At 46.5% G+C, this 72,089-nt stretch overlaps 1 protein-coding gene and 1 long non-coding RNA gene across 4 annotated transcripts; one reads left to right on the forward strand and one right to left on the reverse strand.

Annotated features, from left to right (window-relative positions):
- Positions 1–9,806: 9,806 nt before the first annotated feature.
- LOC128327575 (uncharacterized) lies at positions 9,807–32,743 on the reverse strand. Of its 3 annotated transcripts, XR_008308684.1 has the most exons (4): positions 32,566–32,743; positions 20,446–20,542; positions 18,455–18,550; positions 9,807–12,087 (listed from the first exon to the last, which is right to left on the reverse strand). XR_008308684.1 is itself a non-coding variant. In XM_053256501.1 (2 exons), exon 2 carries the CDS (start codon positions 11,138–11,140, stop codon positions 10,244–10,246), a length of 897 nt encoding a protein of 298 aa, XP_053112476.1. In that variant the 5' UTR covers positions 11,141–12,087; positions 12,867–13,274; the 3' UTR covers positions 9,807–10,243. The 3 variants fall into 3 exon arrangements, 1 of the variants encoding a protein (XP_053112476.1); XR_008308683.1 differs by lacking the exon at positions 32,566–32,743 and having other exon boundaries at positions 20,446–20,738; XM_053256501.1 differs by lacking the exons at positions 18,455–18,550; positions 20,446–20,542; positions 32,566–32,743 and adding an exon at positions 12,867–13,274.
- Positions 32,744–38,856: 6,113 nt separating this feature from the next.
- On the forward strand, positions 38,857–57,899 carry LOC128327506 (uncharacterized). Its single transcript, XR_008308653.1, has 3 exons — positions 38,857–38,889; positions 49,576–49,711; positions 57,793–57,899. It is a non-coding gene; the product is annotated as an uncharacterized LOC128327506 (long non-coding RNA).
- Positions 57,900–72,089: the final 14,190 nt, after the last annotated feature.

Genomic DNA, 72,089 nt, shown 5'->3' on the forward strand with positions numbered 1-72,089 from the left:
GGTGGGGGACATGGGCGGGGGAGCTGTTTTATTGAAAGCTCCGTGCATTCTGCTGCATGTCAGTGGTTTGGGGCTGGGTGGCTTGGGGTAGGGTTGCTTGCCACCACCCCTCCATGGTTGCAAAATAACTCTGTTTTCCCTTCCTCTGCACCCTGGGCTCTAAGCGCCAGGGGACACATGGGCCCCCACACACCCAGATTGAACAAAAGCACTCCCTCGATGCACAATGTACCCCCAGTGCATTCTGTGCTGTACATGGAGAGTCTTGATGTGTCCAATTGCCTATCACCCTCCCCACCACCTGCAAGGGGGATCCCATGTCCTTGACTTCCCCATCCAACCCCCCCAAACTGCTTGCCTTCCCCAAACCGCTCATCGCCACTGGACAGGTGTGAGGGGGTAGCTCTGCACTTGCATTTGGAAATAAACACAACTGTTTCATAAAGAAAGGTTTATTAGGCATGAACTCACTGGCAGCCATTTCAGTAGCAAGGTGGGGACAGGTGTTTGCAATTTCTGGTCCCATTGCTGCTGCAGGTGCAGGCTATGACCCCATGCTACCATCAGTGGTTTAAAGGGTGGCACGGCCTTCCAACACCATGCACCTGCCCGCCTTGGTGGTGGGCCATAGGGAAATGCTCCCAGGTGGGCCTTACAAAGGCTGCTCTCAGCCTCATGCTTCCCTGACGCTGCCAACGACCCTGAGGGGCTGAATTGTGGGAGGAGCGCATGCTGATACACTTGGGCATGAGGTTTTATCTTTAAACCTCACTGGCTTGCATCTTCCTCACTCTGTCGATCTGATGTGGATAATGCTTTTTTGAGTCACATGTCAGCAAACAAATTTTGCTAGAACAATGAAGAAAAAAAGAAAGGTCACACCATGTAGGACGAAATCATTTCAAAACCAATTTTCTCAATGCCTGGAACCTTTTGTCTCTGTGACTGCTTATCAGTCACTGGGCACTTGCATTCCATCAGAAAGAGTGGTCTGGGGCTTGTAAGAGTCCTTACCTCATACTAGACAGATGAGCAGAGCATCCATTGGGTTCTGCAACCTCTGCTCCCAGACGGGTGCCACAGCAGCAAGCCTGGAGTAGTGAAGTCAGCTAAGAATCTGGAGAGCCTTCCCACAATGCACTGCAGTGCCAGGAGAAGGGAAAACTTCATTACTTCACAGCCACCCTCTGATTGGCCATGAAGGGAAGGAGGCAGGGCATGCCCTATTCAACCACCCTTCCATTTTTGGAAGGGTGGTATAAAAATTGAATTATTAATTAATTAATTATTCATGCCATTCCAGGCAAGTGATCATAGAGTGGGGTTCTGCGGAGCGGTATATTCACAGATCACAGCCCCTCCAGCTGCAGCACTCTCTAAAAAAAATGGTGGCCAGCTGTTGGGATCTGCAAATGGAGCAGAAAGCAGACACACAATTCACAAACCCAGGTACTGGGGCCTCTTCTCTGCACTAACCTGGGTTAAAAGTGAGATTCGGACTAACAGGGCTAAGTGTTTTTGCCCTGGTTCACATGAGCATGCAATCCTGAGTTAGAGGCAGATAGTCCAGGTTTAGATGCTTGTGTGAAGAGGCTTACTGAGTGCACCAAACAGAGGTATTGTCTTCACTTGTCCCTTGAAGATCTTTACTCCCGATCAAGAGGATGAAACTTGGCAGGGGTAGTCAGAGCCAGGGCAGATGAAAGAGATCACTTATCACTGGGACACTGTTGGAGCAAGTAGCTAGTTCCCAGTGATCTGTGTCTGAGGCCATGGAAGCTTGTCTGACTGTCTTATGCCTTATGCTCCCCTTGTCTGAAGGAGGCTCCACTGCTAGACTGGACTGTTTGCCTTGTCAGTTCTGGCCATCAGTCCCAGACTGCTCTCTGAGAGCTCTGTGCTTCCCAAGACACAGTGTCTGAGAATAGCCCTTTTCAGACTTCCAGTTTGCACACATTGAATGTGTGTTGGGACAACTGTGCCCCTTCCACTCACCCAAGTTCATCTGAAGGTCTGCATAGAGCCTACTACATAGAGTGATATGTGTGGTGCTCTGTCCATGTGATTCAGAATCTGGAAACGAGCAGGGTTCCCAGTTGTTCAGAGAGAGCCCTACACATGTACAGTTTTGTGTATGTAGGCTCTATGCAGATCTTAACATGAACTTGGTAAGTTAGGGGGAGGACATCCCACTACCCCCCCCCCCCCCGTATTTCTTTGGAGGTTTGAAAGGGGCTGCTTTCTCCTAGGTTACATAGGAAGCTATCCATCTAATTCAACATTATTTACAGTAACTGGCAGCAGCTCTCCAAGGTTTCAGGCAGGAGTCTTTCTCTGCCCTACTTGGAGATGCCAGAGATTGAACCTGGGACTTTCTGCCTGCAACACATATGCTCCCTGTGGAGGACCCTGCTATCCCACCAGACTACCAAGTGTGGGGAACAGCCCTCTGGTTCTCCTGACTTCTTCACCACTGCCACCGAGTGGGTGGGCTTTTGGGTAAGGCTGAGTCCACTCCACCAGCCTTTCCAGGAATTCAAAAAGCCCAAATCAAACCTCAGTAGAGTGGGAAGGCCTATAGGTGTGGGGTAGAGACAATCAACAAGCACTACAGTATTAACAAGCAAGTTTTTACTAAAACCAAAAGTTCCAATTAAAACATTACTTTGCAGAAAATCACAAACCAGAAACTCACAGACCAAGTCAGGGCAATAACTAACAAGTTGTAGGCTTTTTAACACTGCTCAGTTCTATCAAGGTTTTCCTTCAAAGTCCCTCTTTTCTTCCTCTGGCTGGCTGGGCAGACTTCTTTGTTCAGGGAATAGCACAGATCTGGGGCTCAATCCAGCCTGGCTACTTTCCCACTTTCAGTGATTTCAGCTCTTGGTCCTGGCTTATTGGCTTGGCAACTCCAGCATTCTCCAGCAACCACCAGTTCTGCTCTGTTCTCTCCCAGGTTTCTCCAGTTTTTCTTCCAGCAGACTTTTGCCAGCTATTTCTTTCTGCAGACTCTCTCAGCCTGACTTGACTGGATTCCAGCAGCTCCACTCCAGCAGCAACTCAACTGAACTCAGCTCCAAAACTCAACTGCAGCTCCTCAATTCCACTAAACTTCCCCAATATATACACTTCTGCCGTCCCATCAGTTATTCACTTCAGCCAATCAGAACTCAACAAATTTCCCTCCATAACTTAAAATCAGTTTTTCCTCCAAAGTCCAACTGACAGGTTTCCCAAAACCAAAAGTGAAACAGAAAAACACAACTGAACCTTTGACCCTGCACCTTCTTCATGCATAGAGATTTGAAAGCACAGAAATCCTATGTACAACAATGCAGATTTAAGAATATATACAGTTCATAATAATTCATTTATGTGAGCTTATTTACAAAAAACCAGGAGGTCTAGGCCTCGTTCCTTTACACTCCCCCACTGAGCTATGCTCTCTCTTCCAGGGTTCTTTTTGAAGCCTATTCTCCTGCTGCTGGCAGTGCGACCACAAGTGACTACCATCTTGTCCATTATCCTAGCCAAGCTTCAGGGATTTTGCATAGGGATCAACCAACTTAAACAGGACAGGAAGTAGGCATGTCTTCCAAAATTCTGCTTGTTAACAATTGTCAGGAATCTTCATGCAGAATCATGTCTTTTCTGTCTCTTGTGCTCATTCATCAAGTACTTTATTTAACAAAGTGAACATTAGTGATTATTGACTTTTCTGCCTTTGATGTGACATGAGTTTTGTGAACAGAGAATACACAGATATTTTTTATCATGGAGCAGGATATTGAATGCTGGAGTCCTTCATAATGAGTCATATACCTCTCTCTCTCTCTCTCTCTCTCTCTCTCTCTCAAAAGTATGATTTAACTGTAGGTAAATTTTTTATTAATGCCACAGTAAGAAAAACAGTACATGGAAATCCTACAATATTTGTCACCATTACACCAAAATGAGAAAGATGGGGATGAGGCGATAGCTTAGTGTTAGATCATCTGCTTTGAATGAAGAAAGTCTCAGGTCCATTCCCTGGCATCTCCAAGTAGGGCTGGGGAAACCACCTGTCTGAAACCCTAGACATCTGCTGCCAAGTCAATGTAGATAGTGCTGAGCTAGATGGACCAGTGGTCTGACTCAGTATAAGGTGCTTGCTTGAGGAGTTTGCTAGCAATGAGTTAGAATGTATACATAGCACACAATGAAATGTGCGATACCAGGCTGGTTGTATCATTTTAGTCTTTTCCACACAACAGACACCCTGCCTGGGGTAGTATCATTTAGGTCCATTTGCCAGATATAAGTTAGAGAGAGAATTGATATCTAGAGATATAGAAAGACATTGGGTTTTTATATTTCTTTTTATATGCTAATTTCTTGTAAAAACTGAGCAAAGTATCACAGATAGAGGGGGTGAGTTAATTTAACTCCTTAAGGATGGGGAGCATGTGTTCCTGGTCTATTTATACTATTGGGCAGCATGAGAGGACCACTAGAAGCACTTGCTCCTTGGGTATCTCAGCCATCTACCAAAAAATCATGGGTATTGAAGCTGGAAGGACTATTAGTAGTAGTTTCACTGAATGATGAATGAGGGAGCTGAATGATGATCTACTGTATTTAAATAATAAGCAAACAAATTTATAAGAAAATTTGGGCCAAGAACCTACTTTCCCTCAGTGACATTGCTATCAATCTGTGTGCTTTTGTCTACGAGGGAGAACTCTAGGGCAGTCATACCATGGAGTTTGTGGGAACTGATTCATGTTGTAATAATAATTCATAGCACTATCTTATTTCCCCCCAGATAAAATATTCTCACGTCATGATCAAGAGACAGGGTAGGTCAAAGAAAGGCTAATGTACATAGTAATAACTCCTGGAAATGTTGGCAGGAAAAGGAAAGGAATAATTCATTAGGAGCTACCATTATGCTGTGAAGTAGAGTTTAAAGCTAAACTTCAGAAGAATTGATTTTCTTGTGTGAACTGAAATTGTACTTAATCAAAATTTTCACTGCTAGCAACATTTATGAATTCAGACAGAAAGGTACAAATGACCTAGAGATTTGGTCATTTAAATGACTGCTGTCTAAAAAGAAGATATTGGCAGACATCCAAACTAACATTGTGTGTGTGCTACAGGGGAAGTGTGATGTTTGTCAATCCCCCCTTCCTCTGCAACCAAATATGCCCCCCCCCCATATCCCCAGGGTCCAGCAACCCTCAGGAACATATTTTTGAGATGCATAGTGGGCTGCTGAAGGAAAGGGAGATTGAAAATAGCTCTTCCCCTGTAGGGTGCATGGATGTCAGGAACTTTCTATTATATAAAATGTTTAAAACAAGTGCAAAATTTGCTGGGGAAATTTAATCTTGATGTGGCTTCTGTGTGGGTAATGCAATTGCAAGATTCCCATCTATACCAATATAGAATGCTTGAACAATCTTGTTCACTTCCCCTCCAGCCAATGTCTATGTGCAGTAGCCACTCTAGCCTCTTTTGTAGCTGTTTAGATGACCTTCAATATCATTAATACAGTATTTTGATAGCCTTTCTAGTTTCATTAAAAGTGCACTAGAGTGAATTGTGCAGCGCCAAAGTACTCTTACAGGAATTGGACTGGACTACAAGTTTCTCTGCCTCAGTGGCATTCCATATATAGCAACTATCTATGTCCAGTACTATTTTCCATATGTATCATTATCTACTTGCAGTAGTCCATCCTGCTCTTTTCAGGTATGCTCAATATTGAGAACACCCGGCACCAAATCCCCTGATGAAAAGCACTGGAGATAGAATGGAGCCCTATGGGACCCCATACAATAGCTCTCATTGTGAAGAGCAATAAAGTTACTACTAATAATAAATAATAATAAACTTTGATAGCCACGACATAACAAATTGTTCTCAGGTTGGCTTATAACACAACGTTAAAACATAAAACAGATTAAATCATGACACACACACCCGCCCCCAGGGAGGGAGAAAATTGACCTATTCTGATGGTCCGCCACAGGGGCCTTATGGATCCTGATGGTTTTCAGAGGGTGCTTGGCAGTCTCTCAGCAATCTGGTAGGCATAGGCAACTCACCAGTGCTGCTTATTGAAGCCTGGAACATTTGGGACGCTTGATGAGATTTCTCCTAAGTGGCCTCTTAGGGCTCATGGATCTCGACTTCCTTGGTTCTCTGAGGAACTTCAAGAGATGAAGTGAGCCAAAAGATGCCTAGAGCATCTAAGTCAGAAGATACTAAGACAGAAGCTGACCGAGCATGGCTGCTTGCCCATGTTTGGGAGTATACCGTGGTGATAAGGGCAGAGAAATCTGCTCATTTATCCACACTTATTGTGTCGGCGGATTACTGTTTGGCGGCTCTTTTCTGAATCAACCGCTCTTTACTGGGAAGGGATGATTCTGGTGATCTTCCATCTGGCCGCTGTGATATGTTTGCCAGGTTTTTCACAAAGTTGCTCACCTTTGGTCGGAATTGGACTCCAATTGCTCAGTATCCATTGGGTCTTGTGATACTTTCTGGGAATCAGGATACCTTTGAGCTTGTTGAGGCTGGTGACTTGGACAGGATTCTCGCCCTGGGCATAGCGACCTTGTTAATGAAATTGCCTCAAGGGTTATTGGCCTGCACCCCCTAGTTTGAGTGAATGTTGGGAATTTAGCTCAAAAGGGGAGACAGTTCCAATCAGCCTTAATTTGTGCAAGTGTATGAACTCAAGAAAATCGGCTTGAGAGAGAGGTTTGAATTAAATAAAAAATGAGTTTATTTAAAATAAAATCAGACTAAATTATTACGTGGCTGTAGTTTAAAGGCACTACAAATATGCTAAGAAACAGACTATTGTAAGGCACATTAAACTTAAAGTTCCAAATTATGTGTAAATTCCCAGGCAGGCTAGAGAGGTACTTTAAGATAGAGGGTCAAGATTTCAGAAATAAGAGAAAGGGATAGATTCAGCTCTGAAGGAGCCAGGCAAGAGGCTATATCACCTGTCCTGAACACCAAGGTGGTCTGCTGGAGTTTCTTGTTGCAGTCTGATGGGGTCCAGAGTGAGAGGCACTGAGATGAGTCCCAGGTGTAATATACATGAGGAAGCACACTGGGTCATGGAGTTAGGGATACTGATATCCCAAAACGTTCCTTGAGGGCACATTTCTTTTGTCCTGCTCTGCTGAATAGGGGAGCCCAGACAACCTTTTTTTTGGAATGTATTGTGTCTTAGTCCTTCCTGAGTAGTAATGTGTGTGAATCGCCGATGGCATTCAAGGCTGACTGAGGGGATAATTGGAGAGTGCAGGTGTGTTTAAAGAATATCATGTGCTGGGAAGGGCTTCCCAATAATTCTATCAAGAGTTTCAATGGGCACCTCTTCAAAGTTACTACACTAACTCATCCCTATTGTAATGGAGGCTGCAGATAAGAAACTTGTCTTATATGTCTTTTCTCCCTGGCCTGATGGCCAGGTATTGTCTCTCTTTGTGAGAGGAAAAGGGGAGTTTAGATTTAATTCCAAGGCTGAAATGATCTTGAATGTCAGACACTTGCAGTAGCTAGACCTGGGAGTCTGCTTAGCTGGGCACCCCTCATAGAGAGTGTGAAGCTAACCCACTTTCCAATTTGTGGGGCTTGTAGTCAAATCAAGGGGCGATCAGTCCACTGCTAACTAAGTGACTTGTACCCATGTATAACATAGACTGGGAGCTCACATTGCGGTGCAGTTCCTGAGCATAGCAAAAGTGCAGTCTTCAAGCCTGGAAATGCAGTTGCAACCAGAGAGACTTCTGGGAGCAGGCAGAATAAGCTCAGCTGGTAACAACCTCTAGCCTGGACCCTTGTCCCTCCTGGCTCATTAGGGCTGTGAGAGGGAATGTTCTTTCTTGGCTGCAGGAGATGGTTAATTCTTTTTTTCAGGAGGGGTTTGTTCCATCAGCCCTGAAAGAGGCAGTGGTATACCCTCTCCTGAAGAAGCCTTCTCTCGACTCTGACAATCTGGATAACTATCGTCTGATCTCCAATCTTCCTTTTTCTTGGTAAGATTTTGGAGAAGGTGGCTTGTGCTCAGTTGATGAGAGTCCTGGAGGAAACTGATTTTCTGGACTCTTGCCAGTCGGGTTTCTGGCTGTGGCACAGCACTGAAAAGGCATTGGTTGCCCTGTTGGATTAACTTTATTGTAACCTTGATGTTGGAAGTGCACCTCTCTTGGTTCTTCTTGATCTCTCAGTGGCTTTCGATACCATTGACCATGACATCCTTCTGGAATGCCTAAGTGGGCTGGGCCTTAGGGACACTGTTCTTCAGTGTTTCCGGTCCTATCTCACTGGATAATACCAGTCGGTGTCGATTGGGGATGAGTGTTCTGCACCCTGGCCTCTTTCTTGTGGGGCTCCACAGGCCTCGGTCCTTGCTCACATTCTCTTTAACATCTACATGAAGCCGCTGGGCCTGCTCATCCATCGGTCTGGGGGTAAGTTTTCATCAATATGCTGATGATACTCAGCTTTATATCTCTACCCCTGGCCAAACAAGTAATGCTGTTCATGTGCTGGCTCAGTGCCTAGAGGCTGTCAGCACCTGGATGGGCCAAAACAAGCTCAGGCTTAATCCCTCCAAGACTGAGTTGCTCTTGTTTAGTTTGTGATCTGGCCAATTGCTGTGTGTGAGTTTATCTCTTGATGGGGTTGCACTTCCCTTGAGAAAGATGGTTCGTGATCTGGGGGTCCTTCAAGACTCACAGATCCTGCTAGAACAGCAGGTGGAGGCCATGGGCAGGGGTGCCTTTGGCCAGCTTCAGCTGGTTTACCAGTTACAGACTTTTCTCAACCGGCAGGCCCTGGCAACAGTAACTCATGCCTTTGTTACCTCTCATTTGGATTACTGTAACATGTTCTACCTAGGGTTGCCTTTGAAAATGTTTTGGAAGCTTCAACTAGTCCAGAATTCAGTGGCCCACCTCCTCATGGGTGGCTGTAGTCACTGAGGAGACTATTTCAGAAACAGGGGTGCAACCACTGAAAAGGCCCTGGTAGCCACCAACCTCACCTCGTTTGGCAGGGGCACTCTGAGGGCAGCCTCTGGAGAAGATCTTAAGGTTCAGATTGGGACATATGGGGCAAGGTGATCTGTCAAGCAACCCAGTCCCAAGCCATTTAGGTCTTTAAAGGTTAACACTAGCACTTTGAATTGGGCCCAGAAACATACGGGGAGCCAGTGCAGCTGATGAAGCACTGGCGTAATATGCTCAAAATGTCCAGTTTCAGTTAATAACCTTGCAACCCTATTTTGTACCAGCTGCAGTTTCTGGACTGTTTTCATAGGCAGCCCCACATACAATGCATGGCAGTTGTAATCCAATTGAGAGGTTACCGGAGCATGAGTAACTATGGCCAAGCTATCTTTGTCCAGGTAAGGTTGCAGTTGGTGTATCAGCTGAAGCTGATAAAAGGCACTCCGAACCACAGAGGCCACTTGAGCCTCTAGTGACAGTGCTGGATTGATGAGCACTGCCAAGCTGCGAACCTGGTCCTGAACATCATTCATCCAGGCAGACGAGCCACTGACCACCAATACTTCTGTCCTGTCTATGAGTCTCAAGTTGTTCATCCTCATCCAGTCCATTACTGCATCCAAGTACCGATTCAGAACAGTCACTGACTCATCTGCATCTGATGAAAAGGAGAGCTACAACTGAGTGTCATTTGCATACTGATGACACCTCAGGCCAAATCTCCAGATGACCACTCCCAGTGGTTTCATGTAGATGTTAAACAGCATAGGGGAAAAGAATGGAACCCTGTGGAACCCCAAAGCACAACTGCCAGGGTTGAGCAGTAATCCCCTTTTATCAGCCGAATCATACCTTTTGGGAATGGGCCTTGAGGTAGGAGAGGAACCATCTCCAAGCAGTGCCTCCCACGCCCAACTTGGCCAGCCCATCCAAAAGGATACCATGGTCAATGGTATCTAAAGCCACTGAGAGATCCAAGAAAATTTTATTTTATTTATTTTTTATTTATTGTTAAATTTATACCCCACCTTTCATTAAGAAAATCCCAAGGTGGCTCACAATAAAATTTAAAAACAAGATTATAAAAAAGAAACATTAAAACAATGAGCTAAAAAATATAAAAACAAATCTGATTTTAAAAATAAATAAAACCCAAGCATAAAAACAGTACAAAATTCAAGAAGCAGCAGTGGAGACAATCATATAAAAGCCTGGGTAAAAAGTCATGATTTGACATGCTTTCTAAAAACTGTGATGGAGACTGAGGAGCGGATACCCACTGGGAGAGCATTCCAGAGTCTGGGGGCAACAACAGAGAAGGCCCTGTCCCAAGTGCATGACAAACGAGCCTCCTTCATTGTAGGCACCCGGAGCAGAGCCCCCTCAGATGACCTTGTCAAGCAGGCAGCAACCCTTGGGAGCAGGTGGTCCCTCAGATACCCCGAGCCCAAACCATTAAGGGCTTTAAAGGTCAAAACCAGCACCTTGAATTGGACCCGGAAACGAACTGGCAGCCAGGGCAGCTCTTTCAGGATGGGTGTGATGTGCTCCCACCAGGCAGCTCCGGTCAAAACCCTAGCTGCCGCATTTTGCACTAGCTGTAGTTTCTGGATGTTCTTCAAGGGCAGCCCCACGTAGAGCGTGTTACAGTAATCCAGCTGTGACGTGACCAAGGCATGGGTAACTGTGGCCAGATCTGCCTTCTCGAGAAAGGGACACAGCTGGTGCACTAGCTGAAGCCGTGCAAAGGCACCCCTGGCCACTGCCTCCACCTGAGCTCCCAAAAGCAGAGCCGGGTCCAGTAGTACCCACAAACTGCGTACTTGCTCCTTCAAGGGGAGTGCAACCCCATCCAGAACCGGTAAAATCTCCTCATCCCGATTGGCTCTCCTACTGACCAACAGTACCTCTGTCTTGTCTGGATTCAATTTCAGTTTATTAGCCCACATCCAACCCATCACGGCCTCCAGCCCCCGATTCAGCACAGCCACCGCCTCCCTAGGATCAGGTGACAAGGAGAGAGAGCAAGAGAGCTGAGTGTCATCGACATATGGCTGACAACTCAGTCCAAGTCCCTGGATGACCTCTCCCAGCGGTTTCATGTAGATGTTAAACAGCATGGGGGACAAGACCAAACCCTGTTGGACCCCACAGGCCAATGGCCAGGGAGCCGAGCAGTAGTCCCCCAGCACCACCTTTTGGACCCTCCCCCCAAGAAAGGACCAGAACCACTGCAACACAGTACCTTCTATTCCCAAATTTGCGAGGTGGCCCAGAAGGATACCATGGTCGATGGTATCGAAAGCCGCCAAGAGGTCCAGCAAAACCAACAGGGATGTGCTCCCCCGTCTAGTTCCCGGTGTAGGTCATCCACTAGAGCAACCGAGGCAGTCTCACGGATTGCCTGACCGGGCACCTGGAAATGGGGAGGATCTCTCGATAGATGACTGCAACACCCCCTCCCCAACCCTCCAGGCGGGGCTGTTGCATGATTTGGAAACCTGGAGGACAGAGCTGAGAGAGACCAACCCCGCCCAGCTCATCCAACCAGGTCTCCGTCACACATACCAGGTCAGCATGCTCATCCACAATCAAATCGTGATGAGATATGTTTTAGCATTGACTGACCAGGCATTCAGCAGCAGCACCCTAATCCTCAAGGGAGTGTTCTCAGAGCTCCCTGGGGTCAGAGGATTGGGAGAAGAGCTGGAAAAGGGAACAGGCCTCAGTTGCCTGGACCGTTTCCCCCGGAAAGGCTTGCCCAACTCCCACCGCCATACCTCCCTCTGCCTGCTACCTGTGATATTGCTGCCCCCAGACCATCCCCACTTTTCTGCTCTCCCAGACACATCTCCTCAGACCTACCAATCACAGCTCCTCTGTTTGATAAAAACCAGGTCCAGGACTCATGCAGTCAAACTCTCATGCTGGCTTCATAATGGCAGAATTAGGAAGTTCTTCCTCTAGGCAGCTTGCCCCACGGCTGAGAGTCCTTGTGCTCTTGCCAAGAGGCTCGCGCCTTTGGGCCAGCCTGCCCTATATAGCAGCAGCAGAATAGATCACACACCTGGAGGAAAAGTGGGGCAGAGGCAAAAAACAGTACAGTCAATGCCCCACGCAAGCTGTTCCCTTCTTCCTTCCTTCCCTCAAATTAACAGGATTGTACTCCCCCTGTTCCAAAACTGGGCCTGCAGCCTGATTGAAATGAATCTAGATACTCTTCTTCCTCCAAGAGTGTCTGGAGCTGGTCAGCCACTACATGCTCAAGCACCTCATTCAGGAAGGGAATATTAGCTACAGGCCTATAGTTGTTTACATCCTTAGGGTCCAGACTGGGTTTCTTTAGGAGTGGTTGAATAATAGCTTCCTTCAGTGAAGCTAGAACCACTCCCTCTCTCAATGAGGCATTTGGAAACTGCTGGACCCAGCTAAGAACTCCCTCCCTACTAGATTTAATAAGCCATGAAAGGCAAGGTCAAGCCATTACACATTTTATGTGTAATGGCCTGTGGCTATAGACAATCAAGTTACTACTGCTTCTGTCAGTCATTGTAGACGGTATTGAACCAGATGCACCAATGGTTAATTCCTAATTAAACCTAATTCTATATGTTAATTCCTATTTAACCTATGTTTCATTTTTGTAGTTATTTCCAGTTTTACTTACCCTGCTTTAAACATGGTATAAAAGCAGCTTACAAAAACAAAATAGCAATAAAACAAATATTTTTAAAAAACTACATCAATAAAAATATGGCAGTACTAAAACCAGTATAAAAACTATGAATAAACAACACAGATCAAAAAGATTAACAATCTTCCAGATTTTTTTAAAAAAACACACACCTTTCCAATAATGGTCTAACAGTGAAAAGGGAGGAAGCTTGTCAGATCTGCCCAGAGACAATTCCACTGCATGCCACAACTGGAAAGACCCTGCTGTCTGCCAGCATAATGTCTGCTAACAATGAGTCACAGAGGACGACTTCTAAGCAGAACTTGGGGCTTATGCAGGTTCATATGGATAGCCGTTAATGTGGTCTATATGATATCATCATAGCCCTGGGCTGTTTAGGTCATTTAGGTTAACAGTAGTATGGCTGATGTCAGAGGGAATGTCCAGGCAACCATGTACTAGGCAACCATTGCCAAGAGGAGTGGAATGTTGGGAGAACAGCTAGGGAGGAAGGTGGGGAAGAAGAAAATGGGAAGAGCGAAGAACTGCCTCTTTGGGGGATGATCAGCAGGTCATCATGGGACAGAATGATTGTGAAAGTAGAATCTGTTGATTCTGGTGGTGGAGACTTCAAACTGATGCTCTGTACCAACTGGGACATTTTGTGTTCATGCTGTTGAACTGAGTACAAAGGGGTAGCAGGGTCAGCCCTTCCACCAGGCAAACTAGGCAGTCACCCAAGGCACCAAGCAGAGAGAGATGCTGATGGTCTGGGTCAAGTGCCACTGGGTGAGCCAAAAGCAGGGCTGGCCCACCTCTGGGGTGGCAACCTGTGAGGTGTGCTGTTGCACCTCTGAGTCCCTTCAACCACATGAGAACCTCCTGCTCCCATGGGACCATACACCTCCCATCATCTGATTGAGTGGGTGACCGAGCGGGTGCTCTCCATCCCTGTTGCCCAACTGAATGCCCATTTACTCTCCTTGCTGCCTCTGCCCACTGCTCTTGCCACTTCTGGATGCTTCTGGATATCTGGTCTGCTGCAGCGTGTTATAAACATGTTGCCACATCACACAACAAAATCATTATAATGTACCAAGGCAGGTTGGCTACCCAGAAGCAGCCAGCAACAGTTGCAGGAGCGGCAGGTGGAAGCAGCAGAGCCGCGAGGAAAGCAAGTGAGTGGTTGGGCAATGAGGACCACTTGCCCGCTGGGATGATGGGGACTGTCCACCTACTCGCCTCCTGCTCAGATGATGGGAGGAGCCTGCCTGCACGGGCAAAGGGGGTGGAAGTTGCCAAAGCCAGGTTGCACTGCTGGCACCAGCAATCCTTGAGCCATCCCTGAGGGGTAGTATATTTGGGTTCAAGGTGTGGGGAAAGGGAAAACTTGTTAAGTTTAAAAACACAAGATAAAAACATAACTTCTCATTCCATTCAAGCATTTGTCTGGTCTCTCCAATCCTATCCCACATTAAAAGAACCCATGGCTTCCACTTGTCACAGTAGCATTTTAAAATGAGCTTGGAAATGAATTGGTAAACAATATAACTGATGCAGGATGAGCATAACATGCTCCAGTCATCGTGCTCTTATCAACTGGCTTTATGTACCAATGGAAGTTGCTGAACAATCTTTATAGGCAGCCCCACACAGATGGTATTCCAGTAGTCCACCCTGTATGTCACATAGTGAGTGCATCATCACTAGTGCATCTGATGCCAGATCACCCCCCGCTTTTCAGGCAGGACCACAGTTGGTGAACCAGCTGGTGCTAGTAAAAGATGCTCCTTGCAATAGCCTTCCACTGACTATGCTGGGACCAGGAAACCCCTGAATTCCCTACATCAGCAGTATTCAAGGAAGGCGCTCTTGTTGGGTGAGAACTTTTGTCTTTTATTCTAAGTATGAGGTTCACAATTCAACAAGCCTTCAATTTAAATAGTATGTAAAGGCCTGATTTCATAAACATATCCCACTATTAAATAATCAATTACTCTGTCCTGAGCAGAACATAGGAACATAGGAAGCTGCCAGATACTGAGTCAGACCATTGGTCTATCTAGCTCAGTACTGTCTACACCAGGGATTCTCAAACTTGAGTCCTCAGGTGTTATTGGACTTCAACTCCCATAATCCCCAGCCTCAGTGGCCTTTGGTTGGGGATTATGGGAGTTGAAGTCCAATAACACCTGAGGACCCAAGTTTGAGAATCACTGGTCTACACAGACTGGCTGCGGCTTCTGCAAGGTAGGCAGGAATCTCTCTCAGCCCTTGGAGAAGTCAGGAATCTCTCTCAGCCCTTGGAGAAGTCAGGGGCAGGGGGAACTTGAAACCTTCTGCTTTTCCCAGAGCACTTCCATCCCCTGAGGGGAATACTGTATCTTAGTGCTCACATGTGGTCTCCCATTCAAATGCAATCAGGGCAGACCCTGCTTAACTAAGGGGACAAGTCATGCTTGCTACCACAAGACCAGCTCTCCATTCTCCTCTCAGACTCTCCAGACTTTGCCAATCTTCCTGTTTGATAACTTTGTCTTATTGACATTTGATAAGACTTTTATAACCTGTATAAGCGTAACCAGTACATTAATATTTGTCAGAGTTAATTGCTGTTATATTTCAAACTAATGCAAAAATGTCTTTTCATTTGTGTATAATGTTCTAAATCCAATTTTCCTGATGAAGTGCAATAAGCAAAAGAGGTTTGTTTTGGGATTATACACATAGTACAATAGTGCTGCTAAATGGAGGAGGCCTTTTTATCAAATGGTTTATGTTTCATTATGTTTGGATAATTGAAAGATTAAATGATGATTAACGTCTAATGTGATACTGTGATAAAACAACTTTTTATGCTCCTGGCAATCTAGTCCAAGCCTACAAGCTCCAGCCACAATAGAGGAGAAATCTTCTTAGTGTTTCCAATGCAGTTCTTTAACAGTAGGAAGAGCAAGCCTGTCCACTCTGACTGAGGCTATCTCGGAAGATTGTCCTTCCCACAACATCAAGCCATTAAAATCTCCAGGATTGCTTTCAATGGTCACTGAGATCAATGGCAATTCTGGGAGACACCATGCCAATCCAGGAAGGTTGGCAACCCTCCGGAAGAGTAAATGGAGCTAGCCTTGAAAGTATGTATATTCAGATGCACACACGAAATGCTCAGGGGTGGCCCTTTCATGAGGGATGGTGAGACTGATGGCAGATTAGCAGGGTGACAAGAAGCCTCCTGCTGTTGCCATCAGAGCAGCTCTTTGGGGACAATCTGACTCTTGCAGCCTTTGCAAGCAGTGCCTTTTACTCTTTGCAAAGCTTGCAAGAAGCACAGGGAGAAAAGAGTAGGCTGCTGGCAACCTTCATTCCTTTCTGCCTGTGCCGCGTTCAAAGTTTGCAAGGGGTGGTTGTGAAAGGGGCCTAGCTCTCAGGGGCACAGGCAAGGCAGCCTTGTGTGTACTGCCATTGCAATACCTAGGGCCACCACTGGAAATTATATAAATGCATGTTAATGTTTGCTGAGTAGGGCTGTAGTCACAAGTGGCTGATGGTGTCTAACCCTCTTGGGGCTATGCCAGGCCTCTCTGAGTTAAATACATACATACCTTTAAATCAGACATATTTAGATTTTTGCAGTTTTCTATTGACTTCTGATGGACCAGCAGAATACCCTTTAGTTCTCTCTCCTTGACATTTCTAATGATATTTTACTTTCTGCACTGCTGATGAGCCCGTTATGAATAGCCCTTTCCCCTTTCTTCTAGAATGATCCCTGTGCTTTTGCTAAGCTACGTTCTGTACCTAGAATCTTCCCTCCACCCCTTACTTGATTGAGCCTCTTCCTTGTAAACCAATATTCTTGAAAACAAGCTTCCTCAGCAAAGCCTTTCTGGCCAATTATAGGCTCATCTTGCTCTATGGAATAGATAGGGGTGGTTTATTTTCTAGAAATGACCATTTGTCTGGTTGGTGGAATTGTGAAAGTGAACCGTGGAAGCACACAAAAATGTGCTGCTTATGTGTTCTTGGTGGTGGTGGAATATTATACACAGTGATTGTAATGACACGTCTAGCCATTTCTTAATGTTAATTTTCAACATACCACAAAAGATCATATGCATAGTGGGTAGGAATGGAAAGAGCATTCTCTGCACCACTGCTAAATTTTCTTTTTAATTATCTTTCATGTAACTCCATATTATACAGAGATGTACAAATGCACATACAGTACCATTATTTTCATTCTTTCTTTTCCTCCCCTCCCTGTCTTTTCTGTAGAGTTTGTATCTAGAATAAGTGTCCCACTGGTTTTCACCATTCCACTAGGTTTCAGTTATGCCCACTATATGTTTTCATTAGCAACCAAGCACTCCAATTCACCCATCTTGGCTCGGAGGCTTCTGGCATTGGTATATAAACACCTATATGCTGAGTCTCTTGCCTGGTGTTGGCATGTGTTATATCCCTTACTGCCACTTGCCCTATTTGATCAGCTCTCATGCATTTCAATCTGCTCTACTCCTGGTTCTACTCTGCTCCCTTCTGGTTTATCTGAAACATTTGTATCCTTCCACCTTAGGGGATTTTTCTTGCCGAACCAGATACCAACCAGTTCCTGTCGTCAGTCTCCCAGGTGTCATTTTAAAAGCTGCTCTGAGACCTTTTTGATTTTAAGCACCAGCAGTCTGTTTCCATCTTGGTTCAGGTGGAGCCCATCCCTTTTGTACTTTGCTTGTCCCAAAATGTATTCCAGTGCCTAATAAATATAAACCCTTCTGCCTGGCACCACCATCTCACGCATGCATTGAGACCCCTCAACTCCGCCTGTCTTGCTGACCCTGCATGTGGAACAGGTAGCACTTCAGAGAACGCTACCCTGGGGGTCCTGGACTTCAATATGCTACCTAGCAGCCTAAACTTGGCTTCCAGGACCTCCCGACTAAATTTTCCAACATCGTTGGTGCTGATGTGCATCACAACAGCTGACTCCTCCCCAGCACTGCCTAAGAGCCTATCTAGATGCTGCATGATGTCTGCAACCTTCGCACCAAGCAGGCAAGTAACCATACGGGCTGCACACAGGTCGCAAATCCATCTCTCTATGCCCCTGATGATCAAATCATCTAGGAGGTCCCTACCCCTGGAGGACTATCTTCTGTGTGAAAGAATATGAGTGCATCACCCAAGGAAGAAGTCCCTTCTAAGGGAGCATTCCCCTCTTCCTCAGACTGATGTTCTCCTTCCCTGAGGACTTCATTCTCCCTGTCAGAGGGCCTGGAAGTGGGATTCCTCTATGACGTTTCTAAGTGCCTCACCCACATACCTGTCTTCCTCCCTGAGCTTCTCCAGATCAGCCACCTTGGCTTCGAGGGGAGGAAACCTGTTCCCTGAGGGCCAGGAGCTCTTTGAACTGAGCACACACCCACAACTTCTGCTCCTGGGGCAGATAGTCATGCATGCAACACTCTGTGCTTTCCTAGCTTTCAAGGAAAGAATGTATATTCCCTGTATATTCTAAATAGCCAATAAAACCAGTTATGATGGTAGAATGCCAGCAGGGGAGAGGGTGCTTCCCAGTGTATTCACTGGGAAGCACCCTCTCCCCTGCTGGCATTCTACCATCATAACTGGTTTTATTGGCTATTTAGAATATACAGGGAATATACATTCCTTGAAAGCTAGGTCTTAGCTGCAGTTGTCAGCTAAGTAAGGTTTTAAGCTCTGTCTTCCAGGAAACTTTCAGAAGTGGGGTAGTACTCACCTTCTCCTCATGCTTGGTGTCTCCTTTGTAATAAGCAGGAACCATTTCTGTGCCTCCCCACACAGTTCCCCGCTAAACTCCGCGCCAAACTCCTTGCTAGAAAATATTAAGGAATTTACTATAAATGGAATAATGCCACAATTCCTGTCAGGCCTAGTGCAAGAAATGTTGCTGCCTGTAATTGAAAAGTTGAAGACTTGATGCCTGTCAAGGTAGACTGCACTGAGCTAAATGGACCAGTGGTCCGATATATGGCAGTTCAAGTGTTCACACATAAAACTATTGTATAAGTTCCAATCATAGGTTTTTTTTGGGGGGGGGGATTGTGCAAGGGCCCATATATGAGATTATTGGTGCCCAATTAGATGCCGTTTTAACATTCTTGTGTACAGTGTAGGAATTTGAATGCGCTCATTGTCAAGACAGTTAGGGAATGTGGAGTCCTGCAGCAAGTTCGTGACTCATAAAGTGGGCATTCCATTGACAGTGAGCCTGGGACAGAAGATGGTAACTATTTCAGTCTATGACAGGGTTTCTTAACCTTGGACCCCCAGATGTTGTCGGACTACAACTCCCATCACCCCAGACATGGCCTTTGTGGCTGAGGATGATGGGAGTTGTAGTCCAACAACATCTGGGGGCCCAAGGTTAAGAAACCCTGGTCTATAAAGTACAAATCAGATTTGCCGTCTCTTTTACATTTGGAGTCCCTAACTTACTTAGTAGAGCTTTATCCCACGTCCCCATAAGATCATATTCAGAGCAGCTAACAAACATTTTACATTTACTCCCATATCCCAGCATGATTTGTTTTAATGGCCCTTCTAGGCTCCTCCCCTTAATCTTAGCTTCTGAAGCCGCAGTAGGTGGATGGTGATGGGGACAATTTGCCTCATTGTGGTCTTCTCCTAAAAAATGACTAACACAGTAAGAAAGATCAAACTGTGATGGGAGTGCTGGTCCATTATGAACATAATCAACAACGTCAGTAAGAAACCTTTATTAGGACCCATAAATGTCCAAAATGGCAATATCTAAACTTTAGAATGCCATAGGACATTTTTTGGGGCTGGAGCTGCAAGGAAAAAAGAAAGGGAGAAAGCAATGTTTCTACTATTATTACCTGGCATTTAGTAGGCAGCGAGGTGCAGTGGTTAGAGTGTTGACTAGGATGGGGAGATCCAAGTTGAAATCTCCATTCAGCCATTAAACTCAGTGGGTGACTCTGGGCCAGTCACTTCTCTCTCAGCCTTACTTACCTCACAGGCTTTTTGTGAGGAATTGGATAAACATTACCATGTACACCTCTCAGGGCCCCTCAGGAAGAGTGGGAATACGCTAAGGCTGGGCCTATGTATCTATGTAGCCACATATGTACCAGAGAACCTCTGACTCAGATTTTGAGGGGACAGCAAAATTCCCTCCAAAACAGGAGACAATTTAGAAAGGGAGCAAATTTACCAGCAGGTTCTATTGAAAGGACTTTCAATTCTTTTAAAATGCCACTGCTGCTACTGTGGCAGCAATGGCATTTTTAAAACAAAAAAACTTCCTTTTATCCTCCACCATGGGTATGTGTGTGTGGGGTGTGTGTGTGGTAGTATACAAGCTACTAGCTCCTGGTAGCTTGTATTCTCACACCAGTCAGGTTGACTATAAATGTGCAAAACCCATGTGTAGTGGGTGACTAGGGTTGTATCCTTCCACCCTAACCTCAACATACAAACATGTGAGCCAGGCCATCACATTTCAGTAGGGATTTATTTGCAGAGAACCTGATTGTTTCTTCCCTAATGAGCTTTTGGCCCTTTGGGCTCTATGCACATAGACCCTTGTTGGGAAAGGCTGAGAAAGATTTAGGTCACAACAGTATTGCCATGCTAATATTTCTGGGCTGATATATATGGGCTATTGAATTCCCATCGAGACTGCAGCTGTTTACAACTACTATTATTTTGAACCAGGAGTGATGCCAAGTAACATGATCCTACCATTCTGCAAGTTGTACGAAGAGAAATCTGTGGAGTTCTTCTGAGGACAATTGATCTGACTGAAGTATTTTTATGGCCATTGAATGAAAGGAGTTTGCTGCAAGCAAATAACAATCAATATGAGTTCTCAAACCAGTTAGCTAAACCACAGACCTTCATTTTCTGATTTGTCTGCTATCTACCCGTACAACAGGCATGAAAGTACACACGTCATCACGGCAGCTTTGTCAAGGTGTGTATGACTGCACTTTGTTTCTTCTTGTATACAGTTAAAGAAACAGTAGTTGTACCAAAAAATCAAACACAGTCCAAAGCCTGTCAGATTGCTAGTCTCATGCCTTTAGCAAAAAAATGTGAAGCCGTTGGAAGAAATAGCAGCTTTAGGATCTGGGGAGAGAGATTTTCAGTGAGCAAATTATATGCAGGGTGGTGGTGGGGAAGTAATAAATTAACTCTTCCTCTGCACCACAATCTCAATGCAAACCATTTGTCCCACCACAGTTTTGAAGAAAACTATTCCCCCAAAGTTCTGATTTGCTTCATGAGGGAAGCTGCCATGGATGTGAAAGATTTAAGATAATTTGGAAAGTGATCCAAGACCATTCCTCCTGCCCTCTAACTACGAGAGGCAAATGGCTAGTTCACACATGTATATTCATCGCCACCTACTTTCTTTGCACGTTTACTGCACTCTTAATGATGGGCAGCTGAATGTGTGATCTAACTGCATTGGAAATATTGCATTTAAAGTGATATGAGGTGATATGAAAGCTTAATCTGTGGTGTTATATCTGAGATGGTCTATTCACACATTTCCAGTCAGCACTTGATGAACGTGCATGTGTGAAACAGCATGAAAGAAAGAAGAATTGCTTGTGTGATTATCTTTTTCATTATTTTATAGTTTCCAACACAATCACATTTTCAGACTCTCTAATCCCTAAAGTAGGGATGTGCATAAAACCGGTTCTCCCGGTTCGGTTCGGGTCCGAACCGGGTCCGGACCGGACCGGGGTGGTTCGGTTTTGGTTTTGCCAGACCACCCCCCCGGTCCGGTTCGGTTTCGAACCGGTTCGGATCCGAACCGAACCGGTTCGGATCACAAAAAGTGGCTGGTTTTGAAGGGGACATTGTGTTCTACCTGCCACCCAAATTTCAAGTCGATTGGACCTTCCTCTGATTTTTTACAAATTTTTTTCAAAAAATAAATTTTTGCCCATAACTCACAATGTGGAGCCCTTAGGGGCAAAAAAGCTGGGGTGGGTGGTAGCCACCCATGGGTGTCCTCCACCCCAAAAATCCCAAGGCAATTGGTGGCTCCTAGTATTATTGGTGAATTTCTGAAGAAAATTTTTTTTCCCATTGGCTAGAATGGGGGTTCGGGGCTGCCCCAGACCCACCTCTGTGGGGTGGCAGCACCCCCAAAGTGGGTCCGGGGCCATGGCAAAAATGCCCTCAGTCCCTCCCAGCAATCCCCGTAGAGATAGGAGTGATGGTTCTGTTGTTTTTCTGAGGTATTCTGAGTGTAGATTCTATGATAGCTTATGAGATTTCCAATGAGACACCATGAATCCACTCTCATTTGCTATCACAGAATCCACACTCACTCAGAACACCTCAGAAAAACAACAGAACCATCACTCCTATCTCTACGGGGATTGCTGGGAGGGACTGAGGGCATTTTTGCCATGGCCCCGGACCCACTTTGGCGGTGCTGCCACCCCACAGAGGCGGGTCTGGGGCAGCCCCGAACCCCCATTCTAGCCAATGGAAAAAAAATTTTCTTCAGAAATTCACCAATAATACTAGGAGCAACCCAACAATTGCCACCCCATCTTTTTGGCCCCTCTCTCTGGGCGCCCTAACACGTAACACCTAGTCAGTCCATCTTAATGCCTACCTACTACCACCACTCCTATCCAAGCAAGTAAGAGGAGGACACTCAGAGAGACAACACCCACTCTCTGATCTAACAAAAAGGCCACTGCTGTGCTGCCTGCCAGCACAGCAGCAGCAGCGGAGCAGCACACTAAGCACAAGAGCAGCACACACAGAGAAGAAGCAGGAGGCGGAGCAGCAGAGCAGCAGACCTGCCGCTCTGCATGATGGGTGACGTGATGCCCAAAGGAACCACCGCCTCACTCAGTGCCTGCCACTGACTAGGCCCGACAGACAGAAGCCAGCCAACCTGCTCTGCTCTGCTCTGATGCTCCCCATGGATGATGCACACACACCCTACATCTGCATCCCAATGACCAGACCAGACCAGACCAAGTGCGCAGAGTCAGCACAGGCCAGCAGCCACCAGCCCAGCAACAACAACAGCTACTACTGCTACCACCACAACCAGTGTTGCCGCTACAATAACATTCCCAGTCCAGTCACGTGCGCCACAGCCTGAGCCTAGCACACAGCCAACAGCTGCTGCCAGCCAGTGCCTGGCAAGCCCAGCCAACATGAGGAGGAGAGAGCTAACAAGTAGACGGCGCACGCACATCACCAACCCATCACGACGGCGCAACTGCAAGGGGAGAGGGCACAATTACAGGCAGGAGGAGGAGGAGGAGGAGGAGGAGGAGGCGGGCGAGGCAATCCTAGCACAGATTTGAAAGTTTAAAATCCACCAGGACATCTTCTAGAATCTAGACTTCTGTTTTTTCTACCACCAGCTGTAGTGTCTAGTTAGTCAGTGTGCTGTGCAGCTGAGCTGAGCTGAGCTGAGCTGAGCTGCATGTGAGGAAGGGTGATTGTAGCTAGTTCTTTAGTTTCAGCAGACTGAGCATTGAGCATGGGCAGTGGCCTTGGGAAGCAACACAATTACACGACACTCACCTGCTGCTGCTGGTTCTAGAAGTTGCCTCTTCTCGTCTTCACCTCTTCGTGTGTGTGTGTGTGTGTGTGTGTGTGCAGTGAGTGCATGCCTTTTGCCTTGCTGGAAAGAAATGCTTCTCTGGTCCACCACCACATATCTGCTCAAGGACACAGAGGCCCAAGGCAGAGGTGGTGGCACCAGTGTGAGTGCATGTGTGCTGGTGGTGTTTGCCACCACAGGTGTTTTGTGTGTGTATGTGTGCGCTGCTAGCTAGGAGGGGGGAGGGAGGCAGGGAGGGAGGCTGGGAGGCAGGGGGGAGGAAAGGGGAGGGGGAGAGGGATGTAGAGGGGATTGAAGGGGGGAGGGTCCGGCTCAGAGTTGGTCAGCCACATATTTGTGCACACACGTGCTCACGTGTGTGCTTCGGTGGGAGAGACCAGACTCTCATCATCTGCCAGACCGGGGTTGGGGGCAGGTGAGGCGGTGGTGGGCTGGAAGGGAGGGAGGATGGAAGGTGGTGAAGAGGAAGGGGAGAGGATGAGAGGGGAAGGATGGAGGGAGGCATGGGGGGGAGGAAAAAAAACATGTAGACAGACACACACCACACTACACACAGAAAGCATCCACACACAGAGACAGTGCTAGGCATCCATTCACACAGACAGACAGACAGACAGACACACAACAGGAAGAGACAGACTGAGCCTGCACCACACACACACACACAGACCCAATTCCCCCCCTGCACAGTTATCAATCAATATGTTGTGTTGGCAGCCAGTTCATTGCTATTCTGATGGTTTTGGGTTTTTTGCCATCAGCCAACATCAACAGTGACCACAATCAAGATGAACATAAGATGATAATAATTCATTCGTTTCATTTCAAAAAATCACCCAATCATCTTCTCCATGTAAACCAAGCCCCCCACACATGATTTCTGGTGACATTTTCAATAAAATCAATTCATTTGGCATTCATCATTTTGTTCTCCCTTTGTCACCTTTTTTTCTTTCTTTTGCATAATTTTGAGGCTTGATTGTGACATGGGGTTTTTAAAGAAAAAATTATTTACATGTTTATTTACATACAGTATTTACATATCTACACTGCATTTTTGAACGTATACCCGCCGCTGCCGCTAAGTCTAGTACTCCGTGGGCTGTGCTACTTTGGGGGGGTGTGCCGTGCCCACGCCAGGTCCCCAAATGCTGACAGGTGGATAGATAAAGGGCCTGTGCTGGTCAGCATTGGGTTTCTTTTTAGGTGGGCGTGGGCATTGTAAACATCTGGCCAGTCGCAGCACTACAACTACTACTACAACTGCATCTCTGTGTGGGCACACTACACGCTGCGACTGGCTGGCACGGCTCAGCATCTGTCACGTCAGCTCAGCTAGAGGTGGAAGGGGGGAGGGTAGGGATAAGCACAGAGTTCGAGCCAGGCAGGTGACCAACCATGGGGCAACCCACGGTAATCACTCGCCCGTCTCAAACTGCAGCTTAGGGTAGCCCAACAGGGGGAGGTTCACCTTAAGGAAGACCAGCTGCTCCACCAGACCAGGGTCCAAGCGGGAGCGAGAGGGTGTCACCACGTCCCCGGCACGTGAAAACACCCGCTCGCTCTGGACACTGGTTGGGGGGCAGGAGAGGAGGCGCACAGCCACCACCGCCAGGTCCGGCCAGACTTGGCGGCGGCTCGCCCAGAACTGTGCGCAGTCCACGCCGTCTCCCTCCACAGGCTCCTCCAAGTACTGCGCAACGCATTGCTCAGCACTGGAGGGGGGCCTGGCAGGTCGAGCCTCCCGCATACCAGGCATGGCGCCATAGCAGAACCGCTGAAACCACTGGGCGGATCTCGAGTCGGTAGCAAATGGCTGCTGCGATGGCGCCGCCTGGGATGCCGCGCTGCTGGACTGGGAAGAGGGAGGGGAAGGGGAAGCTGACGCCGGCTGGCCGCCCATGCTGCTGCTGGGTGCGGGTTGGGCCGCGAGGGCTGCCCCCGCACCACTACCAACACCCTGGTCTCTGCGGGCCCTAGCGGCCTCCTCCTCCCTAACCTTCTCGACCAGGATGCCCTTCCACCTGGGCAAGTCGTCGGCACTCACGGCATTGCCCTTGAGGGCTGGGTGACAGAGACAAGCGAGGACATACTCCTCCCTGTCTCCCAGCACATCAACGAGCCGCTTGTCAACCCCAGACCTCAGCCTCCCAGCCAGAGCACGACCCTCTGGCGTGGTCAGAGAGATATGGAGTCCACCCATCAGCTTCTCGAGACCAACAGCTGTGGGCAGCGCTTGGCTCAAGGGAGTGGTGTCGCCACACAAGCCCTTCGTGGCAAGCTGGAAGGGCTCGAGTGCCGACACCGCCTCGGACATCTGCTTCCACTCTGCGTTCGAGAAGTCGCAGACATCCAAGGACTCGTCCCTCGCCAGGGCGACAAGGGCTCTCTCCTGCTCCAACAGGCGCTGGAACAGGAGGAAGGTGGAGTTCCACCGCGTCTCCACATCCGTAGGGATGAGATGGCGAGGAAGGCCAAGGTCATCCTGCTTCTGGCGAAGCAGTCTCCTGGACTTCTCGCTGCGGTGGAAGTGGGCGGCCAGCTTGCGGGACTTATCCACAAGCGTAGCCGTGGCAGCAACAGCACCTGCGATGGGGCGGGCCCCCTTCTCCTGGGACGCCCTCAGCTCCTTAAGGCCAAGGGCGTCCCTGACGGTCAGATGGAGCGTGTGTGCCATACACCGTATGTTCACACAGTCCATGACTGTCTCGACAGCGGCGGTAACGTTGGCTCCATTGTCGGTGACAATGAAGCCGCGGGAGAGGTGTGGACACCCGCCAATCCACTCCTCTATCTGGCGGTCGAGTACGGCCGCCACCTCCTCCGCGGTGTGCCTCGTGTCCATCGTCTCCACGTGCAGGACGGCCCACCTGTGCCGTAGTGCATCGGGAGCCGCGCCGGACCCGGAAGCATCGCCCGCGGAGGTCCCCTCACTCTCCGGTCCCCACCAGTGGGCAGTGAGGGCCAGGAAAGAAGCGTGCATCCCACTGACACTGGTCCAGAGGTCAGTCGTGAAATGCACGCTTGTCCCGGCCGGAGCTGCACGCAGCTCGGCCGACACGAGCTCCCTGCACCGGCGGTACAGGGAGGTGACCACGTTCCGGCTGAACGTCGTCCTTGAGGGGATGACGTATTCGGGAGCCAGGTATTGGAGAATACGGCGGAAGCCGTTGTTCTCGACCACCTGAAACGGCTGGTCATCGGTGGAAATCATCTCCCCTATGAGGCGGGTGAGGTGATGATGGTCCACGCGAACAATACGCTGGCTGCCCGAGGACTGCGTCCACCGCTGGACGGGCAGTGTAGCCTGCCTGCTGGCTGGCACACTGCCGCTGCCCGCCCTAGTGGCAGATGCACAAGGCGCACTAGCGCTGCCAGCCTGTCCCCTGAGACCTGGGTGGTGACGCTCTAGGTGTCTCCACATAGGCGTCGTACCCAGGTGCGCAGGGTCCCTTCCACGGCTGACAAGCATCCTGCAGTGGACACAGCGGGCGTGGAATGGGGCATCTTGAGGGACCTCAAAATGCACCCATGCACCACTGCCCTTGGCCTCCTGCGCCCTGGGCGCCGTCCTAGGCCGTTTCTCGCAGGGTGGCTGCAGTCCTAGGGGGGGGGGCGGCCGCCGCTGCCTGCCCACTGCTGCCACCCAACCCGCCCCTTCCGCCCTCCACAGCGGAGGAAGGGCCCGGCTCAACTGGCATCGGAGAGGCAGGCCTCTCCTCCACCACCTCGCCAGACCGCTCCCCACCAGAGTGTCGGGCTTCACGAGGGGGGGCCCCACTGAGCGGCGAAAGGATAGGGGGAAGGGGCCCCAGAGGGAGGGAGAACCTGGCTGCATCGCTGCCAGCCGCACGGTCCTCACCGCCCTCTACCTGCTCTTCCAACTCCACAGTCTCCTCCACCTCAACAACTGGCGGTAGCTCAGCAGCACCTGGTGCCGCCGGCGAGGAGGGACCCGCCACAGCCCTAACAGTGCCTCTGCCTCTGCCGCGATTGGCGGCAGCAGGCATGGGGAACTGAATCCTGCGCACCAAAGATGGGGCCGGAGCAAAGAATTCTCCAATGGGGAGAACTGGGGTGTCCTCAGGCTCCCCGCGTCCTCTCCCTCCCCGTGCCGCAGGCGCACCCCGCACCTGGCCTCTCCCACCTCTGCCTGCCAGCCTTGAGCGAGCCCTGCCCGCCACACGGCGCTCAGACATGCTGCTAGGTCAGAAGGAGGGAGACTTTAGGAGGAAGGCCAGACAGGGTCAAAAAAATAATTTGGAGGGGCTTAGGGGCCAAAAAAAAGGCAGCTGATTTGGAGGCGGCGGGGGGGAAGTTTGTTTTCAAAAAAGGAAGCCAATTGGGGGGAAAGGAAGACTTTTTGATATGGGGGGGGAAGCCAATCGAAGTGAGGGGGAGGGTGTCCTTTTTGAATTTGGGAGTCAACCACCAAGCCAATTGGGGAGATGGGTCTGGGAGGGGTTTTTTTTAGAAAAATAGGGGGTTAAAGGGTGGAACCCCGGTGTGGGAGGGTGGCACGGGCAGTTGGGTGGAGTAGTTGTGGTGTGGGTGGCAAGTTTTTAGCTTTTTTGGGGGGGGAGAGTGGATGGGGGGAGGGCACAGCACCTACCGGGGGTGGGGGAGGGATGCAGTCAACGCTTGGGAACCTGCAGATCAAAGGAGGAAACCCTTATTTAGTGAACTGGAACACAAAGTGTGGGTTCTGGGGGGTGGTTCTCAAGTAATGCTCCTGTGGGGGGAGCATCAAACTCAATGCAGCCTATTTAGTGACTCTAAATTGCACACAACCAAAACCAGAACCCAGTCACACCAACACAGAGGTTGAACCCACCCACTCTGTGACTCTGCCTGCCCAATGCCATGGCAAGCAAGCAGCAGCAAACACTTGATGGCAGCCTCATGGATTGAACATCATGATCATCATCATACGTGTGTATTGGCCCAGCATGTAGTGGCAGCATCAGAGCCCAGCCAGGACCCCACTCAGACTGCCCCAGAGGCAAGGAAGCACTCTGGCATGGCATGGGCCCAGCATGTAGTGGCAGCATCAGAGCCCAGCCAGGACCCCACTCAGACTGCCCCAGAGGCAAGGAAGCACTCTGGCATGGCATGGGCCCAGCATGTAGTGGCAGCATCGCATCAGAACCCTGGACCCCACTCAGACTGCCCCAGAGGCAAGGAAGCACTCTGGAAGGCACCTGTTCAAAAACCACCTGCAAGACGCATGCAATGCAACGCAACACACAGCAGCAATTTCTTTACTGGGCATGGGCATGAAGACACAAGTTTTACAACAGTACATCTCCTCTCCAAGGTTCCCTCCCTCCTCCCCACACCCAAATGCATTTCAGAATAGGGGTGTCCCTATTTAAAACCGCCAGCTAGGGAGAGAAAGGGGCAACAAAAGGTGCACAATCGCACACGCACTAACCCCTCTTCTTCCGGTCCTTCTCCTGCCACTCACTGCTGGTCACGGATTCGCCGCCGCCAGCCAGCCACCCTGGGCTGAGACACAGCAGGGCGGCCACACGAGGCACACAGGCAACCGGGGTAGTTCAACAACGATGGAGGGGCAGAAGTGAGGAGACAACACTATTTGTGTCGCTCAACTCACCCCCAAGCAGAGACAAAATCAACCAAAAACTATAAAAAGAAAAAAAAAACCGATGGCAGCCGCCAGGTGGGTAGGCTACTGTGTGCGGCTGCAGCTGTGGGAGAGGAGGTGGAAAGTGAAGGGGAGCAGAGAGAGAAAAGACTAAGAGAGAGAGAAAAGAGAGGGGGGGCAGGGACAAAGAGAAAGAGAGGAGAGAGAGAGAAAAGAAAGAGAGAGAGAGGAGAAAGAGAGATGATAGAGAGAAAGAGGAGAGAGGAGAAGCGCAGCGCAGCAGGGAGGGGGGATTCAGGTGTGGGGGAGGACACAGCAGTAGCAGCGGTCCAAAGAGGTGGGGGGAGCAGAGAGGGTGTGTGTGGTTGGGGGCTAGTGTGTGGCAGGGGGCCTGGGGTAAGTGGAGAGAGTCGGGGGCAAGGAGGAAAAGAGGTGGGGTGGGGGGAGCAGAGAGGGTGTGTGTGGTTGGGGGCTAGTGTGTGGCAGGGGGCCTGGGGTAAGTGGAGAGAGTCGGGGGCAAGGAGAAAAAGAGGTGGGGTGGGGGGAGCAGAGAGGGTGTGTGTGGTTGGGGGCTAGTGTGTGGCAGGGGGCCTGGGGTAAGTGGAGAGAGTCGGGGGCAAGGAGAAAAAGAGGTGGGGTGGGGGGAGCAGAGAGGGTGTGTGTGGTTGGGGCTAGTGTGTGGCAGGGGGCCTGGGGTAAGTGGAGAGAGTCGGGGGCAAGGAGGAAAAGAGGTGGGGTGGGGGGAGCAGAGAGGCTGTGTGTGGTTGGGGGCTAGTGTGTGGCAGGGGGCCTGGGGTAAGTGGAGAGAGTCGGGGGCAAGGAGAAAAAGAGGTGGGGTGGGGGGAGCAGAGAGGGTGTGTGTGGTTGGGGGCTAGTGTGTGGCAGGGGGCCTGGGGTAAGTGGAGAGAGTCGGGGGCAAGGAGAAAAAGAGGTGGGGTGGGGGGAGCAGAGAGGGTGTGTGTGGTTGGGGCTAGTGTGTGGCAGGGGGCCTGGGGTAAGTGGAGAGAGTCGGGGGCAAGGAGGAAAAGAGGTGGGGTGGGGGGAGCAGAGAGGCTGTGTGTGGTTGGGGGCTAGTGTGTGGCAGGGGGCCTGGGGTAAGTGGAGAGAGTCGGGGGCAAGGAGAAAAAGAGGTGGGGTGGGGGGAGCAGAGAGGGTGTGTGTGGTTGGGGCTAGTGTGTGGCAGGGGGCCTGGGGTAAGTGGAGAGAGTCAGGGGCAAGGAGGAAAAGAGGTGGGGTGGGGGGAGCAGAGAGGGTGTGTGTGGTTGGGGGCTAGTGTGTGGCAGAGGGGTGTTGGGGGGAAGGGGAGGGGGCAACAACAAACAGCAAAGGAGAAACTGGAACAACTCGGGCAGCAGCAGCGATTAGGCTGGATGGGGTGGTTGGGGGAGGAGCTGGGCCTGGGCTAGGGTAGGGTCTGGGAGGAGGGAGGGTGGGGGGGGCAGGCGGGGGGGGGGAGGAGGAGGAGGAGGGTAGCAAAATATATAAAGCAATATATATCAAGAGAACACAAGCCAGAAGTTTAAAAAAAAAATTAAAAGAAAGACTATAACCAGCAGAAAAAACTTGGGGGTGGGGGTGTGGGGAGGGGGAACCAAACACAGACTCTGAGGGGGGCCACTAAGTGAACAGAGACAATGAAACCACAATTGCTGCAAATTAATAATAGCAAATGAATAAGTGGAACCAAGCAAAGAAAACTGGACTCGGTTTGGCAGCAGCAAACTTGGGAGAAGGCTGGATGGGGTGGGGTTGGGGTGGGGTGTGGTTGGACTTGGAGGGGCAAGTTTGGAGCAGGGAACCAAAACTGATTATATGGGACAACAAGAAACAACAACAGAATCCTCTGGGGGTGGGGGGGAGGGATTCAGGGAACCAACTCGCAGGGCAGCAGCAGTCAGCAGAAACAAACAAAATGGTACAATTTAAGCAAAACCAGCAAGCAATATATAACTGAAACCAATGGAATGCAATGTGAAAATCAAAAAGTTGGACAACAACAAGGCAGGACAAAGAGCAATAATTAATGGAAGAAGATTTAAAGCAATGAGGATGCAGTGGGTGGGAGTGGGGGAGGGGGAGGGTAGGCCCAAAGGATGAGAAGGGAAAGGGGGGGGAGGGGGGGGAGAAAAGCAGACAGACAAGGAACAGGGAAAATTGGGGGAAATTAAGAAGAAAGTAAAGTGAAGTAACACACAGTATACAGACAAGAGACAGACAGAGAGAGGAGACACACAGAGAGTCACAAAGGGCAGGTGGACAAAGGATTAGACAGAGCACACACAGAGAGACACAGGACACAGTCAGGACTCACAGAGACACCAGAGCAGCCAGCAAAGGGCAAGCAGGTCTCAGAGATGATCCCACAACTGCAGCCAAGAGAAGTTTCCAGAGAAGAGGCTTGGGTTTATATAGGTTTGAAATTCCCTCCTTTGGGAGCCCCCACCTTTGCACTCCCCCCACGGCCAACAGGGTGCCAGCTCTCAACAGTGCAACAGCCAAGCAGCCTACCAGACCAAAGGACTCATTCTGGCCAATCAAGGATCAATAGCGCAGCCAATACAATGCCTGGAAATAGCATCACAAAATGGATGCAAGGAGGAGCAAAAGTTTCGGGAAGGAGACACAAAATGGAGGACACACTTTAAAGAGACACTGAGTGAGACTCAATTTCATTCCCGAACCGGTTCGGGAAACCCGAGCCGGTTCGGTACCGAACCGGCTCGAATTCGGTCCGGCTCGGTCCCCGGGAGGGCCCGATTCGGTCCGGGATCGAGCCGCCGGATCCGGACCGGTTCGGACGAACCGGTCCGGATCCGAACCGAACCGCACATCCCTAAAGGTTCAGGAATTCTAATTGTTTAAATACACAAAGGATATATAAGAAGCACATCCATGAATGTTAATGGGTTTCCATCTGTACCTTTGCAAATGATACTGGACAATGATTAGGCTGCATTTGGCTCAAATTTGTCATTAAGGCCAATATAAATGTTTCCTTGTCTATCATGACTCTAGGTGGAAGGGGCAAGCATGGGCTATTTTTTAGTACTTCTCAAATTTCTGAGTGGCAGATCAAACAAAAGCAGCGACCGATCATGAACTCTTCTGTTAATGAGCTCATTATTAAGGATAACTATTTCCCCCTTAATCATTATGAAGTTCACTGGTGTCCACTCAGTGTCATTAGGCTAGGCTTTTCAGTGCTTTATATCTAGTTGGGAAACACCTGCATTTGGGATAAAGGATCATGTCTGCAAGTGAATTTAAAGCAAATCTCATTCTGCATAAATACAAGTAGGAAAGGTGAATCAAATAGGCCAGGAATCAATCTGATTAGTTATAGGGACCATTAAAACGTGTGCTAAGAACTTTTAGGTGTGCCCCAATTATGGGCATCTGGGATGGGGTGGGGAAGGACAGTTGCTCCCCTGGATTGGGTCAGTGCCACTGAATTCAATGGGCTTATTCCCTGGTTAGTATAGGATTACAGCCTTTGACCCCTGTTCTCTGGAAAAGGTCCTGTGGATGCCCATGGCTCCAGTGGGATTCTTTGCCCTTTGCCTCCTTTGAAGCAGAGCCCCATACAATCACAAATTGCTTTTGAAAGTCCCATCAGTTTATAAACCACTTTGGCACCTACCTTTTACCAAGTGAGGTCGGTAGACCAGTTGCAGCCTCCCTTGAACAGGGATGCCTTAGGACGGTTATTCATGCTCTGGTAACTTGAGAACTGAATTAACTGCAGTTTCCAAACAGAATACAGTTAACTGGAAACATATTCTGTTAGAATTTAAACAACTGCTTTGGTTACTGGTCCATTTCAGTGTTCCTTCTATCAGGGATTCCCAGCTGTTGTTGACTACAACTCCCATAATCCCCAAGCAAAAAATCATTGCAGATGGGGATTCTGGGAATTGTAGTCGACAACATCTGGGAATCCCTGTTAGAGGGAACACTGGTCCATTTCCATGCACACTTTATTTTATTTATTAAAATTTTATACTTCTTAACCCAGATGACTCTAGGAGCTTTCCCAGACAGCAGGATTTACTGTGGGTTTATTGAGAAGCTTTACTGCGAGTTCAAAGTTCCCTCTTAAACCAACACAAACAGTGGATTTTTTAAGCCTGGAAATAAATTGGGCTGCACTCTAATGGGCGATGAAAAACCCAAAATGTGTGTGTAGTGTTCCCTGATAGGATGCCTCTGAGTACCAGTTGCAGGGGAGTAACAGCAGGAGGGAGGGCATGCCCTCAACTTTTGCCTGTAGGCTTCCAGCAGCATCTGGTGAGCCACTGTGTGAAACTTTGGGCCTGATCCAGCAGGGCTGTTCTTATGAGCATCTCGGTTGCCCTCTTCTGCACCTTTTCCAGTTCTACAATGTCCTTTTTAAAGATGTGGTGACCAGAATTGTAGGCAGTACTCCGTGGTTGCACCATTGTTTTGTATAAGGGTATTATAATATTAGCAGTTTTATTTTCAATCCCCTTCCTAATGATCCCTGGCATGGAATTGGCCTTTTTCACCGCTGCCGCACATTGGGTCAACACTTTCAATGAGCTGTCCACCATGACCCCAAGATCCCTCTCCTGGTCAGTCATCAACAGCTCAGATCCCATCAGCAGCATATACTTGAAGCAGGGATTTTTCATCCCAATGTGCATTACTTTACACATGCCAATACTGAACTGCATTTGCCATTTTGTCTTCCACTCACCCAGTTTGGAGAGATACTTTTGGAGCTCCACACAACCTGTTTTGGATTTCACTACCCTAAATAGTTTGGTATCATCTGCAAATTTGGCCACCTCGTTGCTTACCCCAATTTTAATCTGGGGTAATATGAATAAATTAAAATGTACCAGTCCCAGTACAGATCCCTTGGGGACCCCACTTCTTACTTCCCTCCATTGTGAAAACTCTCCATTTATTCCTATCCTCTGTTTACATTCCTTCAACCAGTTAGCAATTCACACATGTACTTGTCCCCTTATCCCATGACTGCTAAGTTTTCTCTAGATACTTTGATGAGGAATTTGTCGAAAGCTTTTTGGAAGTGCAGATATACTATGTCAACTGGGTCACCTTTATCCACACACTTCTTGATACTCTCGAAGAAATCCAAAAGGTTCATGAGGCAAGATTTACCTCTGCAGAAGCCATGCTGGTTCTCCCCCAGCAGGGCCTGTTCTTCTAAGTGCTTTACAATTTAATCCTTGAGGATGCTTTCCATCAATTTGCCTGGAACAGACATTAAGCTAACTGGCCTGGCATTGGAATTGGCCTTTTTGTTCTTGATTTTCTTGAACTGGCCTGTAGTTTCCCGGATTGCCCCTGGATCACTTTTTGAAAATGGGTGTTACATTTGCTATTTTCCAGTCCTCCGGTACAGAGCCCGATTGTAGGGATAAGTTATATATTTTTGCAAGGAGGTCAGCAATTTCACATTTGAGTTCTTTGAGGACTCTTGGATGGTTGCCATCTGGCCCAGGTGATTTGCTGGTTTACAGCCTACTTTCCAGTAGGCTTATGAGATCACCTGGCATTCTGTGTGTGTGTCCGTGTGTGCCCCATTATCAACTTCGCAACACCTGGACCAATATGAACCAAATCGGATACAGTTGTAGGGACACACAGGGACACCTCAACGACATAGTTTGTGATGATGTCATTCACCCCAATCCAATATGGTGGACGCATAAACTTTTGAGGCACAAGTGGGCTAACTTGTGAACTGCCTAGCTGATTTGAACCAAATTTGCTACAGATGTAGGGACACATAGGGATGCCCAAATGGCATGGTGTGTGATGTCATCCACTCCAATTCAAGATAGTGGCTGCGTGAACATCTGAGGCGCAAGCAAGCTAATTTGTGGACTGTCTAACCAATTTAAGCCAAATTAGGTACAGTTGCAGTGAGTGACACATAGGGACACCTCAATGGCATAGTTTTGATGATGTCATCCACCCCAATCCAAGACGGCGGACGCATAAACTTTTGAAGTGCAAGTGGGCTAACTTGTGAACTGCCTAACCGATTTGAACCAAATTTGCTACAGATATAGATACACATAGGGATACCCAAATGGCATGTGTGATGATGTCATTCACTCCAACTGAAGATGGTGGCAGCGTGATCATCTGAGGCACAAGCAGCCTAATTTGTGGACTGCCTAACCCATTTGAACCAAATTGGGTACAGTTGCAGTGAGTGACACATGGACACCACAATGGCATAGCTTATGATGATGTCATCCACGCTGATTCAAAAGGGTGGACATGTAAACTTTTGAGGCCCAAGTGGGCTAACTTGTGAACTGCTTAACCGATTTGAACCAAACTTGCTGCAGCTGTAGGGACACCTCAACGGCGAAGACTGTGATAATGTCATCCACTTCAATTCCAGATGGTGGACATGTAAACTTTGGAGCTGCAAGTGCAGTAACTTGCAGACAGTCTAACCAATTTGAAACAAATTTTCTACAGCTGAATGGTCATATAGGGATGCCCCAATGGTGTAGTTTGTGATGATGTCACCCACCCTGATCCAAGATGGTGGATGCATAAACATTCAAGGCACGAGTGCACTAACTTGATTACTGTCTAACTGATTTGAATCAAATTTGGAACAGCTGTCATGAATAACACATAGGGGCACCTCAGTGGTGCAGTTTATAATGACAACATCCACCCCGATCTAAGATGATGACACATGAACATTTGAGGTGCAAGAGGTCTAACTTTTGGACCTCGATTTGCACCAAATTTAGTCCAGATGTAGAGACAGTGAAAGGAAAGTAGGCTGATTAGTTCTTACTAGTGATATGCAAACAGGTTTGATGTTGAACCTTATCGGTTTGACTGTTTGGGGTTGAACCGAACCATCCCCTGTTCAGTCTGACCCTGGACCGAACACCCCCTGACTGTTTGTGGGCTTCACAGATTTTTTTACAAAATAAAATTATTATTATTATTATTTTTACTTACCCCCTTTGGGGGAGTTGTCGGAGGCAGTGGGGGGGAGGGAGGGGTCAGTGGAGGTTCCCCCTCCCCCCGCCAGGCTCCCTTTATGCCACTCACCTTCTTGGTATTCTTAGTAAGTATGCATACTTTGAAATTTTGAGGATTAAAAGTGTTCTTTTGGTGGCTGCAATGGCGCAGTGGGGAAAACAGCTTGCCTAGAGTGCAAGAGGCTGTTAGTTCAAATCCCTGCCAGCGTGTTTTCCAGACTGTGCCTAGTAAATACATCTGTAGTCACTTATATTGGGCAGCAGTGATACAGGGAGGGAGGTGCTGAAAGGTATCTTCTCATTCTGCATGGGAGGAGGCACTGGTAAACCACTCCTGTATTCTATCAAGAAAATCACATGGAATGTGATTGCTAGGAGTTGATAGCGACTCAACAGCACAGTCTTTCCTTTTCCTTTTGGCGGGAAGAGGAAATGCTGCCTGGAAATTCTCTAACATACTTTTCTGGCTTTTTTCATAGCTGCCTTCAGTCACTTCTCCTCTTCACCATTGCCATTTCTTCCTCCTCACCATGTGATCCCAGCTAATTGGGGATTACACAGCAAGCAAGCTGACATCACAATTCTTTGCCCCCAATCAGATTAGGCTAGGTAGCATTGTCACTACAATGAAGCAACATTACCCTCATTGAGGAAAGGAGAAAATGCATCTTCATCTTTCTGAAGTAGCTTCATTATCCTGCACAGTGCAGCAGAATAAGACAGGGAGCACTCTTCAGTTGCTTCAGCAGTGTGGGGCTGCATTATCTTCTCTCCCCTCCTTCATAATGGGTGAAGACGTCTATCCCTGTTCATGTGGCCAAAGACTGCTGAATAGTACCTTTTCATGATGAGGTGAAAAGTTTCAAGAAAACTGTGACTGGTTTTGTCTTTGGCTTGTTCAGCATTAGAAAGGTTATTTACATTCTTTTCAAGTTTAGCTTTCATCCTCAGATCATTATAACTGCTGCTTGAAAGAACATGTTTTACTTTGGTTTGAAATGTCTCTGCTATGGCCAAAACTTGGAAATAGTTCTTCAGAGGTTCTTCACCTATACTTGTGTATTCACAGGAAAAGTAAGCCCCCTTTTTGCATACAGAGAAATAAGAGATCAACTTGTTACCATCAGCTGTCTAAACTGGTATCTATAACATCTCCACTACACAGAGAGAACATCTATTATACAGATAATGCTATCAAGCAAACTGTTTATTGCAACACATTTGTTTTTAAAAAGAATGTACTATATTCACTGCTGTGCTTGGGAGGAAGGAAAACATAAACTATAGATGGCCAGAGGCACTGGAAAGAGAGAGTCATTACAAGTACATCAAATGAAGCACTGCAAGAAACCAGTTTTTTTTAAAAAAAGGGGAAGGTTAATGCTTTCTTTTAGTGTATTGATCAATGAGGTTTGAGGATTTTCTAAAATAAGAAAATATTGCGTGGCTTTATAATATGTGTACACAAAATATGCAAGTAGCGACTACCATAAATGTTGGTATGCATAAAATATACAGATATATGTGTGGTAGCTGCCACTTATTTGCATAGTTTTCAAGGTCTGTACATCTTTTGGGATATTAAGGTCTGTGCATGCATTGTAGACTTCTGCTACAATATGCATTTATTTACATATTTTTATTCCACCTTTTAAAGGGAACTTTCACAAATGTAGACAATGTAGTACATCTGAAATTTCCTGTATTTTGCTATTATTTTTATTGTTTTGTTGAATTTTTTAAAATCACAAGTGAAATCCCTAGTCCCTGAGCCGGATACAGAACTCAGTTTTGCCTGAGTCCACTTGCAACTTCTCAATTTTTTTAATTTTATTTTTACATTTATATCCCGCTCTCCCTCCAAGGATCCCAGAGCGGTGTACTACCTACTTGAGTTTCTCCTCACAACAACCCTGTGAAGTAGGTTAGGCTGAGAGAGAAGTGACTGGCCCAGAGTCACCCAGCTAGTTTTATGGCTGAATGGGGATTTGAACTCGGGTCTCCCCGAGTCCAGCACTCTAACCACTACAGCATGCTGGCTCCTCAAGTATTTAGAGATAGTCCCATTTCCTATACTTATCCAATTAATAGTTCCTTGACATGAGCCAGGAGAGTGGAACAGCTGCTAAAAAAGCAAATGCAATCTTAGGATCCATTAAGAGAAGCATAGTGTCCAGATCACATCATTACCCCTGTTAGTTAGCAGGGGTACTACCCCAGTTAGTACCCCCTGCTAACTGGGCAAAGAGGCAACCTTTCAACATGGTGATTCTCTTTATTTAGTGTGTGTGTGGGGGGGTAACTGGCCCTATCCACCCCAAGCACAGTACCTCCAGTGACTGTTATGGTGTCTATCTTATGTTTCTTTTTAGATTCTGAGCCCCTTGGGGACAGGGTTCCATCTTACTTGTTTATTTGTTATTTCTTGACGGAAACCGCTTTGGAAACTTTTGTTGAAAAGCAGTATATAAATATTTTTTGTTGTTGTTGCTGCTGTTGTTAGATCACGAGAAGTAATCTTTCCACTCTATCCTATGCTGATCAGACCTCATTTCGAATACTGAGTTCATTCTGGGCCAGCATTTTAAGACAAACTTTGATTAACTGGAACAGGTTCATAGGAGGGCAGCCAAGATGGCATCGGATCTGGAAACCAAATTTTGCAAGGAATGGTTGAAGGAGTTGGGTAGGTTTCATCTAGAAAAAAGAAGACTAACAGGAGATTTGATCAGTGTCTTCAAATACCTGAAGGGCTGTCATGCAGAAGAAGCAGACTCGTTTACTTTTGCTCCTGAGGGCAGGACTACCCCTGGGCTAGACATTACTCTGAGCAAAATTTCACAGCTAATTTGGGTTCCGTAAACTACTATAAACTGTGTTTTGTGAAACCCCAGCTTATTAACATTCTTTTGTGAGAAGACTGATAATGAAAGACAAGCTTGCCAACGAATAAGGTGAGGTCAGCTTCTTCTGTCATTAGTAGTTGCAGGTGAGTGTTGGCATACTGCTTTACATGAGGAGCTTTAGATGTATCCCAGAATTTTCTGCTGTGTCTGAGGATTCTGTGGCAGGTGACTTAATAGGGAAGAGGTTTGTTGAGAGTGGAAAACCTGAATTTTATTTTGTTTGTTGAAACTTTTATCTCCCACTTTTCTGTCAGAAACTCTCAGGGCAGTAAACTATCCAGGCCCTATCCAGCCCTAGCACAGCATTCCTCCTGTGGCTGTTGCTGGTGTCTGCCTTATGTTTCTTTTTAGATTGTGAGCCCTTTATAGCAATAGCAATAGCAATAGCAATAGCACTTACATTTATATACCGCTCTATAGCCGAAGCTCTCTAAGCGGTTTACAATGATTTAGCATATTGCCCCCAACATTCTGGGTACTCATTTTATCGACCTCGGAAGGATGGAAGGCTGAGTCAACCTTGAGCCCCTGGTCAGGATCGAACTTGTAACCTTCTGGTTACAGGGCAGCAGTTTTACCACTGCGCCACCAGGGGCTCATTTAGGGACAGGGATGCATCTTATTATTTTATTTTTAATATTTTAATATAAACCACTTTGAGAATTTTGTTGAAGAGTGGTATATAAATATCAGCAGTAGCAGTAGTAGTAATAGTAAACACTTGTAGTATACTCTATATAGGGTTGCCCCATTTCTTGGAGAGATTCCCTGGACACAATTTCAAAAGCAGATGCCGTTGGAGGGGTTGCGTACATTTTAAAACCCTTCTTCTTTGAGTGAGATTTGAAGAAGTGCTCAGCAGTGGAGCTTGGTGAATGTTTTGCACATTTTTCTCTATAGTGTTCTTTGTACAAGAGAGGCTCAGGAGTATTTCACCTCAATAAATTCTTGCTGACTCAAGAGATGATCCAGAAATGAGGGGAAAGCTTTTGTTGAGCCATATACCAGAGGTGGCTGGTGAGAGTGGCGCTGGGCGGCGGGCAAGGGGGAGAGGTACTTTTAAAAAGTCATTATCTGTGATCCCACTAGCATCTGCAAGCTGCTGCAAGCTGTGACATCCTGCCCGGCATTCCATGTAGTGACTCACCTGCTATGCAAGATGCCAGGAGGGATTTGGTGCTCATCTGGAGAGGTCCATTTGCAGTCGTTACCAGTTCGTCTGGTAGCTACTTGGGAACAGGCCTTCTCTGCTGCTGTTCCAAGACTTTGGAATGCACTTCCTGCTGAAATAAGAGCCTCTCCATCTCTCTGACAGCTTTAAAAAAGTCTTTAAAGATGCATTTATTCACCCAAGCTTTTTAACAAGTCTATTCACTAGAAAAACTGGGGTTTCCAAAGACAGTGAGGCAGTTTATATTGATACGGTGTCACTGCATGTTGATGAAGGCAACAACAAAGATGGCGAACCTGTATCACAAATTAAAAGCTGGCACACATGGTGCAAGCATCAACACTAGGGAAGGAGATGAGGAACACAGTCATAGTCTAGGAAGGGCCATTGTGGCATTGGAGATCTGGAAAATACAATACATTTGTTCCAGAGTAGTTAGAGTTCACTTTACTTAATAGTGCAATTGCATGATATGTTATGTTTGCTTATTATCCCCCTGATGGTCCTTCTCACAGTATTGGTTATCAATGACTAAACTCTAAAATCGCTACTTGACAGATGTATATAACAAAGCATATGTTTGGTATGCATCATTATTATCTGTCTTAACCAGCCTCCTTGCTGAAGGGGAGCTCCATGTTTATGTTGGATCTTTATTTACTGTCACATTTTGCAAGCCAGTATATGTGAAAAATGTGTGGGCCTTTGAAATGTCATGAAGAGTGACATTTCAGTTTCATGAAAACAGTAAAAGGAATTAGTAAAAAAAATATTACACAGTATTGCCATCCATAACGCAGTTCCACAAGACAGCAAATTGAAAATGACTCCTCTTTATTGACATATGGCCAACTGATTATTGCACAGTGATAAAGCTTAGGTTCCTGCCCCCCTGTATTTTCAAGACTCCAGATAACTAAGGTTACTGTTTGTTAGCACAACATGAGGGTTCATCCAACCAATCTGTGATGTGTAAAAGTGGTTGATCCCAGATAAGTATGGAACAGATGCTCAAATGAGTGCTGCCAATTGTGGATTTCCAAGATTGATTCTCTCAAGTACACACAATCAATTGTTTCATGTATGTCAAGGGATAACTACTCACATACATCGTAAGAGCCAATGTAGTGTCATGGATAGAATAGACACAGGTGACACCTTTCAGCCTTGAAGGTCACTGGGTGTTCTTGGCTAAGTAACTGACTCTGAGTCTAACTAATTTCATATTGTTATGAAAGAACTCCTTGTTTGCTGCCTTGATTTGTCTTGATTTTATGGCAATCCTTGATCTGAAGAATGATATACAAGCATAATCATTACATTTGAGACCTTGAGCCGGGTCTCACTATCAGTGAGACCCGGTTCAGGAAGCTCAGCGGGGAGAGTGGGCTAAGCCGCTCTTGCAGATGATCAGTAGGGATGTGCGGACCGGTCCGGTGGTCTGGGCCGGAGGTTTGGGGTCGAATCAAACCACCCCCCGGTTCCGTCGGACCAGAACCGGACTGGCGGGTCCTGTCCGGCCGGTGTCCAAATTTCCTTTTTTTAAAAAAATTAAAGTATATTTAAAATACCTTTTAGCCCCTTCGAGGGGCTTGCTGAGGTTGCCGGGGGGGGGGTGCAGGTTCCCTCTCCCCCCGTCGGCCATCCTTATCACCACCGCAGCCTGCCTTGGCCGGGTAATTGACCATTTTCGGCCCTTTCGGGCCTCTGTATGAGCGCACGGCCGCCATTTTGGCGGCCGCCATGCATGTGCCAATGCCCTCGCAGAGCAGCTTGCGCTCTGGGTGGCCACTCTGTGAGTGGGCACTGTGGGCGGCCATGCGCTCATACGGAGGCCCGAAAGCGCCAAAAATGGTCAATTATTTGGCCGCGGCGGGCCACGGCGGTGATAAGGACAGCTGGCGGAGGGAGAGGGAACCAGCGTGGACCTCCCCATGACCTCAGCAAGCCCCCCGAAGGGGCTAAAGGTATTTTAAATATACTTAATTTTTTTTTTTAAAAAAAATAAAGAACATTCGCGGACCGGCCGGACAGGACCTGGCAGTCCGGGGGGGGGGGGTGTTGTGTTCAATGGGGGGCTGGACCGAAATGGCCCAACTTGGTTTGAGGCTGGTCCAGCTGGTTCCATGCACACCCCTAATGATCAGGGCGGGAACCCTGGGTGGCCTGATCAGCCTCCCACACAATTGCCTGCTCTGTGACGGAGCCGCCGGGGGCTGGGGAGTTTGGGGGCCGCGTGTAGCGCAGGACTTACTGGGGAGACCCCTGAGCTGGGAGGCTGCTTTTTGGGGTCTACTCATGGGGGTCTACTCCCGCCGGGGTCTACTCATGAGTAACCGCGGCGTGGAGCTGTGCCGTGGCTGCTCACGATAAAAAAACCCAGGTTTGCTCTGCAAACCCGGTTTTAGGGGCAGGCTACTTGAGCGGGTTACCCGCTCAAGAACCACCGGGCTTGCAGCCGAGCCCGGTAGTTCTCACGATTGTAGAAAATCATGTGAATAGCCTCCTTGTATTGTTTCCATATACTGTATTTTCCCCAGTAGCAGTTCTACTTACTGATATGCATTACAGTATTGACAGTTTTATAGGAAACTGTATGAGCTGTAATAGCTGCCAAATTCTTTACCTCTAGCTGCAGGGTGTGTTCTCTGGAATCTAACCAGGTATGTGCGAGGGGGGAAATAGCATGGTGAAACCAGTTTGATCTTTGATGCATAGTACACAGGCATGCACCATACCTTAGGATGGATACATTGTTGATATTGTGCTCTTTTTTATGTCTATGCAGTGACCCTAGATAAGTATGGGATAGTGCTTATATGAGCAGCTATCAATGTGTGTGAATGCCCTGGAGTGATACTCCCAGCCATGAACATTCAACTGTGTCTTTATGCCATGAAAGCAGATGAAGTTTATAAAGATGAATATTCTTCTACTTTACTGTTTAGGGGAGAAAATGAATTGGTGTTTCTCACTATATTTATCCTCATTAGATATTTGAAGCTGTTGTTTGGATCAATTGTTTCCCACACTTTTTAATATCAAATGCTAGATGCAAGCACTTTTTTGGGAGATACCATTTGAAACTGTCTTATACTGAGCCTAGAAATAGACAAAATGGATGGTACCACACTGGAGTAATCAGAGAAAGGAGAGACAGTACAACAATTTATTACTGGGAAAAGTCCTGACACGTTTTGAGGTGAGAACCTCTTCTTCAGGGGATAATGAAATACAAACAGGCATTAAAATTGGGGAAAGAAAATACATGGTCAGAAAAACTAAAGTAAAAATAAAGTACAAGCAGACATTATGAACACAATGCAAAACTGCATTAAAAAGCATGTGCAGATTTAACAAGATAAACCAGCAGCACAAAACCAGCAGGATGTGAAACCAGCATATATTTTCTGCTCGACATTTTAATACTTCCATGTTTGTATTTCATAGTCCCCAGAAGAATATGTTTATCACCTTGAAATATGTTGGGACTTTTCCCAGTAATAAATTCTTGCACTGTCCTCCTTTTTATCCTGAGCCTGACCATTGGTCCATCCAGTCTAGTACTGTCTGTTGTGACTAGCAGTGACTCTCTATGGTCTCTGGACAGGCCTTTCCCAACTCTCTTATCTGAGATGCCAGGGGCTGAACTTGAGACTTGCTGCCTGTAAAGCATGTGTGCTATCACTGACCAATGGTCCTTTCCCATAATCTTCATGTCACTGAAGAGAGAGTTATAAGCTAGGAAGGCAGTGCTGTTCCAAGACACTCTGCTACCTACAGCAAAGCTCCTGATGGTGTCCCTTTTCTCCCCTTTCTCTTTATTTTTATTAAAATCATACCTCTCTTCTTTCATATACTTCTAAATATTCCCCTCTGCTCCTTCTCTCTCTCTCTCTGACTGCAGCCTCATGCACATTTACCTGCGAGGAATATGTTTTTATTTATTTTTTATTTAACATATTTTTATACTGCCCAAAACGTACGTCTCTGGGTGGTTTACAACAAAATAAAAACAGAAAGTAAAACATTAGTTAAAACAAAAACAAAAAGTTTAAAACATTACAACAATTTAAAATATTTAAAACAATATTTTAAAACAGCATTAAAAGCACTAAAACAATATTAATTAAAAGCCTGGGTGAACAGATGCATCTTTAAAGACTTTTAAAAAGCTGTCAGAGATGGGGAGGCTCTTATTTCACTAGGGAGCGCATTCCAGAGCATTGGGGCAGCAGTGGAAAAGGCCCGTCCCTGAGTGGCCACCAGACGAGCCGGTGGCAAATGCAGATGGACCTCTCCAGATGATCTCAGTGGCCAGTGAGGTACATGATGAAGAAGATGTTCTCTTAAATACCCAGGGCCCAAACTGATTAGGGCTTTATAGGTTATAACCAACACCTTGTATTTTGCCCGGAAACATATCGGCAGCCAGTGTAGCTCCTTCAATACAGGAGTAATATGATCTCTCTGAGATGACCCAGAGACCAACCTGGTTGCCGCATTCTGGACCAACTGTAGTTTCCGGACTACATACAAGGGCAACCCCAGATAGAGTGCATTGCAGTAATCCAGTCTGGAGGATACCAACAGATGTACCACTGTTTTGAGGTTGTTCATCTCAAGAAATGGATGCAGCTGGCATATCAGCCGAAGCTGATAGAAGGCACTTCTGGCCACTGCCTCAACCTGGGAGACCAGGGAGAGGCTCAGATCCAGAATCACCCCTAGACTGCGTACCTGTTCCTTCTGGGGAAGTGTGACCCCATCCAGAACATATCCCCATCCAGAACATGAATTCACTGGAGCTTACTTCTGAGTAGACACACATATGATTTTGCAACTCCCTCTCTTCTACCCCCAGATCCATACATCCATATGAACATAGCTTCCACCTGTGCATCCACTTAAGCATTTACAGCCATGTTAGTATGCTCCATCCATCCATCTACATGCACCAGTTCATCACTATGTTCTTCCACCATGCATCCTCTCCCCTCTTACCTGCTGCAGGCTGAGGCTCAGTCTAGGCCCCCATCTACTTAGGCCAAGTCAAATGGCTCAAATTACAATGTAGTTGGATTGCTTCTACCGCTTGTTTGTTACTATTTGTTATGACCGGTGGCCCTCATTATCTGTGGGGGTTCCGTTCTTGGCTATAGCCGTGGATAATGGAACAATGGATGATGAGACGTTGGGGCAGTGGTAATTGCGGGATGGGGTATGTGTGGCAAGGTTGGCCTTGTAGGAAGCAAGTTGTAGATGGAATGTAAAGTATTGCATACTTATAGGGCATGTTTTGCATAAAAGCTTGATTCTGTTGCTGTTGAGTGCTGTAGAGCCCCTTGCCCTACTTCAGAGACTCATGGCACTAAGAAAAGACTTTGTTGCATCTGCAGAAACAGTGTTCTGTGCATAAGCTTATGCGTAAGGATGGGCAAAACAGCTTGATTCTACTCATGGAATATTGTGGGTTCTGGAATTCTAGACACTGGGGCTATTCTCACAACCAACAAAAATCAGGCTAGCAGAGGCTAGCCCGATTTTTGTTGGTCGTCAGAACCACCGGGCTTGCAGCCGAGCCCGGTGGTTCTGGAGCGGCTTACCCGCTCGAGAACCCCATGGCAAAAAGCAGGTTTGTGGAGCGAGCGCTCCTGCAAACCTGTTTTTTGCAATCGTGAGTAGCCGTGGCGCGCCTTCGCGCCGCGCCTACTCACGAGAAGACCCCCAGCCCGGAGGCTTAAAAGCAGCCTCCCGGCTCGGGGGTCTCCCCAGTATTTCCTGTGTGCTCACGCAGGGCATACTGGGGCTTGTGGGGGCTGTGCATACTGGGGCTTGTTCACCCAGGCTTTTAATTAGATACAGTTTTAATTGTGTTTTAATTGTATTTTAATAGTTTTAACTTTTTAATTTTAATTGTTGAAATGTTTTCATCTTTTATTGGCTGTTTTTATTGATGGTAAACCGCCCAGAGAACTTGCGTTTTGGAAGGTATAGAAATGTAACAAACAAACAAACAAACAAACAAACAAACAAACAAACAAACAAACAAACAAACAAACAAACAAACTTGTGATGTTTGCTTATTCCCACTAGTTGTGTACAAGAGATAGACCTAGTCCCTCTACGTGAAATACTTCTGTTTCATGAACTAGAATAAATCTGTTTCAGTATAAAGGATCTGCTTTATTGCATGGGATTAGACTAGGTCTAGAGTTCTCAAACTTAGATCACCAGATGTTCTTGGATTACAACTCCCATCATCCCTAGCCACACTGTTTCTGCAGAGGATGTATGATGGGACTGTAGTCCAATAACATCTGGGGATGCAAGTCTGAGAACTCCTGTACTAAATGATTTTTCCTTTTCCCAGATGTTCAGCATATTTTTTCTACGTGAACACTTCTCAATTAGTCACAATAATGTTGACAAATGAATTTGCATGCTTACTGAACGGATCTAGCTTTAAGTTCTACCTAATGCCTTTATTACCCAATATCTGCTGAAATAATGCAATTTTTACAAAGGCTGAGCTAAAATAATATTAATGTTAGGGGGAGAAATCAATAAAAAGTAGAACTCCAAAAATTAATTAGTACTACTTTGCCAGTCTGTCTGTTTGGATGCCTACTATCAATCAATAAGTCTGCTAAATCATAATCTATACAAACCGTTGAGGGGTGAGAAGAGAAATATTAAAACCTTCATGCAGCAGAGTATGTTCTGGTGATAAAGAAGTTCAGCTCAAGTGATTATCTGGAGAAATTAGGTTGAGTTCAAAAAACAAACAAAGATTTATTAAAAAACTAAAACATCACATGCTACAAGAGAGACTATGAGGCGGGACTCACGATCAGTGAGACCCGCTTTTGCCAGTTTTGCGGGGAGAGCGGGCTAAGCCTGCTTTCCCCGCAGATGAGCAGGGCGGGAGCCCTGGGTGACCAGATCGGCCGCCAACACGACTGCTGGCTCCGTGACAGAGTTGGCAGGGGCTGGGGAGTTTGGGGGGCCGCGCGGCCCCTGGAAGCTCCAGTATGCCCTGCGTGAGAGCGCAGGGCATACTGGAGAGACCCCAGAGCCAGGAGGCTGCTTTTCAGCCTCCCACTGGGAGGTCTACTAATGCAGCGCCACGGCTACTCACAATTTTAAAAATCGGTTTTGCTGAGTGCTCGCTCCACAAACCTGGTTTAAGGGGAGGGCTGGTTTGGTGGGTTAACCGCCAGGAAGCTCCCCTAGTCCAGTTTCGCCTGATCATGGGAATAGCCCCACTGCCAACTTAGCCAAACAGGCACTAGCCTTCAGCAACAACAGTTCTGACTCCTAACTGACCAAGAGATACCTATTAACATAACTCCTCATGCCTCTAGTGACCAGAAGAGGTTACTGTGGTGCTAAGAGAAATGCTTTAGAATGCTCACTTCTAACAGAAACATGCTTCATTTTTCAGTGTAGATTAGTTAATTCATATACAGTGGTCCCTCAACTTACGAAGCACTCGGCATCCGAATGTTTCGACATACGAACGACAAAAAATACCGGAAGTCGTTGCCGGTTTAGATGCGGCTTCCTCGACCTACGAATTTTTAGATGCGGTTTCCTCGACTTACGAGTGTTCCGGACCTCCGTGGATGCACTTTTCGACTTACGAAAATTCCGACCTACGAACGTGCCTTCGGATCGGATTATCTTGGTAAGTCGAGGGACCACTGTATGCTATTATATTTGGCGATTAGAACCATTATATATTTATATCTGTTGTGTTGTTTTAAAAATGTTTTATTGTGTTAGAATCCCGTGCTTGGTTGCTAATGAAAGCATAGATGTAGTGGGCATAAGGGAAACCTGGTGGGACAATGAAAGCCAGTGGATTATTCTGTTATTCCTGGATACAAACTCTACAGAAAGGACAGGGAGGGGAGTAGAGTACTACTGTATATTAAAGAAGGGATAGTATCACCACCTAATAGCACAGCGGGGAAATGCTTGACTAATGCTTGACTAACCCCTGCTTACTGGGAAAAGAGGCACCTTTTAATGTGGTGATTCTCTTTATTTAGCAGGGGGAGAGTAACTGGCCCTATCCACCCGCAGCACAGTACCTCCAGTGACTGTTGCTGGTGTCTATCTTATGTTTCTTTTTAGATTGTGAGCCCTTTGGGGACAGGGTTCCATCTTATTTGTTTGTTAATTCTCTGTGTAAACCACCCTGAGCCATTTTTGGAAGGGTAGTGTAGAAATTGAACAAATAAATAATAAATAATAATAATAACAAGCAGAAGGTTGCTAGTTTGAATTCCCGTTGGTACTATATTAGGCAGCAGCGATATAGGAAGATGCTGAAAGGTATCATCTCATACTGCATGGGAGGAGGCAATGGTAAACCCCTCCTGGGTTCTACCAAAAGAAAACCACAGTGCTCTGTGGGCACCAGGAGTCAAAATTGACTTGACGGCACACTTTACTTTACTTTAGTACCCCAAAAGCTAGAAAACCCCAGAGGACCAGAGTCCTCTACAGAATCATTATGGGAGACAATAAGAGGAATGAAAGGAAATGTGTTTTTATTTTATTGAACATATTTGTATACAGCCCCAAACACAAGTCTAACACAAATGTGTTAATAGGGACATGCTGTCGCTCTCTGGATCAAACCACTGGGAGTGACCTGGAGTTGAAGTTAGAGGAGCAAATCAGAGAGCTAGAAAAAGAGAGCTAGAAAACCTAGATGGACCAGAGTCCTCCACAAAATCATTATGGGTGACAATAGGAGGACTGAAAGGAAATGTGTTACCAGAGTTGTTCTTACCCCCAGACCTTGAGGCCCTGGTCCATGGCCTCCAAGGTCCGGGGGGCTCCAAGGGTCAAGGGAGTCTCGAGAGGGGACACTCAGCCTGCCACCCCGCGTCCACCCTTTCCCACCAAACCGCCAAAGTTTTCCATAATTTTAGCTGCCAATGTGTGTGGCCTGTGTGTGTGGGGGGGGGGGGGGGGGGGAGCCAAGCAGGCCTCCCCTGCCCCATGGTGTGAATGGGGAGTGGCCTGCTCAGTTCATCCTGCCCCCTGGCCGTGCACATTGACCATGGTGGAGTGGTATGGGGTGGCGGCAGGAGGCCCCCATAATGCAAGGGGCTCATGGGGGGGGCAATCCAGGCACCAAAATTACCTAGGTGCACCACTGTGTGTTACTAGGGACTGCCTGCCCAACAGGTTTGAGGGGGGGGGCTATCCCCTGGCAAAGCCTGTATGGATGCTAAAGGAGGGGGTTGGGGGGCGACCCTCTATTAACCCCATGCAGCCTGGGGACTGCCGCTCCAGCTCACCCTCTGCCACTTGGGCCGTGGACTCCTCCTCCCCCCCGATCGTGCAAGTTTTACATCACCACCAGCAACACCATTGTTATAAGCTCTCCCTCCTGTTTTACTTTCTGCAAGCATGTTCAGCTGAAGAATGTGCAAAGAAGTAGGAAAGCCGAAGTGGTGGCCGTTCCCTCCTCTGGTATGTGCATTCTGGTGAGGAGAAGGAAAGCTCGAAAATGAAAGAGGGGTGTTTTTTTTTTTTAATAGGGTCAGAAGCGAGGTTGAAGAGAAAACAAGGAGTGGAGTAGGAGCAATTGAAAGAGGACTTATCTGAGGCAAGAAGAAAGGAGAACAAACTGAAGCAAGGTTGAGAGTCCTTTCCTGGAGCTAGCAGGACTTTTCGGTACAGTTTTGATAACAGTTTAATATGTTAAAACTCTGAAAAACTGGATTAAAATTAAGGTGCGTCTTATAGTCTGTAGCATCTTATAGTCCATAAAATACGGTACCATATCACTCCAGTATTGAGGGAGCTACACTGGCTGCCAGTAAGTTTCCGGGAAAACACAAGGTGCTGGTTATAGCCTATAAAGCCCTAAACAGCATATGCCCAGGGTATTCTTCACTATGAGCCCCGTCACTCATCAGGGGAGGTTCGTCTGCAGTTGCCACCGACTTGTCTGGTGGCTACTCAGGGATGGGCCTTCTCTATTGCTGCCCCAAAGCTTTGGAATGCACTTCCTGCCAAAATAAGAGCCTCCCCATCTCTGACAACTTTTTAAAAGTCAGTCAAGACACATTTGTTCACCCAGGCTTTTAACTAGATACTGTTTTGATAGTTGAAAAAATTGTTTAAATTTTAAATTATTGTGATTTTATCCTTTTTATTTTGTTGTAATCTGTATTTTGTTGTCAGTCTTTTTATCCTTTTTATTTTGTTGTAATTTGTCTTCTATTGTGAGCCACCCAGGGACATAAGTGTTGGGTGGGATATAAATATGTTAAATAATAAATAGATAAGGCACATACTTCATTAGAGGTTTCAATTTCACAGCAGTGACAATAGCAAGAACAAAGAGACAAAACCCAAAAGATGCTAAGGAATATAAAGAGCAAGCTAAAAAATACAACCTCCCCCTCTCTCTTGGAAGGGCTTGCTAAAGACACAGCTTGCACAGTTGATATTTCCATCCCTGGTGTCTCCAAGCTATGTTAGCACCTTGACAAAAATTACAATGAGCATTCCCCCTCCGCCCCGATTATACTGACCACCCCAGCTGGCACATGTACTGTCCAGAATAAAATAATATTTAGTTTCTGATCTCCAACAGAGAGCACACCAAACAGTCAGAGGTGTGCATGTGTTCTTCCAAAAAGCAGAAATCGCACCAATCAGCTGTTTGGTTGAGAACTGAAAACAGCCATCCCCATTCTTTCTTCCAGATCGATGAGATTTCAACTCTGAAGTTATTCACATGAGTGGGCAAAACTGGGTTAAGGAAGCCCAGACCACTTTTGCCTATTTGTGTGCACCGCTGGGATTCTGCCTGATCCTGGCGGTGCCGTGGTGGCAAACCCGCATCCAGAGCCATCCTCTTAAACGGGGTTAGGAGAGTGAGCACTCTCCTAAACCTTTTTAACTGATTGTCTGCTGGAAGGTTGCGGGGCTCCTGGACAGCTTCAGGGAGGAGGTATCCCCTCCGAGAGACCCCTGAGCCCAGGAGGATGCTTGCAGGGAGCACTTGCTCCATTAACCTCATTTAAGGGGAAGGTGTTTTAGGTGGGCTAGCCACCTTGGGAGCACTGGGCTAGCCCACAAGCCTGATGGTTCCCACGATCCACGGAAAACAGGCTAAGCTCCCTTAGCCCGCTTCCTGTTGATCGTGGGAATAGCCTCAATGTTGATTTTTAAATGGCACAATTCAGAAGGTTAAGACCTACTATTTCAGTTAGATTGGCTTAAGGCCTTCCACTGTTTTGCTGATAACATCATCTTAAAGGAATTATTAAATCAAGCAGAAGTATGAGGTTTATGGGGCATTTCTGGGAAGAAACTGTAATTTTGAACACTGTTGTTAAAACAATTGTTATTAATAAGCAACATTGTTTGTGTGTGTGTGTTTTTAAGAAAAAGAAATTTATCCTCCAATTTCAGAGGGAATACCCTACCAAAGAACCTTTTCTCATGTCACAGATCTGTTAATATAATTAAGATGCAGGAGTTGTTTCAGCATTCTAACATTATAAGCCCTGAATATTTTCTTGGTGATAACATCTAAATTGTCTGCCCTGTTTTCCTGAAAGTTTGCAGGCATCAGCTAAGGGACACCAGCCTTTCAGATCTGGTGCAGAAAGTGGCTAAGATGCAGCAGTTTAGAAACTGACCCTTAAACTCTAGAAAACAAGTGTTGGTTACTAGGGCTGTTCATTGGGCATTGCAATCCCAATGCATCTGTAGCATTCCCCTGTTGCTGCTTCCACTGTGGCCATCTCTGGTGCATCCAGGGGCGTATATAGGGTAGGGCAGGCAGGGCACGTGCCCCGGGCACCACCTGAAGGGAGCGCGCCCTTTTTTAAAATTGAAAAAAATGGCCGCCAAAAACAAAATGGCCACTGCACATGCTCAAATGGTCCCTGCGAGGTCCTAGAGGCCAGCAGGGGGAGGGGGAACCTTTGAAGACCTCCCTCCACGGCCTTTAGGAACCCCCCCAAAGGGGCTACAGATATTTTTAAAAAAATCAATATAATATAAGTCACTGTACACATATTCAGATTGGCACTATGTACAGAGAATCAGGGCTTGTGAATACTGAGCTGAAACTTATAAGCTAGGATTGTATTCATTTGCTCTTACTTTGCTTCTTGTAATAAGTGAGTTATGTGTGATGTCTTAATAATATGGCTATGAATGGTGAGTTTGTCTTTGAATCAGTGTGAAATCCTTAGTATTAAGGCCCACTGGGAGTTTCTTGCTCTCTTTCTCTCATTTTAACTGTCTTTCTGAAAGACTAGAATATATTCCAAGCAGTGACACAGTTTACTCTGCATATCCTTTAATTATTTTCAGAGTATCTGGGAAAAGTCAAATTCTCCATTTATTTTTAAAACTTATATAATAGTGATGCTACAATGCACAGTAGAGAATTAGACAGGCACTTCTGTTTAGTTTTCCAAGTACACCTCCACATAGTATTTGGGTATTGCATGAGCCCCAGCATACTGAAATCTGTAGTTTTCCAGCATTTTTTGGTCTGGCTACATCCACTGCTAAATCGTTTTTGAAATATTAAAAGATTAACAAGCTTGACTTGTATTTTTCAGCTGATATTGTGGTAAAGTTATGTGAAAGATGGGTGTCAGATGTTTGTACAGGGGGCGCAATTTCAGTGCTTGCCCTAGGCACCATTTCCCCTAGATACGCCTCTGGGTGCATTTCATTGCATTCTTGGTGCTGGGAGGGCCTCTTCTGCAGGAAGCAGAGCCCATGGGGCTTAGAATTAACACAGGGGCATTGGGAAAGCACATGGGGACATCTGGGAAGTGTCCTTCCCAGTGCTGCTTCCATGGCTGTGGTGGAGTGGTGTATGAACTTGTGAGGGAATGCAAAGAGGTGGCAATGGGTTGTGGAAGAGAACTCAAGCTAGGGTGAATGCTTGTGAGGAAGCACAAACTGGTAGCAAGGTAACAGGGGCCCTTACAAGCTATATGAGACAGTGAGGGCAGGGTGGTGAAGGGACTTGTGAAGGCACATATGGCAGCAATGAGGTGGCAATTTTACAATTTATTTATTTATTTACTTTATTACATTTTAATACTGCTCTATCCAAAGCCTCTGGATACTTGCCAGGGAATGCAAGGCAGAGGTGAGATGACTAGGGCCTTGTGGTGGCATGTAAGGTCGTGGCAGACTGCTTTTGAACACAGAGGTTTTGCATCAAAAGTATACTGCCTAATAATGGGAAGGCTGCACTTAACCAACATGGGTAAGCTCTCTCCCATAGTGTCTAATTAGATTTTCCTTTTCAAAACACCTGGAAATTCAGTAATCCAAAAACCTTTAAGATGAGAGCTAAGATGCTTTACATTTTCATTCGTGCTCTAAAAAGAATGGAAATTGCAAGTTAAGGTGCCCATCTTAACTTCTGCACCATATGAGCTGTAAAGACTTTGTACAGTCTGGTATATGATGATGGCTTTAGAAATGAGGCTCCATGCACCCACATTTTGCTTTAATCAGAGATGCATGAAGCAGAAATTCATCAAGGGCATCTCAAGGAAGTCATTAGGGAAGCTGCACCTGGAAGCTTTTCACACAGGGCTTTTGAAGCCCTTTAACTCGCATCTCCTCCAGAATAGAGGGAGTGCGTTCACATATTGGCTAGATTTACCCCAAAGTCTCTGCGAGTTATTGGGGAGCATTTCACACACAATTCGGGTTTTTCACTGTGCATTAGAATGTAGCCCGATTTATATCTGAGCTAAAAAATATTGCACAATTTGCTGCGGGCTTTTTTGGAAAACATTGAGTTTGCAGTAAAGCCTCCCCATAAACCCGCAGTAAAACCTGCTGTGCATAAAAGTCCCTGTTAAATGTCTGCCTGGATGTATCCTTCCCAAGGCCCGGTGCGACTGCCAGTAAAGATCTGCTTGTAGCTAGCTGGGAACAGGAATCTCCCTGTTCCCAGAATCCCGCGGGGGGTGACCTCACACTGCGGACGCCATCTTGAGTGCTACAAGCAGATCTTTACTGGCAGCAGAGACAGCGTGGCTGTCTCTGTGTGATGGCATCAGGCCACAGAGAGATGGTGGGGGGTAGCAACAGAACACAGGAGGGGCAGGTAAGACCTTCCCCTCCCCCATCTATAGTGCCTGCTCGCTGCCTGACTTGTTCATTCTTTGGGAACAGACTGCTACTACATACAGAAGAACCTTTCCACCTTCAAAGGGGTTTCCTCTAAATATTTTATGTCCCTCAACCATTCTTGCGGCATACCATCCTGAGGTATAGGCCAATTTGAAATTAAACCATCTATGACCACTTATATTTACTACAAACTGAGCCAGAACCCACTTTTGGACAAGTGGTTTTTTGTTTTGCTTTTTTCGAGATTTGTTTCTTTGAACCATTTTAATACAAATGTCTGACTGTGCTCAGTTGTCAAGCTGCATGCATGAAAAATTGGCCAGCCCAAACAGTGTGATAGTCATTAGCAAATAGAACTTTTGAATTCACTAAGTGCTTTCTTGTTTTTAAAGGTAGTACAGTTATTTATATTGGGGGAAAACTGATGTTTAACTTGATCTTTTGGGAATAGGACCACCACCCATTACATGCAGTTTGTGGACAGAAGGTATTTTGACATTCAGTTTTGCTCTACAGAAACAGAAAGACATGATTGCGGCCTGGCTCTCTGCTGGTCCTATCCATCTGCAGCACAGCAGTGCTGTTGTCCCTGCAGTGGCTGTTGCCACTGTTGAAAAGTTGTATATAAATATACCACGAGGGGCCCATTTTAAAATCTCGTCTCTGGGCCCACTCCAACCTTTGCCCTTGTGGTTGCCTAATGACTAATGCTTGAAACTAGCTAATAAGAAAGGACTATGCAGGGGCGGAGCCACCATTGGGTGAACGGGTACAAAGAACCCAGGTCGCCACCAATCAGGGCTATGAGTGCGGCCCCAGACACGCCCTCTGTGTATGTCATCCCCGTCAGATGCAGGAGGATGTTATTTTGGCCCCGTCATCCCCGTCAGTTGCGGGGGGATGTTATTTCGGTCCCAAACAGGGCCGCACGGCCCCGTTTGAAGCCGAAATCAGCCTGCACTGCATTGGCAGAGCAGCCGGAGTTACTCTCCCTGCCTTAAAGGCAGGGAGAGCCGCTCCTGGTCTCGCTGCCAATGCAGCGGGGCCAATCAATCTCCCTCCCAAATGGGGCCTCATGGCCCCGTTTAGGAGGGAGAATGGCTCGTGCTTCATTGGCAGCACAGCTGGAACAGCTCTTCCTGCCTTTAAGGCAAGGAGAGTCACTCTGGCCCACGCTGCCCAATGCAGTGCGGGACTATCTCCCTTCCAAACAGGGCTGTGTGGCCCCATTTGGGAGGCAGACCACACCCCCACATCTGGTGTCAGATGAGGGGATGTTCTAGCTGGCCCCCTGAGTCTGATGTCAGACATTGGGGCGGGGCCAGGGGGCCATGGCGGAAGCTGCACATGGGCTGCCACCAGCCTCCCTATGCTCCTGGGACTGTGATAAACTTGTACATTTGATAAATCAAAACCACCTTCATTGGGAGGAAGCTGCATTTTTATATCCTATTTTAGGCTTGACAATAGATTCCCATAGAAAGTTTTTGAGGACACTGGCTGACATCCTGATTAACAAAGCATGTGCATTAGTAGGGTCTGTGGAGATGCAGCATGAGTCCTTGCACAGATCTTCCAGTCCTGCAGTGCTCACACTGTTGCACCAGAGTGCTAATACTTCCTGGTATTTTCAGCAGTCTGGAAGTGCTATTATTTATTTTTATTTATTTATCATTAAATTTTTATACTGCCCTTCCAAAAGGCTCAGGGTGGTGGAAACACATTGCTAGCCCACAGCGATATGTTCCCACTCATACAGAGCACTTCTGGAGCATGGGCTGTGCAAGTTCAAGAGGACTGAAGGAGTTGTGCAAGGGCTCTCGCTGCATCCCTGCAGACTTTATTAATGCATTGATGTCAGCCACTGAGGGTATTCACATGCGCATGCAAAATGGGCTGGGCTAAGGGAGCCCTGCCTGGTTTCACACATGCATGTGTACTGCCGGGATCGGACCGATCCCGGAGGCACCACAGCAGCAAACCTGCCTATTTAAACTCCCTTTAAAACGAGCGCTCCCTTAACCTCATTTTTAAGATTATCCACCGTGGCTGCTAACAGACTCGGGGAGGGGAGGGGAGATCCCCATAATGCACCACACACTCACACGGTGCATTATTTAAGCTCTAGTGTCCTTGAAGCAATGCGTCCTGGCACCCCAACCCTCGGAGTTGCCGGCAGCAGCCAGTGTTCATCTGAGCAGGTGACCCACCTGCCCAGGGAAGGAGGAATGATTGTCTGCAGGAGGTAAGCTCTTTAGGGCTCCCTCCCCACAAACCATGTAGCCTTTTCTCACTTCTCATGAGAAAGGGCTCAATATGTGTTTTATTAAAACATTTTTTAACATTGGAAGTCCCATAAAAGATAATATCTGGGAATGACATTCATTTTCAGTATGTATACTCCCCACGCCAATAAAAAAATGGTCAAGGAATATCATCTGGGCAAGTCAGCTGAGACCATAGCAATGTAGCAACCTAGATTAAGTGTTACTATCTGCCTAATTTTTTTAGGAATTAAGAGACCCAGATGTTTAATATGAGTTGAGATTTATTTCAATTGCCAGCTATCTGATACTAGGGTTGAACCTTGAAGCAGGGGAAGCTTGCTTACGAGCTTTTATCTTGTTGCGGTTGAACTTTTATATCTGGATAGCTCTCCAAAGTGGTTAATCAACATTATTGATTACTCTGTTCACATATAAACGCAGTGTGTGTTCATCCCTACTGATATTAGTCCTTTGAACTGCTTAGATTAATTACACCCTCTCTTTACTATTGATAAAAGTAGCCTAGGGATGGTTGAGTCCTTGTCTAATACATTTTTGTTTGCTCCAAACCTTGGAGAATTGGTCCCTGATCCCCGAAAGACTTGTAGTATAATTAATATAAAATACTCTAATATTAATGCTACTCTAATACTAATGCTACTAACAATGCAGTCATAGAAATGTGAGTGCTGAATGCATATATTAGAGTAATATGTAATGCACGTATTAGAACTACTGAAATGATTAACATGAAGAGTTATGAATACATTCAACATTCCAGTCAGTTGATCCCATTAATTTCATACCACAATATGTATTTTTCGAAGCTCTATCTCATATTTTAGTTCAGTGTCCTACTCTGTTGTTTGGATGGCAGTTTGATGTCCTCTTATAAACTCACTTTACCTTTAAACTCCCTCCAGTAAAGCAATGACTCATAAGCGTGAGTCAGATAAGGAATTCAGTTTTATTTCCAGTAAATTTCAGCTTGCATCTTCTTCATGGCAGTCACCTATGGCTGACAGCATTTATTCTTTCAGTTGTATGTTTTGTGACTTTTGGACTCATCTGAAATGTCAGTTCACTCAACAGTACTTCAGACAAGGTTTTAAAATTTATCCTCCTTTGAAAATAAACCAGTAGGCTGGATCGTACATTGCAATCAAGTAATATTAGAATGGGAATATATCTGGAATCCACTTGAAGTGGATCATGAGGGATATCAAAACCCACTTCAGAACATCTGAGTTTTCATTTGTTCGTGAAATGAACAATGAAATTTGTTCACTATTGTTCTATGTAGGGTGTCTTTATGCCTCTGCCACCTGGTCTACTGTGTGCATTTTCTTCTAGAATGTCACTGTCACCTTGGGTCTCCTGAGAGAATGGAGAAGGATATGTCATTGTCGTGAGCCTTTCTGACAAGGCAGTCTCCTCTTGGAATCATATTTGGTGATGCATTTGAAGACTGTAGCAGAGGCGTAACTAGGGAAAGTGGCGCCCAGGGCAAGCACTGAAATGCCCCCCCCGCCCCCAACATACTACATTATACTTAGGTTTTTCCTCACAAGCGCCCGCCGCCGCCGCCAAGCCAGGCCACTGACTGGCCGCCAGACACCAGCAAAGCAATGGGGGGGGGTTGCGGGCGGCACGGAAGGGACCGCTCGTGGGGGAGGGGGTGCCGACGCACTCCCTTGACTGCTGCAGCGCTGCTGCACTGAGCAGGAAACATTTGTATTAACAACAAAAAAAAAAAATTAAAAAATTGTCATGGCGTCGCCCCCCACGTGACCAGAAAAGATGGCGCCCGGGGCACGTGCCCCCCCTGCCCCCCCTATAGTTACGCCTCTGGACTGTAGTTAAAGCTCTTTGTTCTTCAAGAAGTGAAGCACTGGCCATACGCGTGGAACTGGGCAAGTAAAAGGTATAACCTTCCACAAGTTCCTCCCTACAGCTAGTGTAATGTAGGAGGATGGTTCACGTGATGAATAACAGAGTAGGAGATGCCTCCTTGCCTAGTTCAGGAGCCGTGTGAGCTCCCAATATTTGATTGTCTGATGAGCGGAAAGCAAGCTTGGAAGTTCGTTCTGTGATTGTGTGGTAAGCAGCAGCTGGGCTGGAGGGCTTTTCTTCTTACCTCATTCAGCAGTTGGTTACAGCTGATGGGTAGAAGAGAGCCCTCTGATCCACCGGCTGCTTGTCACACTATTATGCAAGAAGCCTCTGGCCTTGCAAATGAGCAAATATTGGGAGTGTGCACAGCTCCTGAACGAGTGGGAGGTGTCTCTTCCCCTAGTAATCATCATGTGAACCACCCTAGAGAGTTGTACACCAGGCAGTCCCTCCCTGGTTTGCATGTTGTCTCTCCCATGGTGATTCTGTCTCTCACACCATCTGCAGCCTGCATGTTGAAATAAATGTTTATGATATGGTTAGAGCTCTGGAATGCAAGGGGTATGCTCACATAATTTTGGGTTCTGTTTTATAGCTGCTTCCATCATAAACACAAAGTAATATGATGCAGATTTAATTAAGAGTTTATTCAGAAACTACTCCATTTTCTCCTTCTCCTTCCCTTCCCTTTTCCTTTCTGACTCCACCCACTCCCTCCCTACAGGATCTCCACTGGACAACTTCTAAACAACAAGATGTAAAAGATTACTGGATAGAATGCAACACATCTCTCCCCTTTATAACAACCAGAATTAAATTAATTTAAAATTAAGTGATAAAGACTTTTAAGTGGTCACCTGTCACACACTCTTCTAATTCTTGGGGGTTCTGGCACAGGAGCTTTGATGTTTTTTCTGGTATCAAGGATTGTCCATCACTTTAATCAACTTCTTCTGTGATGTCAAACCTGGAGGCAAGATCAAAGTCCTCTCCAGTTCATCTCTTGAGACCAGACTCCCTTCCCTCTTGTCTCATAGTATGCATGCTGGAAAGACTCAAACTTTTCCATTTCTTTCCATCATTCAGTATGACAGAATCTCCTCGGATTTCAATTGTTTATTTTTGAACAAACCTTTTTCACTTTATAAGGCAGCCATATTTGAACAAAGTCCCCCATTTGAAATGTTCACTGTTTCGCAGCCCTCTTGATACAAATACAATTTATATTTTTACTGCTTCTCCTTTACCTGCTTATGAATCTCTGCTTCCTCAGGGTGAGATGGTATTGAAAACCCTATCAGTTATTTATTATTTCTTTGTGTAAACCGCCCTGAGCCATTTTTGGAAGGGCAAAATTGAATTATTATTAGGAATTGAATTATTATTATTAATCAAATTATTATTATTATTAATAATAATAATTAATAAGATAAGTTTGGTGATAGCTTTGCATCCTCTCAGCAGTTCAAAAGGTGATTTTGATAAGCAAATAAGAGTTTCACAGAGTACCTTTCCAGGGTAGTTTTTGAGGCTATTCCCATGATCCATGGAAAGCAGGCTAAGGGAGCTTAGCCCGCTTTCTGTGGATTGTGGGAACCCTAGCTCCCAAGGCAGCTAGCCCACCTAAAACACCCTCCCCTAAATGGGGTTAATGGAGCAGGCACTCTGTTAACCTGATTTCATGGCTCATGTGTCACTGCGGCGTGCGGCGACACACAAGTAGACCTCCGACTGAGAGGCTGCAAGCAGCCTCCCGGGCTCAGGGGGTCTCTCCAGGATGCACCACACACTCATGTGGGGGTATCCTGGAACTTCCAGGGTCCATGCGGCCCCAGATCCTCACAGCCTCTGTGATGGAGCCAGCTGCCCAGCTACGAGTGGCTGCTTGTCTGCGAAGAGTGCGGGCTAAGCCCGCTCTCCCCGCAGACTCGGAAGAAGCTCTTCTCACAGATTGTGAGAAGAGCTTCATTGCATAGTGGTCAGTTGTAAACTTCACAACTATAACAAATCTTTGTTTTGTGGGTTGGTTAGTTTTCGCCAGAACCTAACCATTGGAACACTCTACTGGAGTCAAGCGGGAGGGGAATGTATTCTGCGATTTGTCGCATACAGCACAAGCCATATAGTGCCTGATTAGATTTTCAATGTGCTTGTCCATACCTGGCCACTAGAAACTTTCTCTGATTATCCAACTGGTGACCTTTGTTCGCAAATTTGATCACTTTTGCTTGTAAGGAGGTTGGCACCACCAAACGATCAGTCCTCAGCACCAGCTCTTTGAGAAGAGACCGTTCACTTGCCACATGTATGTATGGTTGAAGATGTTCAGGTACCTTGTTTTTTCATGGCCATCCATTAGTTATGTAAGGTTGAAGTTCAGTAAGCACTTGATCAGCACTGAAGGTCACTTTCCGTTCAGAAGACATGATCACTCCATGAGTGGATGAAGTTATTTGGGCAATTTCTACTCCTTCATCCTCATCTTATGGGATCTTCTCTTGGTGTGGAAGTGGAAGTAAAGATTAACAATCTGCAGTTGTATTCTGAAGACGTGGAAAGTACTCCACCTGGAAAATCAAAATTCGTAAATCTGGGGATCCATTTGGCTATTCTTGGGGTTGCTCAACTTGATCCGCAAGTAGTAAATAAAGCAGATAAAGTCAGGTTATATGACTGTAAGGTGAAATCTCTGCCCCACAACTCAGCCCTGAAGTTCCTCACTGCCCAGAAACATGCTAGAGCTTCTTTTCCCATGACAGAATACTAGGGATGTGCATGGAACCAGCTGGCCTGGTGCAGTTCGAGTCCGGACTGGACTCAAACCTGACTGGACCAGTTCGGTCCAGCACCCCTAAGAAACCACTCCCAGTTCGGTTGCATGTATTTTTATTGTGGCCATTTTGCCTGCCACTGCGCATGCACAAATGGCTTCTGAGAGGCCTGGCATGGCCCAGGGCCTCGCAGAGGCCATTTACTCATGTGCGGTGGCCAGTTTTTTAAAAAATAAACAAAATGGCCACCACGCATATGCAAATGGCCTCTGTGAGGCCCTGGGCCATGCCAGGCCTTGCAGAGGCCATTTGCGCATGCACGGCAGTGTGCAAAATGGCCACCACGGAAAAATACAGAGGCTCAAATAGGCAAAAAACCCAGGCAAAATGGGCTACAGCGGTGATGACTGAGTCCGGTGCGGGGAGGGGGAACCTTCACAGACCCCCTGCAGCCTAGAGGAAACCTCCCAAAGGGGCTAAGGTAAAAAAAGTCCTTTAATTTTTAAAAAATCATGAACCCCCCCAAACCGTTGGGGGGGTGTTTCGATCCGAGGTCAGGGGGGTTCGGTTTGACCTCAGAACCGTCGAATGAACCCGCCTTGAACTGTTCGCACATCCCTACAGAATACATCTTCTCAAAAGCAGTAAGTGCCTCCGATGCAAAGGTACGTTACGTACCTTGAGTATATATACCTTGGGTACGTTACTGAGTAACATACCTTGGGTACATTTCTGAGTGTATGCAAAACTGACATTTCTCTGCAGAGATAGTAAGTCTGTGTTGTTGGAGTTTTCTTAAGACTTCTGTAAGTTTAGCATTATGCTCCTCATTGGTTTTGCCATACACTAAAATGTCATCCTGAAAGTAAGTGATGTCATCTGTAGTCCCCAAAATTACAGGCATCATTCTTTGAAATACCAATGCTGCAGAGGCTAATCCAAAGGGTAGTTTTTTTGTATTGAAAAAGACCCTCTGGGTAATGAAGGCTGTGTATTTGTGAGAACTTTTGAGCAGAAGAATTTGATTATAGGCCAAAGAGAAGTTGAAAGTTGTAAATATGGAGTCCTCTTTTAGAGTAAGCAGCATTTCATTGATATTGGGTAATGGATGACAATCCACTACTACATTGGAGTTCACATTCACATCTCTTAAATATACACACATTCAACTGTAACTGTTGATTTCTGCACAAGAACAATGGGAGAGCCCGGATGAATCAATATACTCTATGATGTCAGCATGCTGTAGTCTTAAGAGCTCCTTTCATGCTATGGATACATTCCTCACTTTGTATTGTATGGGTATTGCATTTGCCTTCATCTGAATTTTATATTTGAAGTGTATTGCAGTGCCAGGAGTATCAGCAAAAATGTTTGAGTAATCAGCAATCATATCAGCATAAGGATGCTCCATCATCTGTATTACGGGCTCCGTCCTATTGGGTCTAACACTATTTGTAGAGCTTTCTGATGTTTCCAGCCCAATTGTGAGACTCCTTTTTGTGACACATACATGTTCCCTTCTGCAGTGCATATTCCAGGACAGCAGTGAAGTATCCAATTATGGCAACAGGGGAACTCCCATATCTGCATAGGTGGGTGTCTGAAGGCTGCAAGTACAGATCTGGTGTAGTAAGGAGTTTCTTGTAAATCAGATGGGAACCGATAGTGTAAGGAGAACTGGAAACACCCAGCATCCACACTCCATGGCCATTAAGTTTAACTTAATGGAGAAGCTTGCTCTTATTCTGTCACACTTAAAATGCTGTCAGGAAGTGGTTCATCTGCCTCATCCTCAGAGGTCCTCTTAGGATCGGGCCATGGGGATCTGGCTCTGTCCTCACCACTGGAGGGGACTCCAAACCCTCCCTCCATTGCTGCGGCAGGCTGTGCTGCCCGTGGCAGTCCCCGAGTCCTCACCCCACTGGCAGTGGCGAATGTAGAGCGACATTGGACCTGCCATTCGGCCCAACATCTCTAAGGAACTGCAAGGCGTGCCTGCAGAATTTGTCGCAATCCTGTGATGTCATGGGCTTGTGATGAGCTCTCACAACTGCACAGGTGCACCTCGCACTTCATCAGAGACGCTGGGCTGAATGGCAGGCCCAGTGTTGCTCTCCGGTTGCCACTGCCAGCGGGGTGGGTGGGGGGAGAAGGACACCTGACAGTCACCCCTCGGCCATGTGGAGGGTGAATAAAAAACTGTTAAGAAATGTTTGGTGCGGCAGGGTGGGTGCAGGAGACCTCAAAAGTAGGTTTAGGAGGCCTCGTGCCTGGGGGGGGAACTCCCTCCAAGGGTGGTCTGGGCCCCCAAATTACCTAGATGTGCCCCTGCTCATCCTATCATGTAGTGAATCAGTCATGGAGTGGACAGTAGACTTGCAAACCTTAGCAAAGTGTCCCTTTTTTTCACCTGTTGCAAGTGGATGACAGTGAGCAAAATTGGTTTTGTGGGCAGAGTCTCCACACCGGCAGCAGTGGTAGCTGCTCTTTTCTTGTGCTGCCACTTTCTGGTGCAGTGCCTTAAGAGAAGACTGAGTATGGAAGGATTTAGACTGAACAGCCTGGATTTAAGGAGGAGGGTTTGGGGGTACCAAAGAGAGTGATTTGGCACACTGAAAAGCATTTTCCACCCTCCTAGCCATCTGTGGAAGAATGAGGATTAGACCTCTTGGTTTTTGTATTGCAACCCTTGTATTGTAAATGAATTGTGAATGCATTGAATTCCCAAACCTCTTCTTGGTTTTTGTAAATAAGCCCTGTTATTGTAAATAGCATTAACGTTCCTAAACTTCTTCATTATTGTAAATAGGATTTCTGTGTTAATATGGTTGCAAAGGTCCATGTTGCAAAGAGAGCTGGCAGGGTCAAAAGTTCATGGCTTCTGCTCAAGCCAGATTCAGTTAAAGATAATGCAATGTGCCAAGTTAATTTTGGAGGGAAAGGGAACTTTGCTATAATTGGTTGCATTTTGTAAAATGGAGGGAAGCTAAATTATACTGATTGGGTTGTGTAAAAAATTGTTGAGCAAAAATTGTGTATAAAAGAGAGGTGCTTTTAGCCAGGGGCGTAGCAAGGTTGGAGTGGGCCCAGAGACAAGATTTTAAAATGGGGCCCCCCCACTCAAAGTCCAGGGCCTCCGCACACCCCAGGCCCCCAAGGATTTAAGTCTGATATTCCAAAATAAGTATGCTGCCTGGAAATACATTTCACTGAATACACACACGCACACGTCACAATATATAGTTATATACATTGAGTACTATACATTTGTTTTACTTTTAATGCCTAGAACACACTAGAAAGATGAATGATTAAAATGGCCCCCTCACTGCAGATTAGCCAAGGAGACTTTCAACCATGCAGGGTGAGCCTATGTTTGTTTTCTCAGAATTCTGAACAAATTCAGTCAAGTTTGATTCCAGGAGATTTTTCACAGGAGGCTTTTAAAGCCCTTTAACACACCTCTCCTCTGGAATAGAGGTGCTGCATTCACATGTTGGCCAGATTTACCCTGAAGTCCCTGCAAGTAATTGGGGAGCAGTTCACACACAAGAAAAATAAAATAAAATAAAAGCAGAAGACATGCTTCACAGTTCTCACTCAGACCTTCTGGGTTGCAAAACAACTTGAACATAAGTGCATTTATAAATATATGAATGAATGAATAAAATAAATATAATACTGTTTCTTCCAGAAGTTTTTGTAATTTTCTGCCATGAAACAAGCCACTTATAGGACTTTTTAGATAGTTTTTTTTAAGCCAGCAAATTTTCCAAGCTGTTTAAAAATAAATAAATAGAGACTTCTCAGTCCCTCCCCCCCATATCCAAGCCCTATGGCAAGCAGATCCCTATATATCCGGGTGGGGGGGGTGGGGAAGGTAACCACAACAAGGAGTTCACACTCTACCTGGCAGCAGGGGGTCTTCTGCTGCAGAGAACAGTGGAGGCCTCTCTGGCTGCCTCCTCCTTCCTGGCTGGCTTGGGCCCTACTGGAGTTCAGGCTTCACAGAGGCCTACACCAGACCTCCGTGGAAGCCCCGCCCACCCGCCGATCAGCTGAGAGGCGGCAGAAAAGGAGCTCTTTGCAGCTTGTCTGCTGCTGGATTGCCGGCCAGCAGAACAAGCAGGAGAGACGGCGAACAGGGCAAGTGGCTGAGGGGCCTTGGGGTTGGGCAGGGGGCAATGGGGAGTCATGTGAGGTGCCTCTGGGGGGCCCCTCCAGGCAGTGGGGCCCCCAGACAACTGTCTCCCCTTGCCCTATCATTGTTACGCGCCTGCTTTTAGCACAGGTCAGTGCAGTTTTGGAAGCCAGCAGTGAGAGTTCAGTTTGGAGACCAGACTATGCAAATCAGAGCTGAGAATCAGAAGGAAGACGAGCAGTGCAGTTAAGAACCTACAAGTTGGAGAATCATAGGAGCTGAGTCCAGTCCAAGGAAAGGAGCTGAGTCCAGCTGAAGATTTGCTAGCACCGACTGAGAGAGTCAGTGCTGTGGCTATAGCAATTATCAAAGTCACTTACAGAGACTCTTTGATAAGGGTTGAAATCACAGAAGAACCAGAAATCTGTAACTGTGACCAGGACTTGAGACTGCACTAGGAACAAGCCAAATCACTGCAAAGGCTGAGGTAACAAGGGTGGTGGTGGTGGAAAGGACTCTGAACTAGGGGCCAGTTTTAGATAGTTAAATTGGATGCGTTTTTCCACCCTTTTATTTATTGCTTTATTCTCAAATGGTAGCTGTTTTGTTTTCTAAAAGATTCCACTGAATAAAAGAAATTAAAGCTAATGTTTTAATTTGACCAAATTTTTCCAGAGTAACTTTTCTTGTTGCATTTAAAGGCTAGAAGCTGTCTGTTTGATTGTCTCCACCCCATGCCTATAAGCCTTTCCACTGTACTGAGGTTTTATGTGTTGTGCGTGTGTGTGTGTGTGTGGTTTGGTATTACAGTTGTCCTTCACCTATCATGGTTTCCCCAATTGTGGATTTGAGTATTTGCAACTGGGAAATTGTGACTGCTCTCACCAACTGCGACCTGAGTTTCTGCAGTTTGGCAGGTTTTTAAAAAACAATTCTGGAGTTTGGGGTAATATCGGGGGTCAGGGGGTCATTTCCAGGGTCAGAGGATCATTTCTGGGAGTTTGGGGGTGATATTTGGGATCGGGGGGTGATTTTCAGGTGGTCATTTTGGGGGGTTCTTTCAATTTTTTTACCTTTTTTTCAGTCGCAACTGTGATTCCCCTAACCCCATTTACTATTGAAACCAATGGCTCTCCAACTGCGAATTCACCAACTGCAAGGGTTTCCAGGAACGGAACCCTCGCAGTTGGCAAGGGATGACTGAATAACAAAGGTTGAAGGGCTGTTTTAGTAGATATAGCCATAACAAAGAAAAGTCTACTTGGTGGCAGCGGTAAAGAATTGATATCATGGGGCTGGTGAGATTGGTAAGAATTCTCCACACATAGTATCACACAGGTGAGATAGGCAGCTACTCCACCACAACATCTCTATACTTCATCCAAGGTAAGTTTCGGACCAGTGTTTCCGCTCCCCTCGCTGCTCTCCTGTCCGTATTTGGATGAAACAGATAGCAGGCTCTCTGCCATCAGGGAGACTGTAGAGAGGAGGGGTAACTGGCAGTGTGGGCTTCCTTCTTGCTTGAAGAACAGCCTGCATATCCAATCACCGCCGGAGAGAGGAAGGAGCTTCCTACCTCAACTCTGGTTAGAGCAAATGCAGCCTCCAGTGCTGCATTTGCACATCACGCTCCAAAACTCTAACCCCGATTCTGAGCAGCAAGACTCACTACAAGTGTAGGGTTCAAATTGGAGGGTCCAAATTGGAGTTTGAGTTCAAACCCAAGCAACCTTGGGTTGCTTTAGAGATAAGATGCAGTTGCAAGCATTCAGACATAATGGGAGGGCAACCTCTGCCTCCTGCAACTCTGGATCTGTGTTATGTGTGAATGCAGGCATAATGTACCTCAATCCATCTCACACATAAATAAATGTCATATGCCTTTTCACACTGAAAGGCTCATATCTGCTTCCTTTTGCTAGCTGGTTTGGTGTCTGATTATGAGGGGTTTGAGCTAGGATTCCTTCAGGCACACATTCTCTGTTCCCTGTGCCAAAGGAACATGATTTGGAGGGACTGCAGGCATTTTAATCCATGATGGACCAGAATTCCCCTGGGAATTAGGTCATCTTAGAAAGTAAACTCCATGCCACTATTTCTATCAAGTGCTATCATACACTCGCTCAGACTGTGCAGTATCACTGATGAAGACCATCTCTCTGCACTGATTGTCCCATTCACAGATTTTTAAACAGAAATTTCAGAACTGTAGTATGTGACTGTAATTTGAATATGCATCATGACACTTAGAAGCCTTACACAGAGTGGGAGAAAATCCTCCTAACTGTGAAATTTGACAGCATGATTTCTGAAGACTGTGACATTTATTGGTGAAGATTGTGGAGAGTAGCCGTGGAGTCTGTGGGAAGCCACTCTAGCTGAAGAAGAGAAATGGGTCTAGGTTCTAGTAGAGAAGCCTGGATAACTCACTTTACTTTTCTCATGTTATCAGACACTTTTTGCATCATCTAAAATACAAGTTATGCACAAATTGAATTTTTGAACTGCACAAATGTTACTTTAGAATTGTGTGTGTTTGTGTGTGGTGTTTTTTTTAAAGAATTGCAAATTTGTGTCTGGTTGCACATTTAAAAAGCCCTGACACCATCTTCACCAAGTACTTGCCATGTCTCCCAGCTGTGGGGGTTGGACTTTACCAGTGGTTAGACCTGGGCATCTGATATTTATTCAGCTGAATACACACACAAACCCATATCCCTGGGAACAGGTAGAGAGGGATAGGAAATTATTGTACATTTATGAGTTGATCTAAAATTATTCAAGGTGACTTGCAAAACTGCTAAAATAAAAGAACAGTTACGAATACAAGAAAAATAAAAGAATGTCACTAATGCACTAAAATAACAAGCAGCACATAACTCTAACAAAAACATATCTTCTGCTTTATGAAATAAAATGGTCCAAATCCATTTGACAGGGTCTGTGCATGGAAGCAGGCTTCAATATCTCTTGCTGAAACTTTCTGAATGCCTTCAGAGGGAGAGGCCTTCACATAAAGCACATTGCAGTAATTTAGACTGGAGACTACCAATGCATGGATGATGGTAGCAAGATCCAGATCAGAGAGGAGGAGAAGTTTGTTCACCAGCAGAAGCAGATGCTTGTTATTTTGCTACTGTACAGGGAATGAAGCTGAATTAATCTGTTATGCAGCCATAAAAACTTTGCTGGATTACAGGTTGCTGGTATGATTATAGCAGAAAAGAAGCTTCCCAGAGGCATCTGGTGGGCCAGTGTGGGAAACAAGATGCTGGACTAGTTAGGTCTTGGGCCTGATTCAGGAAGGCTCTTCTTATGCTCTTAAGGAGTGCTTTGCTGCCCTCACTGCTGCCATAGCCTAACCCCTCAAGTGGACTTTAAGGTGTATTTGGTTTATTTTGGCCTGACTATCCTGCTGTGTCTGTCCAGGTGTCTGTTTTATAGCTATTTATTCCATGAGAATGGCTTTGCTGTCCGAAGGAAAGGCACCTAGGAGCAATTGTGTCTCTGGGAAAGCTGTTCATAACCGAAATATAGGAGGACAAATTCAGCAGAGTAAACCGCAACAATTAAATCCCCCAGAATATTCTGGGGGAAAATCCAGATCCATGCGAGACTAAAAGGAGTGGGGTATCGTCCTAATGGGCCCATTGTCCTCATTGATGCTATAGGGCTTTTGAATCCATGCCCGAGCATATAATAATGTATCCATGGCAAAGCCCTAATGAAAACATCACCATATAGATCACCATCCTCTTGGCAAGTGAAGAATACCAGGGTGTGTGCCCCTGTGTGTGTGCTGCATGTCCATCTCTTATTTTTCAAATTTAAGCATTTTACTAATGAAGTATGATTCCCTCCCTTTATGAAGTGAAAGCCAGGGAGAGCATGAGTCCTATAGCCAGCAGATGCTCAGTAGCAGGATTTTAATATCAGATAGCTATTCCTTTTACAAGTACTATAATTGTACAGTACTATAATGGCACTGCAGCCTTCTCCTCTGGAGAGATAAATTATTCTGGAAAGAAGTGCAGAAATCTGAGGCATCGTTGTGGCTTATTATAGTTATGAACATCACCAGTGTCTTGGAACATTTCTAAGTCCCTACACCTGTAGCAAATTTGGTTCAAAACGTTTAGGCGTTCATGAGTTATTCCAGTTGTAACTCAAATGTTTGTGCGTTCGCCATATAGAATCAGGGTGGTTGACATAATCACAAACCACACAGTTAAGGCCTCCCTATATGTCCTCTGTAGGAAATTTGGTCCAAACCTGTTAGGCAATTCATAAGTTAGACCAGTTATGCCTCAGATGTTCATGTGTCTGCCATCTTAAATGGGGTGGATGCACAAACTGTGCTGTTGATGTCTCCCTATGTGTCACTCACTACAACTGTTCCAAATTTGGTTCAAAGCAGTTAGGTGGTTCACAGCCCACTTGTACCTTGTTCATGTGTCTGCCATCTTGAATCAGGGTGATGGCATAACCACAGTTACACCATTGAGGTGTCCCTATGTATCCCTACAGCTCTAGCAAATTTGGTTCAAATTAGTTAGGTGGTCCACCATCTTGAATTGGTGTGGATGACATCATCACAAGCTACACTGTTGAGGTGTCCCTATGTGTCACTCACTACAACTGTGCCAAATTTGGTTCAAATCGGTTAGTTGGTCCACGTTAGCCCACTTGTGCCTCAAATGTTCACATGTCCACCATCTTGAATCTGGGTGGGTGACATAATTACAAACTATGCCCACTGAGGTGTCCCTATGGGTCCCTACAGCTGTAGCAAATTTGGTTTATATTGGTCCAGGCATTGCAAAGTTGATAGGGGACACACACAACATACACACAGACATACACACAGAATGTTGGGTGATCTCATAAGCTTACTTACCTTAAGGAAAGAAGGCTTAAAAGTGCAGGCTGTGGAATAGGGCAATGGAGTTTCCTTTACAATTCTTTATAAAATGGCAAGAAGTTTGAACACAAATTTATTATTTATTTAAAATATTTGTATCCTTGCCTTCCAGTGCAATACTGCTTGGAGTAGCTCACAACAATAACACAAGTAAACCTCTTACATTGGCTCTCACGCAGAGGTGTTCATACCCCCGGACCATGGGGCCCCAAATCATGGCTTCCAAGATCCGGGGAGGGGCCCTCCAAGGATCAGTGGGGGGACTCCTGCCGCCACCCCACACCTGCTCTGCCGCTGTGCCGAACCACGGCTTTCCTGTCACTTTAGTCACCATGTGCGGGGGGTGGGGGTGAGGGATCAGGCCTCCCTCGCATGGCAGCAGTGGTGGAAGGTGAAGCGGCCGCTGGACCTGTCCATCCAGCCATCGGCCCTTGAAAATTATGAGGTGCACCTGCACAGTTCGAATAGATTATCACAAGCCTGTGCTGTCACGGGCTTGTGACGATTGGCTGCTCTGCCCCCCACTGCTGCCACAGGGGGTGGGTGGAGGCCTGCTCAGCTCATCCCCCACGCCTGCACACAGTGGCTAAAATTACAGAAAAGCCGAGGTTCAGCGCAGTGGGGCCTCACGGCAGTGGGGAGAGGCCTTGCTGCAGCAGCAATAGTAGTCTGAGCACCAAAATCAGCTAGGTGCCCCACTACATCCAAGTCTATTTAGTGTGGAACTTGTTGATCAATTGGAATGACAAAAATGAATGGAGTGTCATAGAATTAAGACTAGAGATATTCTAGATATATTGGTCTGGCCATTTGTGCAAGGTACAGAAGAGGGCAACCAAGATGAACAGGGGCCTAGAGCACCTTTCTTATGAGGCAAGACTACAACACCTGGGGCTTTTTAGTTTAGAAAAAAGATGACTGCGGGGAGACATGATAGAGGTCTATAAAATCATGCATGGTTTGGAGAATTTGGAGAGAGAGAAATTCTTTTCCCTCTCACACAACACTAGAACCAGGGGCCACTCTATGAAATTGATTGCCAGGAGGTCTAGGACCAACAAACAGAAGTACTTTTTCACACAATGCGTGATCCACTTGTGGAACTCTCTGCCTCAGGATGTGGTGACAGCCAACAACCTGGATGGCTTTAAGAGGGGTTTGGATGACTTCATGGAGGAGAGGTTTATCAATGGCTACTAGTCGGAGGACTGTGGGCCACCTCCAGCCTCAAAGGCAGGATGCCTCTGAGTACCAGTTGCAGGGGAGTAATGGCAGGTGAGAGGGCATGCCTTCAACTCCTGTTTGTAGGCTTCCAGCGGCATCTGGTGGGCCACTGTGCGAAACAGGATGCTGGACTAGATGGGCCTTGGGTCTGATCCAGCAGGGCTGTTCTTATGTTTCTTATGTTTCCCTGTGAAACAAATACAGGCATTACTTTTGTGCTTCTCTGAAAATAGCTGACATTATGAATTTAGTCTTAAATGGTTTAAAATCAATTGTCTTGGAAGTAGAGGTAGGAGATGTTTAATGTATGGTGAGTTTTTGGACTCTGGGGCTTGTGCTAATTCTGCTGCTGTGAATGCAGCTTCCATACTGTTCCTTCAGCTTGCAAATTTGTGAAGATTCTCAGGAAGTCATTCATTAGCCTGATGCACACAAGAAGTTCACCTCTTGATATCTTATCACTCAGTTACTTAACACTTGATAAATCACAGCCAAATGTTTGAACTGTTGTTAAATGTAGGCACAACATGCAGACTTTTTGTGTAATTTTTACATCTCATGCCCCCTTTTAGGCTACTTTTCGTAAGGAAAGTAAGTTTATGAGATCACCCGGTATTCTGTTTGTGTGTCCGTATATGAGTGTCCTCACCTATCCACTTCGCAATGCCTCGACAAATATGAATCAAATGGGGTACAG

This window comes from Hemicordylus capensis, chromosome 5 (assembly GCF_027244095.1).
Source record: "Hemicordylus capensis ecotype Gifberg chromosome 5, rHemCap1.1.pri, whole genome shotgun sequence".
Taxonomy (NCBI): Eukaryota; Metazoa; Chordata; class Lepidosauria; order Squamata; family Cordylidae; genus Hemicordylus; species Hemicordylus capensis.

Bases quoted from the DNA above. Each gene is read 5' to 3' on its own strand.
- LOC128327575 (XM_053256501.1), bottom strand. From the start codon at position 11,140: ATGCTGTTTAACATCTACATGAAACCGCTGGGAGAGGTCATCCAGGGA.